The 57881-nt window shown below is 36.8% G+C and overlaps 3 protein-coding genes and 1 non-coding gene across 4 annotated transcripts; 1 reads left to right on the forward strand and 3 right to left on the reverse strand.

The window, feature by feature from the left end:
- Positions 1–19601: 19601 nt before the first annotated feature.
- On the reverse strand, positions 19602–20324 carry LOC121253458. Its single transcript, XM_041153471.1, has 2 exons — positions 20197–20324; positions 19602–20109 (listed from the first exon to the last, which is right to left on the reverse strand). Exons 1-2 carry the CDS (start codon positions 20322–20324, stop codon positions 19602–19604), a joined length of 636 nt encoding a protein of 211 aa, XP_041009405.1.
- Positions 20325–32345: 12021 nt separating this feature from the next.
- On the reverse strand, positions 32346–32452 carry LOC121253785. The gene has a single exon (XR_005938503.1). It is a non-coding gene; the product is annotated as a small nucleolar RNA R71 (small nucleolar RNA).
- Positions 32453–41942: 9490 nt separating this feature from the next.
- LOC121253196 (oxygen-evolving enhancer protein 2, chloroplastic) lies at positions 41943–44477 on the reverse strand. Its single transcript, XM_041153142.1, has 4 exons — positions 44019–44477; positions 42560–42792; positions 42420–42470; positions 41943–42321 (listed from the first exon to the last, which is right to left on the reverse strand). The coding sequence occupies exons 1-4, from the start codon at positions 44263–44265 to the stop codon at positions 42061–42063; spliced, it is 792 nt and encodes a 263-aa protein (XP_041009076.1). The 5' UTR covers positions 44266–44477; the 3' UTR covers positions 41943–42060.
- A 2755-nt stretch (positions 44478–47232) lies between these two features.
- Positions 47233–53348, forward strand: LOC121253195. The gene is made up of 3 exons (XM_041153141.1): positions 47233–47238; positions 51861–51868; positions 52247–53348. The coding sequence occupies exon 3, from the start codon at positions 52319–52321 to the stop codon at positions 53180–53182; it is 864 nt and encodes a 287-aa protein (XP_041009075.1). The 5' UTR covers positions 47233–47238; positions 51861–51868; positions 52247–52318; the 3' UTR covers positions 53183–53348.
- The last annotated feature ends 4533 nt before the right edge of the window (positions 53349–57881 follow it).

Consider the following 57881-nt stretch of genomic DNA (forward strand, 5'->3'; position numbering starts at 1 on the left):
TATGAGGTCATGATTCCTAGTGGTATGTTTAGTGGATTGCCACCTATTAGAGGTAGAGCATTATATTGATTGTGTGCCAGTGCAACAATTCCTACTCAAGTTTTCTTTGACGAACAAGAGTCCTTGAAGTACTTGAAGGGACAGTTGAAAAGAAAACATGCCAGATGCAAAATTGTTGAGACTTGAAGATCAAGGAAGTAATGCAAAGTTGGTACAATCCACTTAGGACGAGTCTAGCAAGAGTCGAATATTCAAGATGGGCTTGAGAGAAGGAAATCCAGTGATCATCCACGTGATACAAGCTATGGAAGAGTGCAACATAAATTATGGCCTATTATTATGATTATGTGATTGAAGGCCTTGGGCTTGTTTATTTCATTAAAGAGGCTTATTTTATTAGTTATAAGAATTAGTCTAGAATAATTGGGCTTCGGGATGCTTGATATATGTCTTATTTCTTATGAACTAGGGTTTTTGGAAAGACATTGTATTTTGGCCAATGGCTTATTTGGAAAGTTATTTTTTAGGAACTTAGAGCATTAGCATTGGATTGGTCATCTTATTCTTCAAATTTTGACTAATATATAGCTTTTTTACCTTTAGCTAATCATTCAAAACTTAAAGTCTACATTGGATTAGTCATCACACTCTCTATAATAATAAAATACTTTTATTTTTATATTTTTATATTTTTATATTTTTTTAATTAATTTTTATTTTTTAATTACTTGTTTATTTTATTTTCATAATCCTCAATAACCTCCAACAATCATATTCATTTTTATTTTCACAATCCAACAATCTATAATATAATAATCTCATATGTATATAGATGGTAAAATCTCATATGTAAATAAAAATTTCATATCTATAATATAATAATCTCAAAAAATACTTTTAGTTTTGCTATAGTTCTTTTCATATTTGAAAAGAAGAATGAATTTATTGTAGCTTGTATTTAGAATGAAAACAATTTAGTTAATTCAATGTGGAGCAAATATGGATGATATTTTCTAAATTTGAAGATAAAAAGGCATTTGGCTAATCCAATGCCAATGCTCTTAGGGTTTAAAGAAGTATTGTAGCCAAGTTACTGTAGCCACGACACTATTCATCCAGGGGTAGTTTTCTAAGAAAGAGTTTTATTTTAGCTAGGGTTTTAATTAGGTTTTGGTTTAAATACTCTTTGTAGCCTCATGTTAAGGTGTTTATGAAATTTCATAAATTTATTCATTGTGAGTTGAGTTTATCTCCTCTTGTTCTTGATTGAACTTTTGAACTTATCAAAGGTAAATCACAACCTGTGTGATGTTTCTCCTTGTAATCTTGGTTCTTAAGACAGGTTCTTCAACGGATCTAGATTTTAATATAATCTAAGATCTTGAAACGAGTTCTCAATAGGTCTAGGTTCTTCATCCATTGACTTGATTTTGGCTTTCTTGGGTGAAGTTTTCAAATTGATTGTGCGTTCAAGGGATTTCATTTCCACGGGTTCATATCATTTGGTATTCAGAGGAAGGTTTCCAATCAGGTCTGATTCCATCTTTTAATTCTTGCATCTCTAAATTTAATTCTAGGACTTCATTGTTCTAGGGTTGCAAAAAAACAAAAAACAAAAAGTAGGCTGCCGAATTTCTCAGGATTTTTGGTTTGGCTGAAATCTGCATCACCCAGGATTTCAAAATTCTAAGGTTTATTGCATCTCTAAGTTTGTCAATTGCTTGGAGTGTTGCTTCATTGTTTCTCTTCTTTTTATTGTCAATTCTTGTGTGCTTAAATTCAATTTGCTTCATTTTCACAACTGAATATTGTTGTTTGGGATTGAATTAGAGAAAAAGACGAGAAAAGAAAGGAAAGAAAAACAAAAGAAAAAAAAAGGAAAGGAAAAGAAAAGAAAAGAAAAGAAAGAAGGAAAAGGAAAATAAAAGAAATGAAAGGAAAAGAAAAAAAAAAGAAGAAGAAAAGAAAATGTAGCATATTCAAAGGTTGCAACATAGTTACAACAAATAGAAAGAAAGACATTGAGCTTTATCATCAAAAGGGCTGAATACATCTTTCTAGTTGGTATCTTGTTTTATAATTATTCTTTCCCTCATATAAATTCCTTGAGTCTTGTGTCATTATATTCCTTCCATATTTCTCTTGTTAAGAGTTTCTTGGACCTAATTACTAGTTGGGATAAAACAAGGTTGCGTTGTATTAATTAAGTTCAATTAGTTCTTAAAGAACTTGAGTGAGAAAACTCTTGAGGTAAAAGGTAAGAGAGTGTGAGACTATTAACGGGAAAAAGCCAATTAAAAGTGAAACACAAGTAGAGTGTCATTATTTGAGTGTAAACACGTAAGGGAGTGTGTGTGGTTTTCCACTAACATACTTTTTGTGCATCACATTATGATGTCTCATAGGAGCGACTCATCACCAAAGGGCATGGCAGATAACTCATCATTTGTGTTGCAAGCCATGCAACAACAGTTTGAGCCGTTGAACTTAGTGTTGGGGGAAGTGAGGGATAGGATTGATCATTAAGAAACAGTGATTAGAAATCTGCAAGGTAGGAGTGGTAGGAGGCGACGTGAGCCTAGTAGTGAGAATAGATATGAGAATGAAGAGTATGTTGAGTCTCTTGTTGCCAGGTGTGCTCTCAACCCACAAATTAAGATGGATGATACAGAGTAGTATAGCGAGAAGATCAAGGAAGCAATGCAAGGATTGGTGCAATCCACTTGGGACGAGTTTAGTAAGAGTCGAATATTCAAGATGGGCTTGAGAGAAGGAAATCCAGTGATCATCCACGTGATACAAGCTATGGAAGAGTGCAACATAAATTAGGGCCTATTATTATGATTATGTGATTGAAGGCTTTGGACTTGTTTATTTCATTAAAGGGACTTATTTTATTAATTATAGGAATTAGTCTAGAATAATTAGGCTTGAGGATGCTTGGCCCACATATATCTTATTTCTTATGAATTAGAGTTTTTGGGAAGGCCTTGCATTTTGGCCAATGGCTTATTTGGAAAGTTACTTTTTAGGAACTAGGGTTTAAAGAAGTACTATAGTTGAGTTACTGTAGCTGCAATACTATTCATCCAAGGGTAGTTTTGGAAGAAAGGGTTTTATTTTGGCTAGGGTTTTAATAAGATTTTGGCTTAAACACTCTTTGTAGCCTCATGTGAAGGAGTTTATAAAATTTGATGAATTTATTTATTATGAGTTGAGTTTATCTTCTCTTATTCTTGATTAAACTTTTGAATTTATCAAAGGTAAATCACAACCTTTGTGACGTTCTTTCTTGTAATATAGGTTCTTGAGACAGGTTCTTCAACGGGTCTAGATTTTAATATAATCTAAGTTCTTGAAACGAGTTCTCAACGGATCTAGGTTCTCTATCCATTGACTTGATTTTTCCTTTCTCGAATGAGTTTTCAAATTGATTGTGTGTTCAAGACATTCTATTCCCATGGGTTCATATCACGTGGGGAGAGTTGAAAGCTCTCATGAGGCGGAGATTTGTACCTAGCCACTACTATAGAGACTTGTACCAAAAACTCCAAAAATCTTACACATGGGTCTAGGAGTGTGGAGGATTACCATAAGGAGATGGTGGTGGGGATGATTCGGGCTAATGTAGAGGAGTACCGGGAGGCCACCATGACTAGATTTTTGAGTGGTTCGAATAGGGACATAGCCAATGTAATTGAATTGCAGCATTATGTAGAGATAGTGGACATGGTGCATATGACTATGAAGGTGGAGAGACAGTTAAAGAGAAAAGGGACAGCAAGTTACACTTCGGTTTCTAGGTCTACTTGGAAATCAAAGTGGGATAGGAATGATCCAGCTGAAGCATAGAGAAAGACCAAACCACCTAAGGGAAAAGATGAGAGAACTAACAACAAATCCAAGGTATAATCTCAACCTTCACGGAATAGAAATATTAAATGCATTAAGTGTTTGGGTTCAAGACACATCACTTCCCAATATCCAAACAGGCGGGTGATGATTATGCGTGACAATGAGGAGGTGATGGCTGAGAGTGAAGATGATAGTGATGAGGTGCCTGAGTTGGTTGATGCTAGTAATGATGATGAAGTGGTATATCCTGTAATAGGTGAGTCTCTTGTTGTCACATCAACAGAGAGAAAATATTTTCCATACTAGATGTCATGTCAACAATAAGGTATGTAGTATGAGCATTGATGGGGGGGAGTTGTACTAATGTGGCTAGCACTACTTTGGTTGAGAAATTGAATTTATCAACCTTTAAACACTCTAAACCATACAAATTGCAGTGGTTGAATGATTGTGGAGAGGTTACGATGGATAGACAAGTGTTAGCTATTTTTTCAATTGGGACTTATCAGGATGATGTACTTTGTGATGTTGTGTCTATGCATGCTGACCATATTTTATTTGGGAAGCCGTGCCAGAATGATAGGAGGGTGACACATAATGGGTTCAAGAACATGTACAACTTTGTAAAGGAGAGCAAAACAATCAAGCTTACTCCTTTAACTCCAAGTCAAGTCTATGAGTACCAACTGAAACTGAAAAGTGAGGTTGCTCAAAAAAGAAAGAGTGAAAATGAGAGTGATCAAAAAAGAAAGAGTGAAAATGTGAGTGATCAAAAAAGAAAGAGTGAGAGTGAAAATGAGCACAAAAAAAAAAGAGTGAAAAAGAAAGTAGAGAGGTGGCTGAGAGTAAAGTAAAAAGAGTGGTACCAAGAGAGAAAATAGAAAGAGAGTCTACATAGAGAAAAGAAAAGACAAAAGTGAGTTTATATGCAAGAGAGAGTGAGGTTAAGAGGGCTCTCTTTGCAAATTGCCCTATAATTTTTCTTGTCTATAAAGAGTCTTATCTTAATCTTGATGAAACTAACCAGTCTCTTCCTAGTTTGGCTGTTTCTTTGTTGCAGGAGTTTGAGGATGTATTCCCAGAGGAGATGCCTAATGAGTTGCCACCCAGTAGAGGCATTGAGCACCAAATTGATTTTGTGCCCAGAGCTGCTATTCCAAACCGACCAGCCTATAGGAGTAATCCAGAGAAGACAAAAGAGATTCAGAGGCAAGTTGAGGATTTGATGAGCAAGGTGTACGTGAGAGAGAGAATGAGCCCATGCGTAGTACCAGTGCTACTAGTGCCAAAGAAGGATAGGACGTGGAGGATGTGCATTGATTGCAGGGCGGTCAACAATATCACAGTAAAGTATCGCCATCACAATCCTAGATTAGATGATATGCTTGATTAATTGCATGGCTCATGTGTTTTCAATAAAATTGATCTTAAAAGTGGGTACCATCAAATTAAAATGAAAGAGGGTGATGAATGGAAAACTGCTTTTAAGACTAAGTATGCGCTTTATGAATGGTTGGTTATGTCGTTTGGACTTACAAATGTGCCCAGTACTTTCATGAGATTAATGAACCATGTCCTACGTGCATTCATAGGCAAGTTTATGGTTGTGTACTTTGATGATATCCTAGTATACAACAAGGACTTAAACGAATATATTGAGCATTTGAGCTATGTGTTTGATGTGTTGAGATGCAAAAAGTTGTATGCTAATTTCAAGAAATGTACCTTTTGGAAAAAGTTACTTTTATTGCTTATGTTGTCAATACAAAAGGTATTATGGTGGATGAAGAGAAATTTACCCTAGAAAGCCAAAATCAAGTCAATAGATGAAGAATCTAGACTCGATGAGAACTCGTTTCAAAAACCTAGATTATATTAAAATCTAAACCCGTTGAAAAACCTGACTCAAGAACCCAGATTACAAGATGGAACGCCACAAAGGTTGTGTTGTACTTTGATAAGTTCAAAAGTTCAATAAAGAACAGGAGGAGCAAAACTCAACTCACAATGAAAAAAATTCATCAAATTTCATAAATTAAATAAAATGAGGCTACAAAGAGAATTTAAAGCAAAAACTAATCAAATCCTAGTCAAAATAAATGCCCATCTTTCAAAAATGCCCCTGAGTGAATAGAGCCACGGCTACAGTACTGTGGCTACAATAACTCGCTACAGTACCTCTTCAAACCCTAGTTCCTAAAAAGTAACTTTCCAAATAAACTCTTGACCAAAATACAAGACCTTCCCAAAAATCCTAATTCAAAAGAAATAAGACATATGTGGGCCAAGCATCCTCAAATCCAATTATTCTAGAATAATTCTTATAACTAATAAAATAAGCCCTTTTAATGAAATAAACAAGTCCATGGCCTTCAATCACATAATCACAATATAATCACAATAATAGGTTCTAATTTATGTTGCACTGTTCCATAGCTTGTATCACATGGATGATCACTGGATCTCCTTCTCTCAAGCCCATATTGAATATTTGGCTCTTGCTAGACTCGTCCCAAGTAGATTGTACCAATTCTTGCATTATTTCATTGATCTTCTTAGCTCTTGATCTTGTAATTAGCCTATTTGGAACTTGCAAATGATCTTTAAGTCTAGGTCCACTTTGGTTCCCATCAAGAGGTACAGTAGCGAGTTACTGTAGCTGCAATACTATTCATCCAAGGGTATTTTTGGAAGAAATGGCTCTATTTTTACTAGAGTTTTAATTAGGTATTGGTTTAAATACTCTTTGTGATCTCATTTTAAGAAATTTTATGAAATTTGATGAATTTATTCATTATGAGTTGAGTTTATTCCTCTTGTTCTTGTTTGAAGTTTTGAACTTATCAAAGGTAAATCACAACTTTTGTAGTGTTCCTCCTTGTAATCTAGGTTCTTGAGATAGGTTCTTCAACGGGTCTAGATTTCAATATAATCTAGATTCTTGAAATAAGTTCTCGACGAGTTTAGGTTCTCCATCCATTGACTTGATTTTTGCTTTCTTAGGTGAATTTTCAAATTAATTATGGGTTCAAGGGTTTCATTCCCACGGGTTCATATCACCAAATCCAAGGTTTTGCCACATTGGGTTTACACCCTTACCTGCTCCTAGTGAGCCATGGGTAGACATATATCTATGGACTTTATTTTGGGGCTGCCAAGGACAAAAAGGGGTAGAGATTCTATTTTTGTAGTTGTGGATAGATTTAGTAAGATGACACATTTCATTCCATGCCATAAAATAGGTGATGCCACAAACATAGCTGACTTGTTTTTCAGGAAGATAGTGCGACTCCATGGTGTACCTAGGAGTATTGTTTCTGATAGGGACGTTAAATTTATTAGCTACTTTTGGAAGGTGTTGTGGGGGAAATTGGGTACTAAGCTCTTATTTTCAACTACTTGTCATCCGCAGACTGATGGTCAGATGAAGTAGTTAATAGGACTTTAACTCAGCTTTTACGCACTGTTGTTCATAAGAATTTAAAAACTTGGGAGGATTCTTTGCCATTTCAAGCCCATCTTGAGTGTTGGGCTCTTGCTAGCTTCATCTTAAGTGGATTACACCAAGCCTTACATTGCTTCTTTAATCTTCTTGGCTCTTGATCTTATGATTGACCCATCTTATGATTGGCTCTTGAACTTGCCTATGAATGCACATATGACATGGTTCATTAATCTCATGAAAGTACTGGGCGCATTTGTAAGTCCAAATGGAATAACCAACCATTCATAAAGTCCATACTTAATTTTAAAAGCAGTTTTCCATTAATCACCCTCTTTCATTCTAATTTGATGGTACCCACTTTTAAGATCAATTTTACTAAAAATACATGAGCCATGCAATTCATCAAGCACATCATCTAATCTAGGAATGGGATGACGATACTTTACCGTGATATTGTTGACTACCCTGCAATCAACGCACATCCTCCACATCCCATCCTTCTTTGGCACTAGTTTCGTGGGTACTGCACATGGGTTCATGCTCTCCCTCACGTATCCCTTGCTCATCAAATCCTCAACTTGCCTCTGAAGCTCTTTTGTCTCCTCTGGACTACTCCTATAGGCTGGTTGGTTTGGAATAGCAGCTCATGGCACAAAATCAATCTGGTGCTCAATGCCTCTAATGGGTGGCAACTCATTTGTCATCTCCTCTTGGAATACATCCTCAAACTCCTACACTAAAGAAACAACCAAACTAGGAAGAGACTAGTTAGTTTCATCAAGATTAAGATAAGACACTTTATAGACCAGAAAAATCATAAGGCGATCTTCGAAGAAAGCCCTCTTAACCTCACTCTCTCTTGCATAGAAACTCACTTATGTCTTTCCTTTTCTCTCAGCAGACTCTCTTTCTTTCTTTTTCTCATGGCTCCACTCTTTTTTCTTTACTCTCAGCCACCTCTCTAATTTCTTTTTCACTCTTTATTTTTTGCTCATTTTCACTCTGACTCTTTCTTTTTTGCTTAATCACTTTTTCACTCTTTCTTTTTTTATCACACTCATTTTCACTCTTTCTTTTTTGAGCAACCTCATTTTTCAATTTCAGTTGGTCCTCATAGACATGGCTTGGAGTTAAAGGAGTAAGCTTGATTATTTTGCCCTCCTTTCCAAAGCTATACATATTCTTGAACCCATCATGTGTCACCCTCCTATCATACTGTCACGGTCTCCCCAACAAAATATGGCCAGTATGCATAAGCACAACATCACAAAACACCTCATCCTGATACTTCCCAATTGAAAAAATAGCTAATACTTGTCTATCCACCCTAACCTCCCCACAATCATTCAACCACTGCAATTTGTAAGGTCTAGAGTGTTTTAAGGTTGGTAAATTCAATTTCTCAACCAAAGTAGTGCTAGCCACATTAGTAGAACTCCCCCATCAATGATCATACTACATACCTTATTGTTGACGTGGCATCTAGTATGGAAAATGTTTTCTCTCTGTTGCTCTGCATCTTCTACCTCAATGTGTATATTGAGAGCACACCTGGCAACAAGAGACTCACCTATTACGGGGTATACCACTCCATCATAATCACTAGCATCAACCAACTCGGGCACCTCATCACTATCATCTTCACTTTCAGTCATCACCTCCTCATTGTCACGCATAATCATCACCCGCCTGTTTGGACATTGGGAAGCGATGTGCCCTGAACCTGAACACTTGAAGCATTTAATATCTCTATTCTGTGAATGTTGAGATTCTACCTTGGGTTTCTCTTTGCTTCAGCTGGATCATTCATATTCCACTTTAATTTCCAAGTAGTGCGACAAACGGAAGTGTATCTTGCTGTCCCTTTTCCCTTTAACTGCCTCTCCACCTTCATAGCCATGTGCACCATGTCCTCTATCTCCACATAATACTGCAATTCAATTACATTGGCTATGCCCCTATTCAAACCACTCAAAACTCTTGCCATGGTGGCCTCCCGGTCCTCCTTTACATTAGCCCGAATGATCGCCACCTTCATCTCCTTATGGTAATCCTCCACACTCCTAGACCCCTATATAAGATTTTGGAGCTTTTGGCAAGGATCCTTATAGTAGTGGCTAGGTACAAATATCCACCTCATGAGAGCTTTCAACTCTCCCCACGTCTCTTGATTATCCATCCTGTCCCTCACTTCACCCAACACAAAGTTCAACCACTCAAACTGTTGTTGCCTGGCATGCAACATAAAGGACAAGTTATCTGTCCTCCCCTTGGTGATGAGCCACTCCGGTGAGACAATGTAAGGTGCATCACAAAAAGAATGTTAGTGATAAAAAAAAATGTCACACACTTGCTTACGTGTTTACAATGGTAGTCCACTCGTGTTTCACTCTTAAGTGATTTTTTATCCAATAATAGTCATACACTCTCTTGCCATTTACATCAAGAATTTTCTCACTCAAGTTCTTTAAGAACTAATTGAACTCAATCAAGACAATGCAATATTGTTTTATCCCAAATAGTAATTAGATCCATGAAACAAGAACAAGAGAAACACGAAAGGAATAAAAAATGACACAAGAAACAAGAAAATTATACGAATGAAAGAGTAATAACTATACGACAAGTACCAACTAGAATGATGAAAGCATCCCTTTGATGATAAGCCTCAAGAAAAAATTTTGAATTCTTTTTTCTGGATGATTGGTTTTTTTTTGGACAATCTTTTTTCTTTTTTTTTCACCAACTTATTTGATCACAATCAAAAGAATAAGGAATTGACAAAACCCTAACAATAACTCAAAAACCCTAGGATAAGTGTGATATACGGTAGCCCTAGAACAAGAGATTTCAGCCAACGCAAACCCTAGAATAATGAAATTCGCCAGCCTTAAGCATAGTGAAGAAATTCGGCAGCCTCCTCTTTTTTTGTTTTTTTTTTTTTTTTTTTTTTTTTTTTTTTTTTTTTTTTTATAATCCTAGAACAATGAAGCCCTTGAATTAAATATGCAATAAATAAAAGATAGAATCAGGCCTGATTGGAAACCTTACTCTGAATACCAAATGATATAAACCCATAAGAATGGAATCCCTTGAACCACAATCAATTTGAAAACTCATCCATGAAAGTCAAAATCAAGTCAATGGATGGAGAACTAGACTCAATGAGAATTCGTTTCAAGAATCTAGATTATATTAAAATCTAGACCCATTGAAAAACTCATCTCAAGAACCCAAATTATAAGGAGGAACATCATAAAGGTTCTAATTTACCTTTGATAAGTTCAAAAGTTCAATCAAGAACAAGAGGAGCAGACTCAACTCACAATAAAAATTCAATATTTTCTAAAGCTTAAAATGAGGCTACAAAGAGTATTTAAGCCAAAACCAAATTAAAACCCTAGGCAAAAACAAGGCCACTTTTACCAAAAATGCCCTTGGATGAATAGTTTCGTAGCTACATTAATGCTACAGTAACTTCTTAAAACCCTAGTTTCTAAAAAAGTAACTTTCCAAATAAGTCATTGGCCAAAATAAAAGGCCTTCTCAAAAATCATAGTTCAGAAGAAATGAGACATATGTGGGCCAAACATCCTCAAGCCTATTTATTCTAAACTAATAAAATAAATCATTTAACAATTTGAAAACCTTCAATAACAATAGGCTCAAACAGTAACTCTAAGTCATGTCTTCCACAGCCTGTATCAAGTGAATCAAAACTGGTTCTCATTCTTTCAAGCACATCTTTAGTATTGGGCTCTTGCTAGCTTCATCTCAAGTGGATTGCACCAAGCCTTGCATTATTTCCTTGATCTTTTTGGCTCTTGATCTTGTGATTGGCCCATCTAAAACTTGCAAAGGATCTTTAAGACTAGGCCCACTTTGGTTCCCATCAGAGTTTATTAATCGCGGGCTTCCCACAGTAACAGCATGGCCTTATAGTTTGTATGCCTCATGCCCGTGTCAATCAGAGCACCTCCTATTTTTACCACTTTGCCCTTGCTTAGTAGAGAACCAATTGAGTTCAAAGTGGCAAAGTTATGAGGCTGGAGTTTATCAATCATGGGCTTTCCACGGTAATGCCATGATTTTATATAGTATGTATGCCCCATCCCCAGGCCAATCGGAGCATATCTTATTTTTACTACTTTGCCCTTGCCTAGCAGAGAACCAATTGAGTGCAAAGTGAAAAATTTATGAGGTTGGATTTTTTCAATCACGGGCTTCCCACTGTAATTCCATGACCATATAGAATGTACGCCCCATCCCGGGCCAATCGCAGCATCTCTTATTTTTACCACTTTTCATTGCATTTTAGAGAACCAATTGAGTGCAAAGTAGCAAAGTTATGATATTGGAGTTTTTCAATTGCAGGCTACCCACGATAATTCAATAACCTTATAGTATGCATGCCTCGTGTCCGTGTCAATCAATGCACCTCTTAGTTTTACAACTTTGACCTTGGTTAGTGGAGAACCAATTTAGTGCAATGTAGCAAAGTTATGAGGCTGGAATTTTTCAATTGTGTGCTTCCGATATGGCCTTATAGTATGTATCCTCCATCCCCAGGCTAATCGGGGCACCTTTTATTTTTACTAGTTTGCCCTTACTTAGTTGAGAACCAATTTAGTGCAATGTGGCAAAGTTATAGGGTTGGAGTTTTTCAATTGCGGATTTCCCATGGTAATACCATGACCTTATACTATGTATGCCCCATCCCCAAGCCAATCGGAACACCTCTTATTTTGCCACTTTGCCCTTGCTTGGAGAGAACCAATTGAGTGCAAAGTGGCTGACTTATGAGGTTGGAGTTTTTCAATCGCGGGCTTCCCATGTTAATACGATGACCTTATAGTATTTATGCCACATCCCTATTGTACTATAAGGCCTTGTTAATACGATGACCTTATAGTATTTATGCCACATCCCTGGGCCAATCGGAGCTCCTCTTATTTTTACCACTTTGCTTTCACATAGTAGAGAACCAATTGAGTGTAAAGTAGCAAAGTTATGAGGTTGGAGTTTTTCAATCGCATGCTTCCTATGAGAATGACCTTATGGTATGTCTGCCCATCCCTGGGCCAATCGAAGCAACTCTTATTTTGCCGCTTTGCCCTTGCTTAGCAGAGAACTAATTGAATGCAAAGTGCCTAACTTACGAGGTTGGAGTTTTTCATTTGCGGGCTTCACATGGTAATATGATGACCTTATAGTATTTATGTCACATCCCTGGGCCAATCAGAGCTCATATTATTTTTACCACATTGCTTTCACTTATTAGAGAACCAATTGAGTGCAAAGTGACAAAGTTATGAGGTTGGAATCTTTCAGTCGCGGGCTTCCCATGGAAATAGCCTTATGGTATGTCTGTCCCATCCTCGGGCCAATCGAAGCACCTCTTATTTTGCCACTTTGCCCTTGCATAGTAAAGAACCAATTGAGTGCAAAGTGGCTAACTTATGAGGTTGGAGTTTTCAATCGTGAGCTTCCCATGGTAATACGATGACCTTATTGTATTTATGCCACATCCCTGGGCCAATCGGAGCACATTTTATTTTTGCCACTTTGCCCTTGCATAGTATAGAACAAATTGAGTGCAAAGTGGCTAACTTATGAGGTTGGAGTCTTTCAATCGCGAGCTTCCCATGGCAATACTATGACCTTATAGTATTTATGCCACATCCTTGGGCCAATTGGAGCACATCTTATTTTTACCACTTTGCCTTGTTTTGAACCAATTCAGTGCAAAGTGGCAAAGCTATGATGTTGGAGTTTTTCAATCGCGCGCTTCCTACAGTAACACCATGGCCTTATATGATGTATGATGGGAACTAAAGTGGACCTAGACTTAAAGATCCTTTGTAAGTTTCAGATAGGCCAATTATAAGATCAAGAGCTAAGAAGATCAAGGAATCAATGCAAGGATTGGTGCAATCCACTTGGGACGAGTCTAGTAAGTGCCGAATATTCAATATGGACTTGAGAGAAGGAGATCCAGTGATCATCCACGTGATACAAGCTATGGAACAGTGCAACATAAATTAGGGCCTATTATTACGATTATGTGATTGATGGCCATGGACTTGTTTATTTCATTAAATGGGCTTAGTTTATTAGTTATAGGAATTAGTCTAGAATAATTGGGTTGGAGGATGCTTGGCCCACATATGTCTTATTTCTTATGAACTAGAATTTTTGGGAAGGCCTTATATTTTGGCCAAGGGCTTATTTGGAAAGTTACTTTTTAGGAACTAGGGTTTAAAGAGGTCCTGTAGCGAGTTCCTATAGCCGCAATACTGTAGCCGTGGCACTATTCACTTAGGGGCATTTTTGGAAGATGGAGATTTATTTTGGCTAGGGTTTGATTAGGTTTTGCTTTAAATACTCTTTGTTGCCTCATGTTAAGTAGTTTATGAAATTTGATGAATTTTTTCATTATGAGTTGAGTTTATCTCTTCTTGTTCTTGATTGAACTTTTGAACTTATCAAAGGTAAATCATAACCTTTGTGGTGTTCCTCGTTGTAATCTATGTTCTTGAGACGGGTTCTTCAACGGATCTAGATTTTAATATCATCTAGGTTCTTGAAAAGATTTCTCTTTGGATCTAGATTCCCAATCCATTGACTTGATTTTGGCTTTCTTGGGTGAGTTCTCAAATTGATTGTAGGTTCAAGGGATTCCATTCCCGCAGGTTCATATCATTTGGTATTCAGAACAAGGTTTCCAATCAGGTCTGATTTTATCTTTTAATTTTTGTATCTTTAAATTTAATTTTAGGACTTCATTATTCTAGGGTTGCAAAAAAGAAAAACAAAAAGTAGACTGCCGAAATTCGTAGGGTTTTCGGGTTTGGCTGAAATTTGCATCACCTAGGGTTTCAAAATTCTAGGGTTTCCTGCATCTCTAAGTTTGTCAATTGCTTGGAGTGTCGTTCCATTGATTCTCTTCTATTTCATTATCAATTCTTATGTGGTTGAATTCAATTGCTTGATTTTCACAATTGAGTATTGCTATCTGTGATTTAATTAGAGAGAAGAAGAGAAAGGGAAAGAAAATAAAATAAAAGAAAATTCAAAAAAAAGAAGAAAAAGAAGATAAGAGAAGGTAGCATATTCAAAGGTTGCTACATAGTTACAACAAAGAGAAGGAAATACATTTATTGATTGAGCTTTATCATCAAAGGTGCTGAATACATCTTTCTAGTTGGTATCTTGTTTTATAATTACTCTTTCCCTCGTATAAATTCCTTGAGTCTCGTGTCATTTTATTCCTTCATTGTTTCTTGCATCTATATTACTGGTTGGAATAATACAAGGTTGTATTGTCTTGATTTTAGTTCAACTAGTTCTTAAAGAACTTGAGCGGGAAAACTATTGAAGTAAAAGGCAAGAGAGTGTGAGACTATTATCGGGAAAAAGCCAATTAAGAGTGAAACACGAGTGGAGTGCCATTATTCGAGTGTAAATACGTAAGGGAGTGTGTGAGGTTTTCCACTAACATTCTTTTTGTGCAGCACATTACGATGTCTCGTAGGAGTTCACCAAAAGGGATGGCAGATAACTCATCCTTTGTATTGCAAGCCATGCAACAACAGTTTGAGCGGTTGAACTTAGTGATGGGTGAAGTGAGGGATAGGACGGATCATCAAAATGCGATAATTAGAAATTTAAAGGGCAGGAAAGATAGGAGGCGACGTGAGTCTAATGTTGAAAATGGGTATGAGAAAGAAGAGTATGGTGCTTCTCTTGTTACTAGGCATGCACTCAATACACAAATTAATATGGATGATACAGAGCAGCAGAGGGAGAACATTTTTTATACTAGATGCCACATCAACAATAAGTTATGTAGTATGATCATTGATTTGTGAAGTTGTATTAATTTGGCTAGCACTACTTTAGTTGAGAAATTGAATTTACCTACCTTGAAACACCCTAGACCATACATGTTGTAGTGGTTGAGTGATTGTGGGGAGATTAGGATAAATAAGCAAGTGCTAGTTTCTTTTTCAATTGGGAAATACCAGGATATGATCCTTTGTGATTTAGTGCCTATGCATATTGGCCATATTTTGTTGGGGAAACCATGAGAGTTTGATAGGAAGGTGATCCATGAGATGCCCTCAGATTTCGCTTGGGATCGGAAGGACATCCGAAGCGTCGGGACATGCAACACAAGGTTACCTGCCCTCGTTCATGACATATAAGATGCAATGTTCCTAACATGCATCTAGCATTATGCAATATTCGCAGCAGATAATTTTTTTTTTAGCAATACTATGCACCAAACTTATGATATCCCAAATACTTAAAACATAAACCATGCATACTTAAAACATCCACAATTACCACACGGGTCTCAGAAGACTGTAATCTCAAAACAATGAAAACCTGGCTCCATAATTACATTGCCAAAATATACTATTGGGCTCGTTCGTTGAGTAACTCGCGTAACTCGACTAACGATGCTGGAATACTATCCAAAGACCCTATGGAGGCTGCAAGCTCTGTGTTGCGTCTGCGGCGTCTAGTCAACCTCCTCCAGTCTGCTAGTGTCTGCTCCCTGCTCTGATCTTGACACATCGCCTACCATTCGGGGGGAATGGTAGTTGGGACTACCACGGTGAGATTTGATTTCAAATCTCAGCAAATTAACAGGAACTTCCACACAGTTTAATGATGCATGCATGGTAGTAAAAGCATGAATGCATAATCAAAGTCATAAGTAAGCATAGCATAACTTGATATACAACATGGCATAAATGACATAACTTGAACTGAAACTGAAACTTAGCTTGACATGATATGGCATGTATGTGAACTTAAAACATAACATGGACTAGCAACATAGCATGAACGTGAACTTCAACATAGCATGAACGTGAATATACATAATTCGAACATGAGCTTGAACATAACATGAACCTGAGCATGACATAACATAAATGTGAACTTGGAATATAACATGAACGTGAACATGACATAACATGAACATGAACTTGAACATAACTTGACATAAACATGAACTTGAAATATATTCCTATCTCCTGTGGTTACCATGATTGGCATGAACTTGAAACTCGACATGAACGTAAACTTGAACATAACATGACGTGAAACATGACTTCAATATGAAATACATGAACTTGGAATCTTATTCAATGAACTTAATTAATAAAGTGACCATACGGGTGCTACACAAGTCCCCTTGAGCCTTGTGTCCCTACCGATTACCGCATCATAACATAGGTGTCTATACCAGCTGTGAGTGCGTTAATACGTACTCCACAATTGTTGTGGCCCCACGTATCCTACGTGTCACAATTGATGTGTCTCACATAGTGTATGCTCCACAGTTGTTGTATCCCCATACTTCATGCTCCACAATTGTTGTGGCCCCATGAATTGTTTGTGCCACACTTGCTGTGGACACACGTAAAATAAAGTTTGGCTCCATCGGCATTAGTGCCTAGCGCGCTCCGGTGACCAGCTAATTAGGCCCCATTCGCAACCTGTTGACTGTACTTCGTCAACCTAGGGAATTTCACACCTATTTAGACACTCCAGCGTGAACAAAGGAGTTTCACTAGGATATTACCCCATCCTAGCGCTTAGGGTCTTGATTGACATGAATAACTTAACAAGACTGTTTTCGAGATATACAAACTGTATTCGAGACGAAATGACATGAATATGAAAAAACAGAAGTCCTGACGTAGCGTAATGTGACGTGAACATAAGATGACATACATGACTTACTTTGAGACTTACTTGTAACAGAAAATATTTTACAACATGGCATACATGTAACAGATATTATTTCGTAAAATGGCAAAACATATAATAAACAATATTCCGTAACATGGCATAATATGTGACAGTGAATATTACGTGACATGAAATACATGTAACAGATGGCATACTTAACTTAACATGACAAACTTGCAATGCATAGCAATGTATAGAAATACGTGACAGAATATCTTGTGTAACAGATGAATAATTCGTGATAGAATAAATTATGTGTAATAGATAAATATGTAATGACTTGGCATGGAACATATGATAACATGCATACATATGATAACATCAACAGTTTCCTCATACTACATAGGAGTGAATTTACTTCTGACGACAAGATAAATGACTCCTCTGATCTGCTCTTGCGGCTCAAAGCATCAGCTACCACATTGGCCTTTCCGGGGTGGTACTTGATGTTGCACTAATAATCGCTAATTAATTCCAACCATCTTCTCTGCCTCATATTAAGGTTCTTCTGCTCGAACATATACTGGAGGCTTTTGTGATCTGTGAAAACTTCACACTTTTCGCCATACAAGTAGTGTCTCCAAATCTTAAGAGCAAAAACCACTGCAGCTAATTCCAAATCGTGCGTAGGATAATTCTGCTCATGATTCTTCAGTTGACGTGAAGCATAAGCAACTACTTTCCCTTCTTGCATTAGCACACATCCGAGTCCAGCTTTACGTTCTTCTTAGTCAAGGCCGTCAGTGGTCCAGACAAACTAGAGAATCCTTCAACAAACCTCCGATAATAACCAGCCAGTCCTAAGAAACTTCGAAACTCATGCACACTGGTCGGTCTCTGCCAGTTCGTTACGGCTTCAATCTTGCTTAGGTCCACTGCTACTCCTCCACTAGAGATCACGTGACCTAAAAACTTCACTTCATCAAGCCAGAACTCACATTTGCTGAGGTTGGCATACAGCTTTTGGTCCTTGAGTATAGTCAAAGCCATAATTAGATGTTTTCTGTGCTCCTCCTCGCTCTTCGAATAAATTAGGATGTCATCAATGAATACGACAACAAAACTATCCAGATAAGGTCTGAATATTCTGTTCATCATGTCCATGAATGCAGCTGGAGCATTGGTTAACCCAAAAGGCATTACCAAAAACTCGTAATGACCGTACCTTGTCCTAAAGGCAGTTTTCGGCACATCCTGTTCTTTAACCTTTAGCTGATGATAACCGGATCGCAGGTCGATCTTCGAAAACACTGATGCTCCTTGCAATTGATCCAACAAATCGTCGATTCTGGGTAACGGATACTTATTCTTGATCGTCACCTTGTTCAGCTCTCTGTAGTCTATGCACATCCTCATATATCCATCTTTCTTCTTCACGAATAGCACAGGTGCTCCCCACGGTGAGGAACTGGGTTGGATAAAACCCTTCTCTAAAAGTTCTTCCAACTGCACCTTGAGCTCCTTCAATTCGGCAGGGGCCATACGATACGGGGCCTTGTGAGTCGGAGTTGTTGCCTGTTCCAACTCTATCTTGAACTCAGTTTCTCTATCCGGTGGTAAACCAGGTAGCTCGTTGGCAAAAACTTCAGGGAAGTCTTCAACTACGGGTATCCCACGGATTTCTTCACTCCCGACTGTCTTCTCCACCATCATTAACAGAAAAGCTGAGGCTCCATCCTCAATACACTTCCTGGCTTGTAAAGCCGAAATCACTGATGGGGTGGCCTTAACTGATGCTCCCGCGTACCTAATTATGTCTTCACTTGGGGATTCAAACACCACTTCTCGCTTCCGACAGTCTATCTTAGCATAGTGCTTGAATAGCCAGTCCATACCCAAGATTAGGTCAAACTCCATTTGACCGAATACTAGTAGGTCAGCCTTCATCGTCCTCCCTTCTAGCTCTACAGGACAATCCTTAACTAAACGGGTACAAGCTACCGTATTCCCGTCAGGAATTAACACTACAACCCGTCGAGGTAAAAGCTCAGTTTGCAAACTACAAATCCGTGCAAAAGCTACAGACACAAAGGATTGCGATGCGCCCGAATCAAATAGTGCACAAGCTGTGAACCTTAACAGATTGACGCTACCTAATAAAATCTAACGCGATTCAATTAATAATTACATTCCAACACTCAAGTAAAAAAATAAAAAATAAAAGCATAAAGACTTTAAGGAAAATACCAGTGATGACGCCAGCTTCTTCAACCTCTGATGCGTCAGCATCGATATCACCTGGGGTTATAGCATACACGCGTGCTGGGATGTGGGGCCTTGGCTTGTGATCACCAGCTCCACTACCTTGTGCAGTGTTGGGACAATCTCTGATCAAATGTCCTGGTTTCCCGCAACGATAACAAACTCCATAACCACTGCGACATTCTCCAGGATGACGCTTTCCACACTTAGGGCATAACGGATAAGCAGTCGGTATATGTCCTCCTGTCACTATTCCCTTGCCTTTCGCTGGGCTGGAGAAAGACCTCTTCTTCTCGGCACTACCGCTTGCAGCAAATGGCATGGTCCTCTTTCATTCGGAATTGATCTGGATTGCTAGACCTCTCTGCTCAGCCTCTGCTATCGCGGCCACATTTACCAACTCTTGGTAATTCTCTATTCTTAGGCAAGCTACTTGACTACGGATCCTTGGTTGAAGTCCTGCTTGAAACTTCTGTGCCTGCATCCTTTGAGTAGCAATCAAGTGTGGTGCAAACCTTCCTAATGCCATGAACTTAGTAGCATATTGTTCTACGGTCAGATTGCCTTGAGTTAAACTCGCGAACTCCTGCGCCTTCAGCTGTTTGGCAGAATCCGGGAAGAATCTGTTGTCGAACTCTTCCTTAAATCTCTCCCATGACAGTGTAGCGAGACTTCCTAGTTCCCTAACTAGGAGCTGCCTCCGTGTATCCCACCATATTCCAGCTTCTCCTTGGAATAGGTATCCAGCATATAGAACCTTCTGGTCCTCAGTACAACCACAGATCTCATATGTCCTTTCGAGATCCATAATCCATTTCTCGGCTTTCAATGGCTCTTCACTACCAGAAAAGTTTGGATACCGGTGGATCAAGAACTTCTCATACGGACAACCCCTGACTTCGGGTCTGGGTACGTGCGCTTGCTACTGTTGTTGTTGTCTAAGCACGTCGGCCAGCAGACGTACAGCTTCAGCTAATCCTCCATCCATTGGGGGATTCAGATTCTCTTGATTGATGCCTCCTTCTGGGTTCCGAGGTATTCTACCTTGAGTCATGCGTCACTTCCTAAAACACACGAGTACACGTATTACAACCACGTACTATCTCTCATACTTAAAAAATTCAAGCCTAATGAAGACTAAAATTTCAAGCCTAATATTTGGTGCATTTCCTAAGGACATGTGGATTTAAACCCGGAGACGTATTGCTCTGATACCACCCTGTGACTCCCACAGATTCCACTTGGGATCGGACGGACATCTGAAGCGTCGGGACATGCAACACAAGGTTACCTGCCCTCGTTCATGACATATAAGATGCAATGTTCCTAACATGCGTCTAGCAATATGCAATATTCGCAGCGGATAAATTTTTTTTCTTTTGGCAATACCATGCACCAAACTTATAATATCTCAAATACTTAAAACATACTTCATACATAAAGGCATACTAACAACCGAGATCACAATACTAGTCCAAAATAATTGTGAACAAAAGAGTGCTGGAGATTTAACTCCACAAAATACAAGTAGTAATCTAGGGTAACTACATCTAAGTCACACCGTCGCTTAGTCGACCGTTTCCAGCTGGTCCATCCCTAGTTCTCCTTCAGATCCTGTAATAAGATCTACCATTCGGGGGGAATGGTAGTTGGGACTACCATAGTGAGATTTGATTACAAATCTCAGCAAGTTAACAAAAAACCTTCACACAGGTTAATGATGCATGCATGGCAATAAAGGCATAAATGCACAATCAAAGTCAATAGTAAACATAACATATCTTGACATAGCATGGTATGAAACTATAAGCGTAGCATGACTTGACATAACATGGCATGAGCTGACATAACTTGAACTAAAACTGAAACTTAGCTTGATGTGACATAAACTTGAAACTTGACATGAACGTAAACTTGAACATAACATAACGTGAAACATGACTTGAACGTGAAATACATGAACTTGGAATCTTATTCAGTAGACTTAATCATTAAAGTGACCATACGGGTGCTACACAGGTCCCCTTGAGCCGTGTGTCCCTGCCGATTACCGCATCACAACACAGGTGTCTATACCAGCTGTGAGTGCGTTAATATGTACTCCACAGTTGTTGTGGCCCCACGTATCCTACATGTCACAATTGCTGTGTCTCACGTAGTGTATGCTCCACAGTTGTTGTAGTCCCATACTTCATGCTCCACAGTTGTTGTGGCCCTATTAATTATTTGTGCCACACTTGCTGTGGACACACGTAAAATAAAGTTTGGCTCCATCGGCGTTAGTGCCTGGTGCGCTCCGGTGACCAACTAATTAGGCCCCATTCGCAACCTGTTGACTGTACTTCGTCAACCCAGGGAATTTCACACCTATTTAGACACTCCAGCGTGAACAAGGAGTTTCACTAGGAAATTACCCCATCCTAGCACTTAGGGTCGTGATTGACATGAATAACTTAACAAGACTGTTCTCGAGATACACAAACTGTATTCAAGACGGAATGACATGAATATGAAAAGACAGAAGTCCTGACGTAGCGTAACGTGACGTGAACAGAAGATGACATACATGACTTACTTTGAGTCTTACTTGTAACAGAAAATATTTTATAACATGGCATACATGTAACAGATATTATTTCGTAACATGGCATAACATATAACAGACAATATTCCGTAACATGGCATAACATATGACAGTGAATATTACGTGAAATGAAATACATGTAACAGATGGCATACTTAACTTAACACGACATACTTGCAATGCATAGCAATGTATAGAAATACGTAACAGAATATCTTATATAACAGATGAATAATTCGTGATAGAATAAATACTGTGTAACAGATAAATATGTAATGACTTGGCATGGAACATATGATAACATGCATACATACACTTTAGTTCCCTTACTTATCACTCATACACATTAAACTGATAGTAAGTTAAAAACTAACTTACCTCGATAGTCGCGTTCTACGAGAATAAGTGTGAAACACGAGGAACTGTAAGAGGGTATTCTAAAAGTTAGAAATTAATTACTAACAATTAGAAATGTGAAAAGAGGCAACTTAGAGTAAAATTACCATTTTGTCCTAAACTCAAATATCAACTCAGAAAAATTTAAAACCATTCACAACTATGGAAAACTCACTATTGCCGAAACCTACTTAGGCCATTTCTCTTGATTTTGGTTCAATTCTTTCAAAATTCAAAACTCATGATTAAACCAAAATTTTGTAACAAAGATCTTCCTATCCTAAGTTTAAAAACACACTTAAAATATCCATTAGGAAAAATCTATTCATCAATACCAAACTTTTTGTAAAAAGACCCAAACTTTTTAACAAAAAGTAAGCCCTTTAAATCACAAGTTTTGACCTTAATAAAAACATCTCCAAGAATTCCAAAAAATCAAATCTTACCTCTAACATATTCATAGCATCATTCTAAGATCAACCATGCTTTAAATCATCAAACAAAAGTCACCAAAAATCACAAAACAACACTTGGAGTTTTTGGTTTTAAACATAGTCTAAAACAGAAACTTTTCTCTCAACTACATTTGATCAATCTCTTGATCCACGGCTTAAAGACATGTGATCTTCAAACTAAAACATCACATGGTCTAACAATGTGTCCTAAAGAAGATCTACCCATCAAACTTAAAATCACATGGCTAAAATTCAACAAAACATGGATCGAACCCAAAAACATCAAATCTTAGGCCAAACCCAAATCCTCTTACATAGAAAAATCATATCTTTAAAAATAATACTAAATATCTTCGAAATAACTTCCTAAAATGTATATAAGAGGCTTAGGATCATCATATAAAAATATCAAAGCCTTTGGAATAAGATTATACCACGAAATATTTAAACTTTCACAAAACAAAAACTGTTTTCCCACCTCCAGTTTGAAGTTTCTAAATCTAAGGAAATCTATCATCAAAAGCTTTAGTCATGCAATAAAACCTCAATGAACATTCATAAAAACATGTTAACAATACTCCATAAAATTTTCGAACCAAGATATGTCCATTAGCTTGGTCAAAAATTCCAAAACATATCATACTCTCCAGTTTCACGCCCAGAATGACCTTTCCATGGTTAAAAATACTTTTTACTAATCAAATGAGCATGGATTGAGACGAATAAGATATCTACGGAAACTACACTCAAAGAAGAAAAACTAAGATGAAGGAAACATCGTGTGAAAATACTTACAAAGGGTCTAAAATGGCCACGCAAAAATATACAGAAATCTGCCCGAGAGAGCGCTTTTGGGTTTCTCTCTAAGAACGGGAGAAAGAAGTGATGAAATGGAGAGAAGTGTGTCTTGCACGACTTTAGACTCCTGGAAGGGGAAGTTATGGACTTGAAAGACCCTTGATTGGAGTTGGCTATGTGACATAAAGTAGAGAATAGTGAGAGGCATGGACTGCCTGAAGCAGCTGTGAGAGATGGAGATTGATGGAGTGGATTTCTCCTTCACATCAAGGCACTATTGGGTGCAGCCAATGGCAGTGGATGGTCTGCCATGTGGGGGAGAAAACTTCTCTAAGAAGCTTTGCCAAGGTGGCCAATTTCGTGGGCCTTGGTGGGCCCCAACCAAGTGGGCTTCAATTTGGGGTTTAAAGGGGGTTTGGTTAGGGTTTGAGATGCTATCAAGCCTAAAACTAATTTTTCTTGGCCCAATCAAATTTCCAAGGTTTAAAAGGTTGGATAATGATGTCATGACAAGGATTAGATTAATTAATAGTATGTGGAAGTGATTTAATCAAGTGATTAAATACAATGCTAGAAATTGGATTAAAAAGGGTTTAGAGGCCAACTTAGGGTGTGGGGAAAACCGTTTAGGGTTTTGGTTTCAATCAAAATTTTGGGGTTTCAATTGGATTCCAGCCATTTAGGGTTTTGCTAGGGTTGAAACCCTCTTTGGTCTGGCACAATTTGATTGAACAGATGAAACAAGGTTTTGCTTAGGTGACATAATCTCACACCTTGATTTCCTTCACAAATCCATCTAATAGCTCCTCATGGTGCCAAGTGTCTAATACTATTCACTATGTGTGGCTAAGATCTTGCCGAGCGTCCAAATAAAACTTCCCTAACCTAATTTGGACATTCCACACTGTGATTTTAAAAACATTGCACTAGGTGCGCTTATCCAGGTTATTATTCACTCCAAAAAATTGCATAATAAAATTAGTACTGAAAAATTCTAAATATTCATATTAACCTATAGTGAAAATCGTTTACCGAAATTCAACCCCGAAGTGCCCCTAAAAATAATTTCACAATTTTCAACAGACGTTTCGTCCGGAATTATGAAAATAGGCTATTGCGCCATAAAATCCTAAATAATCCACTGAGTCTAATGGCTTAGACCATAATGCATTCTAACACTTCTAACTACCTCAAATAATTAAACTCGTAAATTTAGCACCATAGTGAGTGATAACACTAATTATGATGACAGACTAAAACCTGAGCGATTGGTCGATTCGTAAAAACGTATGGGTTTTCATGAGATTCCTAAGGTCAAAAGAAATTCTACCAGTGAATTTCTTGTGGGCTGTTACATTATCCATGCAACAAAACCACAATAACATTCATAAACACATGCTAACAACACTCCATAAAATTTTCGGACCAAGATATGTCCATTAGCTTGGTCAAAAATTCCAAAACATATCATACTCTCCAGTTTCATGCCCAAAATGACCTTTCTATGGTTAAAAATACTTTTTACTGACCAAATGAGTATGGATTGAGACTAATTAGATATCCACCTAAACTAGACTCAAAGACGAACAAATTTTAAGAAGGATTTATCGTGAGAAAATACTTATAAGGAGTCGAGAATGGCCACGCAAAAATATACAGAAATCTACCCGAGAGAGCACTTTTGGGTTTCTCTCTAAGAACGGGGGAAAGAAGTGATAAAATTGAGAGAAGTGTGTCTTGGACGACTTTAGACTCCTGGAGGGGGAAGTTATGGGCTTGAAAGACCCTTGATTGGAGTTGGCTATGTGACATAAAGTAGAGAATAGTGAGAGGCATGGACTGCCTACAGCAGTTGTGAGAGATGGAGGTTGATGGAGTGGATTTCTCCTTCACATCAAGGCACTATTGGGTGCAGCCAATGGCAGTGGATGGTCTGCCATGTGGGGGAGGAAACTTCTCCAAGAAGCTTTGCCAAGGTGGCCAATTTCGTGGGCCTTGGTGGACCCCAACCAAGTGGGCTTCAATTTGGGGTTTAAATGGGGTTTGGTTAGGGTTTGAGATGCTATCAAGCCCAAAACCAATTTTTCTTGGCCCAATCAAATTTTCAAGGTTTAAAAGGTTGGATAATGATGTCATGACACGGATTAGATTAATTAATAGCATGTGGAAGTGATTTAATCAAGTGATTAAACACAATGCTAGAAATCAGATTAAAAAGGGTTTAGAGGCCAACTTAGGGTTTGGGGAAACCGTTTAGGGTTTTGGTTTCAATCAAGCTTTTGGGGTTTCAATTGGATTCCAACCATTTAGGGTTTTGCTAGGGTTGAAACCCTCTTTGGTCTGGCACAATTTGGTTGAACAGATGAAACAAGGTTTTGCTTAGGTGGAATAATCTCACACCTTGATTTCCTTCACAAATCCATCTAATGGCTCCTCATGGTGCCAAGTGTCTAATACTATTCACTATGTGTGGCTAAGATCTTGCCAAGTGTCCAAATAAAACTTCTCTAACCTAATTTGGGCATTCCACACTGTGATTTTGAAAACACTGCACTGGATGCTCTTATTGTGGTTACTATTCACTTTGAAAAAAGTGCATAATAAACTTAGTACTGAAAAATCATAAATATTCATATTAACTTGTAGTGAAAATCGTTTACCGAAATTCAACCCCAAAGTGTCCCTAAAAATAATTTCACAATTTTGAACAGTCGTTTCGTCCAAAATTATGAAAATGGGTTATTGCGCGATAAAATTCTAATTAATCCAGTGAGTCTAATGGCGTAGACCATAACGCATTCTGACACTTCTAACTACCTCAAATAATTAAACTCATATATCTAGCATCATAATGAGTGGTAACACTGACTATGTTGACAAACTAAAACCTGCGCGATTGGTCAATTCGTAAAAACTTATGGAGTTTTCACGAGGTTCCTAAAGTCAATAGAAATTCCACCGGTGAATTTCTAGTGGGCTGTTACAATCCATGATGGGTTAAGGAACATTCACAGTTTTGAAAAGGATGCAAAAACAATCAAACTTGCTCCTTTAACTCCAACACAAGTCCATGGGGACTAATTGAAACTGAAAAGTGAGGTTGCTTAAAAAAGAAAGAGTGAAAATGAGAGTGATCAAACAAGAAAGAGTGAAAGTGAGAGTGATAAAAAAAGAAAAAGTGAAAAAGAGATTGAGCTAAAAAGCAAGAGTGAAAGTGAGATTGAGCTAAAAAGTAAAAGTGAATGTGAGATTGAGAAAAAAAAAAGAAATAATGAAGTCGAAAAAGAGAGGGAGAGAGAAAAAAGATGACGGTGAGGCTGAGACCTCAAGAAAAATAGAGAATGAGTTGGAAAACAATTGTGAAGCCGAGAATACAAAAAAAATGAAGAAAAAAAGAGTAATAGAAAAAAAGAGTATGTAATAGAAAAAGTGAGTGAAACAGAAAAAGTGAGTGGAAAGAAAAAAGAGAGTGGAGAAAGTGAGAGAAAAATAAAGAGAAAAGTGAGTTTTTATGCTAAGGCGAGTCTTCATACTAACAAACTTGACCTATCTTTGCCGAGTACTGTTGTCTCTTTGTTGCAGGGATATGAGGTTGTGTTTCTTAGCGATGTGTTTAGTGGATTGTCACCTATTAGGGAGATAGAGCACTACATTATTTTTGTGCCAGGTGTGACAATTTCTAACCGACCATTCTTTGAAGAACACGAGTCCTTGAAACACTTGAAGGGACAAGGTAAGTTGTTGACTAGAATGCATGCTAAGTGGGAGGACTGTATTGAGATTTTTCCTCTTGTATTCAAATACACACAAGGTATGAAAAATTTTGTAGTTGATGTTTCAGCAAGAAGGTATGTCCTTATCTTCATTTTAGGTGCAAAATTGTTGAGACATGAATATGATAAGGAATCGCATGCTAATGATGATGACTTTGCTAGTGTGTATGGAACATGTGAGAAAGCATCGTTTGATAAGTTCTATAAACTAAATTGGTACTTGTTTAGAGAGAATAGATTTTGTATGCCTACTAGTTTTATGCGTAAGTTGCTTGTGTGTGATAGACATGGTGGTTTGATAGGTAACCTTAGTGTAAGGAAGACTTTTGTTGTGTTGCATGAATATTTGTGGGAATATCATTTGCTATTCAATGACATGTTGCATGAACGTTTGTGGAAGTATCATTTGTCATTCATTGATGTGTTGCATGAACGTTTGTGGGAGTATCATTTGCTATTCATTGACGCGTTGCATGAACATTTGTGGAACTACCATTTGTCATTGATTAAGGCATTGCATGAACGTTTGTGTGAGTATTGCTTACCATTCATTGAGTTTGCATATAACTGGAGTAGTCATTTTTGTGTAAGGAAAGCTTTTGGTGTGTTTCATGAACATTTATGCGAGTATCATTTGCCATACATTGACTTGTAATATTTGCGGGAGTATCATTCGCCTTTTATTCAGTTTGCATATAATTGGAGTGGTCACTTTGGTGTGAGAAAGACTTTAGTTGTGTTTCATGAACATTTATGGGAGTATTGTTTGCCATTCGTTGAGTTTACATATAATTGGAGTGTTCACGCTACTACTAAATTTTCACATTTTGAAATTATTTATAGACTTAATCCATTTACTCATTTAGATTTAATGCCTTTACCTGTTAATAACAGGAGTAGCTTGGATGAATTTTTTCAAATTCTTGAACAAATTAATGATAATGCATATCAAATGGATCTTCTAGTTAAGTATCATGTTTCTGTTATTTTCAATGTTACTAACATGTTGCCCTTTGATCCAAGTGGAGATTCGAGGTCGAATCTTTTTTAGGAAAGGGGAATGATGGGAACCAAAGTGGGCCTAGACTTAAAGATCATTTGCAAGTTTCAAATAGAACAATTATAAGATCAAGAGCTAAGAAGATCAAGAAAGCAATGCAAGAATTGGTGCAATCCACTTAGAACGAGTCTAGCAAGAGCCGAATATTCAATATGGGTTTGAGAGAAGGAGATCCAGTAATCATCCACAAACTATGAAACAGTGCAACATAAATTAGGGCCTATTATTATGATTATGTGATTGAAGACCATGGACTTGTTTATTTCATTAAAGGGGCTTAATTTATTAGTTATAGAAATTAGTCTAGAATAATTAGGTTGGAGGATGCTTGGTCCACATATGTCTTATTTCTTATTAACTAGGGTTTTTGGGAAGGCCTTGTATTTTGGCCAAGGGCTTATTTGGAAAGTTATTTTTTAGGAACTAGGGTTTAAAGAGATCCTGTAGCAAGTTACTGTAGCCGTGGCACTATTCACTCAGGGGCATTTTTGGAAGATGGAGATTTATTTTGGCTAGGATTTGATTAGGTTTTGCTTTAAATACTCTTTGTTGCCTCGTGTTAAGTAGTTTATGAAATTTGATGAATTTTTTCTTTGTGAGTTGAGTTTATCTCCTATTGTTCTTGATTAAACTTTTGAACTTATTAAAGGTAAATCACAACCTTTATGGCGTTCCTCCTTGTAATTTGGGTTCTTGAGACGGGTTCTTTAACGGGCCTAGATTTTAATATGATCTAGGTTCTTGAAACGAGTTCTCTTTGGGTCTAGATTCTCCATCCATTGACTTGATTTTAGCTTTCTTGGGTGTGTTCTCAAATTGATTGTGAGTTCAAGGGATTCCATTCCCGCGGGTTCATATCAATGTATGCCTCATGCCCGTATCAATCAGAGCACCTCCTATTTTTACCACTTTGCCATTTGTTAATACAGAACCAATTGAGTACAAAGTGGTGAAGTTATGAGGTTTGAATTTTTCAATCGCAAGCTTCCCATGGCAATTCCATGACCGTATAGTATGTATGCCCCATCCCCAAGCCAATCAAAGCACCTCTTATTTTTACTACTTTGTCCTTGCTTAGAAGAGAACTAATTTTGTGCATACTGACAAAGTTATGAGCTTGGAGTTTTTTAATTGCAGTCTTCCCATGGTAATACCAAGACCATATAGTATGTATGCCCCATCCCCAGGCCAATCGAAACACCTCGTATTTCTTCTACTTTGCCCTTGGTTAGAAGAGAACCAATTTTATCCAAAGTGGCAAAGTTATAAGCTCGGAGTTTTTCAATTGCGGTCTTCCCATGGTAATACCAACACTTTATATTTTGTGTGCCCCATCCTCGGGCCAATCGAAGCATCTCTTATTTTTACTACTTTGCGCTTGCTTAGAAAAGAACCAATTTTGTGCAAAGTGGCAAAGCTATGAGGTTGGACTTTTTCAATCATGGGCTTCCCACGGTAATGCCATGACTTTATATAATATGTATGCCCCATCTTCGGGCCAATCAAAGCACCTCTTATTTTTACCACTTTTACTTGCATTGTAGAGAACCAATTGAGCGCAAAGTGGCAAAGTTATGATGTTGGAGTTTTTCAATTGCGAGCTACCATGGTAATACCATGACCTTATAGTATGTATGCCTCATGTTCGTGTCAATTGGTGTGCCTCTTATTTTTATCGCTTTGCCCTTGGTTAGTAGAGAACCAATTGTGTGCAAAGTGGCAAAGTTATGTGGTTGGAGTTTCTTGATCGCGGGCTTCCCGTGGTAATTCGATGACCGTATAGTATGTACGCCCCATCCGGGGGCCAATCAGAGCACCTCTTATTTTTACTAGTTTGCCCTTGCTTAGTAGAGAACCAATTTAGAGCAAAGCGGCAAAGTTATGTGGTTGGAGTTTTTTAATAGCAGGCTTCCCGTGGTAATTCAATGACCTTTTAGTATGTACGCTAAGCGTATGAAAGTGCACTCTAAATATCCTATTATTGGACTAAAATACTAAAATATGAATAGAAATAATAGGAATTAATGTGTATTCTTAAATTGAGTTTATATTTATTTTGGAATACTCCTGAGCAGATTTTTATATTTAATTTCAAAGTCTATAAAAGAGCAAGTCCAAGCCCAGTCAAATTCAAAAGACTTTCAAGTGGGCAAGACGTTGGAACAACCTAAAAACTCTTAACGAGTGTAGGAGTCTTCAAATAAGGATAATGATGGAGTTTGAAAGTAATTCGGATCAAGAGAAAAAGTCAGTCCAAAATTCACTAGAAGACAGCCTATACATACTTTAGTATTTTGATCATAACTTTCCGCTCAGAGATCGGATTGATGCATTGGGAAGCTATCTTAAAGGGCTAAAAAGTTATCTCAAATAAGGATTTCCAAATTCGAACTCCTAAAGCATGTACGTGGCTGCTAAGATAAGTCTTAAATTTAGGCGATTTTGTAAGCATGAATATGAAAGACATTTGGATTTCTTTCCTACCCTATATAAGTATTTCATTAGCCTGAAATTGGGAGTTGAAAAGGGGAGACAACTCAGTTCTGAAGAGGGGGAGATTAAATTAATTTCCATGGCCGTCTTTTGCTTTATTTTTCTCTTGAGATTTTTGTTGTCCATTATATTTATAGATAACTAAATTCTCAAGTAGGGTTAGGGATGAACTTGCACATTAGGTAGTATTTTTAATTTATGTTTGATTTATTTATTTGATTTTCAATTACTAAAACTCTTTTGTTTTATCATTCTCAATTCATTGTTGATGTTTTCTTCTCCAAATAATCATAGAATTTATTATGTTTATAGATTCAATCATACTTCTTCTATTGAATGGATTAACTCTTTGATTATGTTTGGATTAATTATTTATCTATATTGATTTAATTCTTTGCTGCAATATTGCTTCCTGAGTATAGTGTCGACATTGGATTTTCTTAATAATGATAATAATTTACGTATTTAAAAAGTGGTGAGTGCTATTTTAAAAGTGGTAAGTGCTTTTTCAAAAAGTTACATTTGGTTTAATCTTTGTTTATAAAGCTATACCTTCCGATTGGAAATTTTGGGAATTGCGTTCCCAATTTAGTTATTTAATGAATTAAGAATAATTAAAATATCAGATTTGTGTAAGGAATTCTCGACGCTTTCCTGTTTGTCAAATTTGAGTATTTTTTCTGTTAGTCACTTTGCTTCACTTTAATTTACATTTAAAATTAATTTTTATTCTTCAATAATTATTTAATATTTTTCTTTAGTTTCTTTGTTACTTCTACTATTCTTTTAATTTGTCTCTCTATGGAATCGACACTCAAAGTTGTGCTACACCTAACACGTTATTCTTTGTACATAATCAAATTTTGATGTCGTTGCCAGGGAGACGGCAAAAGAATTGCTAGATAATTTTTCTTTTCAGCAGTTTGTAAAGGCAGTAACTTCGTTCCTTCTTTTAGATTGTTGCATTATTTTTTTTTCTTCTTTCTTTTTATAGTATTTTTATTATTTTAGTATTTTATTACCTTACATGCACAAATATAGAGACACCTTAGGTAGATTTGCTTGTAGGCCTGTGTAAGAGTCAAAATCAAATTTTTTAAATCCTTTATTTGACAATCCATCTAGTCCTGATGAAATGAGTGAACACGAAGATCAACCCATTAGAACTCTTCATGATTACCTCCACCCTACACGAATAGCCACACTATCATGCGTCATGTTTCCAGCTAATACTCACCAACTAGATTTTAAAATAGGGATGATACAGTTACCCCCAACTTTTCATGGTTTGGAAAATAAAAATCCATATGTGCACATTAGGGAGTTTGAGGAAGTAGTTGTGACTTTTCATAGTTAAAATGCAACTGATGACGTTGTGAGACTTAAGTTCTTTCCTTTCTCTTTGAAGAATAGAGCTAAGAGTTAGTTATACTCACTAAAACCACGATCTATTGGGTCATGGAATGAGATGACTCAGGTCTTCTTTAATAAATATTTTTCCTAACATAAGACCAACGCTTTTAAAAGGCAAATCTCCAGCTTTGCACAAAAGGGCAGTGAGACTTTGTATCAGTCTTGGGAGAGATTTAAGGAGTTGTTGAGTATGTGTTCTCACCATGGATATGAGAATTGGCTCTTAGTGAGCTATTTTTATGAGGGACTTACACCTAGAGAGTGCCAATTTGTGGAGATGATGTGTAATGGTGAGTTCTTACAGAAAGATCCTGATGAGGCCATAGAATACCTCAACGAGCTTGCTAAAAAAACTCACACTTAGATTGGACCTAGTGCTACTGAGAGCACAAATAAGTCATGACCAGCAGGAAACCCAAATGGTGGTTGAATTTATCATATCAGGGAAGACGATAGCCTAAAGGCTAGGGTTGAGATGCTCACTAGGGAACTAGATGTGTTAAAGACTAAAGACTTAAAGCCAACACACGTGGCTAATCATGCGGAGTCTTTTGGATCATGTTTTGTGTGTGGCGAGGTATATCACCTCGCCCAAGAGTGTCTCACATTTGCTGAGATGAGAGAGATGTATAAGGATCAATGTAATGCCTTAGGTATGTACAATAAGCCTTTTACACCTTTCTTTGATACCTATAATTTGGAGTGGTGCAATCACCCCAATTTTAGCTGGAAGTCTGAAAATCAGCAGCCTGCACAACCCCCTAGATCATATCTTGCACCATATCATGCACATTCATCTTCTAGGAGTCCTTTAGAAGACACTTTGCATACTTTTATTGAGGCACAGAGTAAAACCAATCAAAAGTTTGAATTTTTGATTATGCAAGTTATTGAAGAAAAGAAGGAGATAAAAAGCCTTGTATTCAAGCTGATGAGCTCTTTGAATGTGAATTGAGTGTGGCAAGTTCCCTTCTCAAACTCAATCCACACCCCAAGGTCGACATATGGCTCAAGGAAATTTGAAGGAGATCAATGCCATTGTGACACGAAGTGGTAAGTCCTTACACATCCCAACAACTGATAAGTCAAAGGATGTTGAAGAGGAACAAAGCAATAATAGTGTTGAGTTGCCCAAGGAAGCTGAGGTAATCAAGAGCCCAGTTAAGATACCATTTCCTCAAGCTTTAAAATCTGGTATGCGGACTTTGGATTCTAGCATTGAAATCTTGGAGAACCTTATGTAGGTAAAGATCAATCTTCCTCTTTTGCATGTTATTAAACAAATTCGTACTTATGCAAAAATTCTCAAAGATTTGTGTACAGTTAAGAGGAAGCACTATGTTAAGAAGACAGAGCAAGTTAGTGCTCTAATTGAGCAGCGAATTCCTCCTAAGTACAAGGATTCTGGTTGTCCAACCATTGCATGTAATATTGAGAATCATGAGTTTGGGCAAGTGTTGCTAGATTTAGGAGCTACCCATCTTTGGTGCTTAGTGAGCTACCCACTTCACTCATCAGGTGTATTCTACCCTTTTTAGTTACTCCTCATTCAAATTTGATTCTTAAACATTGAGGACAATGTTTCATTTAAGTTGGGGGTGGTGGTGCAAATTCAGTATTTAAAATGCTTGTTGGAACTCTGTGGCATATTTTCTTGTGTCAATTTTTTTAAAAATTTACGTCACACGTACATCCTTTTCACATGTGTACTCATTCTCATTCATAGCCATCTTCGTGAATTCACCAAACCCACCATAATCATTTTTTGCTGAAGCATTCACAGAACCTCTAATGCACTCATCCAAGCTTTGTAGTAGGATGGTGGTTTGACGCATGTAGCTAGAGAACTCTTTTGCTTAAGTATTCATGTGAGTTTTGGAGAGGATTGAGAGCCTACAAATACAGTAAATTGTGATAAGCGTTCATTGATCTGTTGAATTGGGCACTTTTTGTGAGAATATTATTATATGGTTTGTGGTAAGATGGTGGATATACTTGGGATATGATGAAGGTCAATTTAGAATTAACGTTTGAGCCTTTCAAGCCAACCCTTTGAATTATAGATCCCTAGTAGCCGATTTTGAGCCAAGAAACACATATAGCCTTTTTTTCTTCATATACCTACATCATCCATACCTCTCCACATTGATTTTTCCTACCCTTGTTACTTCCAAGTATGTACTAGATGTGGAATTTTTTTTTTTTTTTTTTTTGGGAAGGAATTAAAAAACAGAGAAAAAATAGAAGAACATGAGTTACAAGGTATTCAAGTGAGTGAGTTTCAAAGGCAAAAATACCAAAGCTGGATAAAAATAGCAAAATACCAGGGTGACATAATTGTTCGCCACATTATAAAAAAAATGAAAGAAAAAGAAAAAGAGGCATTATTCAATGATCTGAAAAGTTTGAGAGTACATTAAGTGAGAAGTGTGGTCTACTAAGATATTACATAAGATTCCATTTGCATGTACTTGGAAGTTTTTGAATCATTTTTCATTTTTTTCATATAGCCCCAAACCTAAGCCACGTTACAACCTTTTGTGTTGACCGTTCTGATCCTAAGTAAGCTTTTGAAAAGAGTGGTAGAAGTCTCATTTGTTAGTGTTCCTATCATAAGATCAATGTTTGTTTGTTGCTTGTACATAAATTTCTAATTCCCCATGAGAGTGTATGTACACCCATTGTCAACTCCAAAGAGAGAATCCTCACATGAAACACTTTTATACCCGTGAGTTATGTGAGTTCTTGGTGTTGCATGTGTCAGGGCTTCTGGTTAGATGAATATAGTTTGGAACACATACACATTCTGTGGATTGCTACAGGTGGATTGCTTGTGATAGGGTTATTGAATTCTTAAGATTGCTTTGATATGTGAATCTGGAAAGTGTGACTTGGTAGCCTTTGTGTGTAATTTTCTTTGGTCTCTTTCATTGTTTTTGACATAAAAGTTGCTAGGGACTAGCAATAAGCAAGTTGGGGGGTGGAAAAGAAAAACTATCTAACAATTCTTTTACCGTCTCCCCACCCCATCCCCGGCCAATCAGAGCACCTCTTATTTTTACTACTTTGCCCTGGCTTAGTAGATAACCAATTTAGTGAAATGTGGCAAAGTTATGAGGCTGAGTTTTTCAATTGCAGGCTTCCCACGGTAATACCTGACCTTATAGCATGTATGCTCCATCTCCGGGCCAATCGAAGCACTTCTTATATTTACTACTTTGCCCTTACTTAGTAGAAAACCAATTGAGTGCAAAGTCGCATGAAGATGAAATTTTTCAATTGCAAGCTTCCCATGGTAATTCCATGACCTTATAGTATGTACGCCTCATCCCCGAGCCAATCGGAGCTCCTCTTATTTTTACTAGTTTGCCCTTGCTTTGTAGAAAACCAATTTTGTGCATAGTGGCAAATTTATGAGGTTGGATTTTTTCAATCGCAGGCTTCCCATGGTAATACGATGAGCTTATAGTATGTCGGCCCCTTCCCCGGGCCAATCTGAGCATCTCTTATTTTTACTTCTTTTGCCTTTGCCTAGTAGAGAACCAATTGAGTGCAAAGTGGCAAATTTATGATATTGGATTTTTTCAATCGTGGGCTTCCCATGGTAATCCCGTGACCTTATAGTATGTATGTCCCATCCCCAAGCCAATCGGAGCACCTCTTATTTTTATCATTTTTCCTTGCATTATAGAGAACCAATTGAGTGCAAAGTGGCAAAGTTATGATATTGGAGTTTTTTAATTGTGCGCTACCCACGATAATACTATGACCTTATAGTATGTATGCCTCATGTCCGTGTCAATCGGTGTACCTCTTACTTTTACCACTTTGCCCTTTGTTAGTAGAGAACCAATTGAGTGTAAAGTGGCAAAGTTATGAGATTGGAGTTTTTCAATTGCGGGCTAGCCACGGTAATACCATGACCTTATAGTATGTATGCCTCTTGCCTATGTCAATCAGAGCACCTATTATTTTTACCACTTTGCCCTTGCTTGGTACAAAACCAAATGAGTGCAAAGTGAGAAAGTTATGATGTTGGAGTTATTCAATCACAGGCTTCCCACGGTAATACCATGACCTTATAGTATGTATGCCTCATGTCTATGTCAATCGGTGCACCTCTTATTTTTAACACTTTGTCCATGTTAGTAAAGAACCAATTGAGTGAAAACTGGCAAAGTTATGAGGATGGAGTTTTTCGATTGCCGGCTTCCCATGGTAATTCGATAACCTTACAGTATGTAAGCCCTATCCCCGAGCCAATCAGAGCACCTTTTATTTTTACTAGTTTGCTCTTGCTTAGTAGAGAACCAATTTAAAGCAAAGTGGCAAAGTTATGAAGTTGGAATTTTTTAATCACGGGCTTCCATGGTAATTCAATGACTTTATAGTATGTACGCCCCATCCCCGGGCCAATCAGAGCACCTCTTATTTTTACTAGTTTGCTCTTGCTTAGTAGAGAACCAATTTAGTGCAATGTGGCAAAGTTATGAAGTTGGAGTTTTTCAATCGCAGGCTTCCTATGGTAATACCATGACCTTATAATATTTATGCTCCATCCCCAAACCAATCAGAGCACCTCTTATTTTTACTATTTTGCCCTTGCTTAGTAAAGAACCAATTGAGTGCAAAGTGGCAAAGTTATGAGGTTTGAGGTTTTTGATCACGAGCTTCCCATGGTAATTCGATGACCGTATAGTATGTAAGCCCCCTCCCTGAGCCAATCGGAGCACCTCTTATTTTTACTACTTTGCCCTCGCTTTGTAGAAAACCAATTGAGTGCAAAGTAACAAATTTATGAGGTTGGAGGTTTTCAATCACAGGCTTCCCATGGTAATACGATGACCTTATAGTATTTATGCCCTATCCCAATGCCAATCGGTGCACCCCTTATTTTTACTACTTTGTCATTGCTTAGTAGAGAACCAATTGAGTGCATAGTGGCAAATTTATGAGGTTGGATTTTTTCAATTGCAGGCTTCCCATTGTAATACCATGACCTTATATGATGGAAACCAAGGTGGGCCCCGTCTTAAAGATCCTTTGCAAGTTTCAGATGGGCTAGTTACAAGATCAATGAAGCAACACAAAGATTGATGTAATCCACTTAGGACGAGTCTAACAAAAGCTGAATATTCAAGATGGGCTTGAGAGAAGGAGATCCAATGATCATCTACGTGATACAAGCTATGGAAGAGTGCAACATAAATTAGGGCCAATTATTATGATTATGTGATTGAAGGCCTTGAACTTGTTTATTTTATTAAATGGCTTATTTTATTAGTCATAGGAATTAGTCTAGAATAATTGCGCTTGAGGATGCTTGGCCCACATATGTCTTATTTCTTATGAACTAGGGCTTTTTTTAAGGCCTTGTATTTTGGCCAATGGCTAATTTGAAAAGTTACATTTTAGGAACTACTAGGGTTTCAAGAGGTTATTGTAGCATTACTATAGCCGTGACACTGTTCATCCAGGGACATTTTGGGTAAAAGGGGCTTCATTTTGGCTAGGGTTTTAATTAGGTTATAATTTAAATACTCTTTGTTGCCTCATATTAAGTTTACAAAATTTGATATTTTTTTTCATTGTGAGTTGAGTTTTACTCATCTTGTTCTTGATTGAACTTTTGAACTTATCAAAGGTAAATCACAACCGTTGTGGGTTTCCTCCTTGTAATCTGGGTTCTTGAGACAGGTTCTTCAATGGGTCTAGATTTTAATATAATCTAAGTTCTTGAAACAAGTTCTCATCGGATCTAGATTCTCCATCCATTGACTTGATTTTGGTTTTCTTGGGTGAGTTTTCAAAGTGATTGTGCATTCAAGAGATTCCATTCATGCGGATTCATATCATTATATTATGTTTCAAAATCAATATTGCACAAGATTGACACAAAATCAGCATTTCAACTCACACAACTAAGTTTTGCCCAAAATCCCAAACACTTGAAATTCTGATATCTCAATATTGTTTGATGTATTCACGAGCTGCTCCAAAAGGTCCATCTCATTCAATTACAAAAAAGGCTCCATTGGGGGGGGGGGGGGGTGTATTCACGAAATCACGTAATTTTCTCACTTCAAACAATCTTCTCAACATTGCAAAAGTTTCTCATACATCACAAATTTAATTAGATGAAAATAAACATCATAGAACCATAAGAATACTCAAAATCGAGTGTAAGAATAACTCAAACTGAGAGACCATGTAACGACCCGAAAGTAATCCAATAGGTGAATTTCCTTAAACCTTAGAAAACATTGTGAAATCCTGAAAAGATTTCACAAGTTGAGCGACCAATTAGGTTCTAGTCTGATAGCATAGTTTGATCTCGATCCACTATGATAAATAAGTTGTCTTTCTATTTAATTAAGACACTTTGGAGTAAAAGTTTATGAAAAGAATTGTACCATTAGACTCGCTTGAAAATTTAGGATTTTACAATGAAATAATACGTTTCCAATTTTCTAGATGAATAGTAGACAAGAGTGTCTTTATATTTAATTTAGACATTTAGGAGTAGAACTTTGTGAAACGAATTGTACAACTAGACTCATATGATTATTTAGGATTTTATGTTGCAATAAAAAATTCTGAGATTTTTCAAGTGAGCAGTAACACTCAGGAAAGTGCCACGTGGCAACCAGTTCAAATAATTGTCAAATCACCATGTAGGATGTCTAAATCTACTTAGAATCACTAGGATTGTTTTTTGGTTGGACATATGACATAATCCTAGGCACTCATATGAATAGGGTTAGGACACTTGTCATATGGAGATTGGTGTGTGATGAAGTGGAGTGTGTTTCAAGCTATGTGACCATGCCTCTTACACCAAATACTATTACATCCAACCAAACACTCTTTAGTCAACTAAAAGAGGGTTTCAATCTTAATAAATGCCCAAACTATTGGAACCCATCCAAAACCCTGTCTAAACCCCAAACTAAGTGCATTTTGATTAAGCGCTTTATAGTCCACAAGAACCCCCCCCCCCCCCCTAGGCCAAGTTTCTTGGACAAGTTTCTTCCCTCTTACAAGGCCATACTTAAGGTGTCATGCCATCTCATGATTGACAACAAATAGTGCCTTGATGGCAAGCCGAAACCACCCCCATCAGCCCCCCCACCCCCATCAGCCCCAACTACTCGGCTAGACTATAGCAAATTTGCTACTGCACTTTGCAGCCCTCTTTTGTCCACCTTTTCAGCACTCTTAGAGCATTCACAATAGTTCATTTGTCCTATCCTTCAAAATACATCACTAAAACCCATTTTTTTCTATTTTACATACTGATTTTTGCAATAGGTCATACATCAGGTTATCTATTTTTTCTCTATATCATTTAAATATTCTTTTTTTAATATTTTTTACTCATTTCAAATATTTATTCTAACTACTAATGAATTTGTAATATTTTCATATCTTTTGATATTTGTAATATCTCTTCATATACAATGTTATATAATTATGTCATATTTCAGATTAATCCAAATTTCTTCTAACTACCACATAGAATAAGCAACTGATGTTACTTTATTTTTGGCACAGCCATACGGTGCACCAACAAATGTTACCAGACATACTTACCTTTCGTTCAAAGTCCAAACAACTATTTGGTGGCTGAAAGTATGATGAAAAAGAGGTTTTTAATTCTGAAAATTTTCTTTAATTTTTCAAAGTTACCCAATAGAGCAAAATGCAAAATAAAGATCAAAATACAAAATCCATTAGAAGGGTCTTTTGATCAACTTTATTTATATTTTACAGAAAAATGTATTTTACATGAGTCATTGTGAATGCTCTTATGTCCACCTTTTCAGTTACCACCTCCCATCACTTGGTCATTCCCCCACCCACCATGTCACCCTCCATCTATACCCCATGCCCCTTGCTCTTCACTTCACATACTTTGCATTTTTCACTTGATTCCCAAGAGAGAAACAGAGAGAGAGAGCTTTAGAGGAAATTTCTGGGCAGTTCGGTTCTAGACTTTTTACGCTTTGCTTTACATATGCTACATATCTGTAAGCTAGCCTCTACCTTACTCTTGGTATATTTGTGTACGTACAATAGTAAGACTGATATTGTTTATATTCATGTCACTTATACTTATTGAAATTGTTATAATATACCATGTCACGTCATCAATTATCTGCTATATGTATATTTGTTACATAAATGTCATGCCATCTATTACTGTTACACGTTTATTTTGTTACATGTCATGAATGCTTGTTATTTGTTACACTTTTGTCTATTACACGAATCCATGGTATCTGTTACACGACATCATCATGGTATACATGTCATGTCATTTATTACATGAATGTGTCATAGTTAAGTCTAAGTCAGGCATGAGTCTTCATATCATTTGTTACATATTCATCTATTACATGTCATGTCATCTGTTACATGAATATGTCATAGTTAAGTCTAAGTCATGCATGAGTCTTTTATTATATCATGACCCTAAGTGTTAGGATGGGGAATGATCATAGTGGAACTCCTTTGTCCACACTGGAGCGTTTAAGCTGGTTTGTAGAATTTTTCGAGTTGATAAAGTATCATCAACAGGTTTCAAATGAGACCTAAGTAACTGGTTACTGGAGTAAAGTAAGGCACCTAACGTTAGTGGTGCCAACTACACTTTTAACAGTTTTTATCAGTTTAGTTACCATGACGTACTCACAGCTGGTGCAGATGCATGTGATGTGATGTGGTATTGGTAGAAGCATATGATCCTTGGGGAGTCATGGGGCATCTACAGTTTCACGTTAATCAAACATGTATATGTTATCAAGGTTTCATGTTAGATGTAGGCTAGGTGTACTACATGATCTTTTAGCTATTATAAACAGAAGTATGTGACATTTTGTTACATGTTCCGATGTTTCAAGTTACATCAAATTCCAAGCGGAGCCTGCGGGCGTCATATTCTACCTTTTAGGGTTTCAGTGGGTAATTGCTTTGAGAGGGGGAGAAAATCACCAAGATAGCCATCGAGAGAACCACCGATAGAGAACCACGCTAAAAAAGGACTTCCTGTACGGTCATGCACCACGATAGAGAAATGGGAGAGAGAGGTAAAGGCGCCGGAATTAACTAGTTTCATAGGGATAGAGAACCCCTTGGACAGGAATTGAGCGACTTCAACAGTCTTGTATCGAGTGACTTCGATGACCTTGCACAACGACAAAGATCGATAGAGTGACAGAGAAATGAATGAGGAGCCAAGGAGTTAGAGCAGTGAGCTAGGAGGAGGAAAGAATTGAGGTTAAACGGGACATTATTTGTTGTATTTGGGTATACGGTAAACATCATGGGAGGATGACGTGTTCGTCTCCCATTGGGGGTGTAAACTTCACCTTCACACCACATCTAGTTTGAAGGTTTTCCCTACAACATTTTACTATTCGAGTTACTTTATTGTTTTCATATTCTAGTCTTTTCTACTCTGTATTTTTTTTTTAATTTTCCCTTTAATTCGCGTCATCATTCTTCCTTACTTTCATTTGATTTCTCTCTGTATTCATAAATATAGTGATAATATTTTTGTAAATTGAAAAATACTTGTAGCATTTCTTATGATATTTATATTGCAAAATATGTGAGTCAAATATTTAATTATAATAATATTAATAGGCCTTTGAAAGATAAATTTCGAGATTCCTCCCAGCATGTCTGCTCCGACCAATTAGCTCAAACAATTAAGCAGCACTGATTATTTGGGTAAAAAAAGTGATAGACAACTTAAAATAAACATCATAATCTTAACGTGATTCGCATATACAGTCCAGTATCTCTTTTAGTTCTTAGGCAACACTGAAAGAACTAGCAGCGCTTTCCACAAACTTTCTTGCTCCCTTAAACCACCTCTTGTCTCCAGCTTGTGCCTTGCAAATGTAAAGCTTACCATCTTTAACAGCAGCAGTAATGAGTTGGTGCTTCCCACCTTCATCCCCATCAGCAGTCCTTGTCAACACAGACAAGAAGTAATATTGTTGTCCTCCGATCACCGGAGTTGCACTCTCCAATATGTTTGCTGTTGCCACTGCATCATTGTCAAAACCACCCTGACAATTTCCAACAATTCACATTAGAAGCAAAAAAAAGTAATTAGATTAGTAGAAGGCTAGCTCCAAATTAATATAATAAGCTGTCATGATTGTACCTCCGAGGAAGTTTTTCCAGAATAGGCTTGTTTCCCTAGCAAGTAATCCACCTACAACGAGCCCAGATCAAAACTTATTTGTCAATGCTCTCAATTTAAAATAGAATTGAAAAATGACCATTTCAAAGGAAGTACCGTACCTTGGAGAGAAACTCTTCGGGTGTACCAAAGTCTGTGATGGTTTTCTTGTCTGTTGGAGTGACCATAACACCGATGTTGCTGTTGGAATCGAAGTTATCCTCGTATCTAAGCACCTGTCCTGGGTATTCTACCTCTTTGCTGGGGTTCCACTTTGCGGGGATGGACAGCTTGAACCCATCTCCATTGTATGGCAAGAAATCTGTGTTGGACTTTGGCTTTCCGAATACATTGGCTGCAGTTAACCACAACTTTAATTGTTGAAGACAATTATCTCTACATCTACCGAGTTTTTCATGCTTCTAAAATGGATGACTTCCTTTTTAACAACCTTGATTTCACTACTTGGACTCTATGACTCTGTCCCTAGAATGAACCGGCATGTTAATTATTCGATGCCAGTGATGTGAATACTACCTTAAAATAGGAAAAGAGCAATTTTACTCTGCCGCTCAGTCTTACTGTCTAAGTAATACCTCTTCGTCTTACCGCTAGTTATTTTTATATTTTTTTTATTCATATTTTTTTAATATATTTAAATATTTATAAAAAATAAAAAAAAATACATCAATAAACTTAAAATCCTTCCTTAATCACAAATAAAATAAAATAAAAATTCATCAAGTGGTACATTTCAGCGGTACTAATTGGGATGGCAAAATAACTTTTCTCATAGGAAAAACATCCAATTTCAAGCGTTCACGAGAAAAATATCACATATTCACCATTCGGGATTGACCGAATTAAACAAACTTAAAAAAAAAAAAAAAAAAAAAAGTAAGCTCACTATTAAAATTATTTAAATCTCAAATTTGTCAATTTTTTTAAGAGAAAAGGCGGTCTTGTAAATCTTAAAACAGTACTAATCATTTTCCTATTCCACAGACCATGTACATTTTTAGAAGAACTCCATAACTACGAGACATCTAACTCACACAGATAAAATAATAAAGGAAAATACTGATGAAATCAATACATCTACCGACACAGCATTTATGTCTTGTCTTTTCTAACATTAAAAGAAAAAGAGCGGTGCCCACCGTTGGAGCTCCCGCTTGGTTCCGGCTAATGATTTTAGGATGATTTTTTTTATATTTTTTTATATGTATTTTTTTAATATATTTAAATATATTTTAAAAAATAAAAAAATTTATAATATTATTAAAAATACTAACTTGATTAAGTAAAAAAAGATAATACAAAAAATAAAAAACTCACAGCGGAAACTAACAAATGGCAAGGGTGTATTTTTCAGATGCATCAGTACCGTAGCACTATCCAATAATAAAATGCCAGCCCCCGACTGGTAATCACCATCTTTTTATTTACCATCATTTCATCGTCTCCTTCCAGTATTAAACGATCGAAAAACTTTTATTATATTCTTAAGTAAAATCCTTTCGGCAAAGCATGAGCCAATTTGACAAAGGCAGAGCAAAGACTAAAAAGAAAGCAAAGTACCAGCTTCACCGTAGGCTGCATCGGCAGGGGAAACCTTGGATCCTATGGAAGCAGCACCAATTAGGACTGTGAGAGCCAAGCGGCGAGAGACAGCGTTGGTATCGTCTCCATGGACCTCCTGCTTCTGTGCCCGGCAGACTAGCTGGGTGGGCTTGAAGCTTGGCACGTGGCGCTGTGATGAGGATGATGATGATCTAGTGGGAGTGGTGAGAGCATGGTGGTGCAGGAAACAAGCAGTGGAGGCCATTTTTCTCCTCAGTCACTCACTCTTCACACAAACTACTCTTGATAATTAACTCGATGGTATGTACGTAGGGTACTTTGTGTGGAATGGAATCAATGGATTGTGGCTTTAGATGTTATTTTGGTGATGTGTGAACCAGAATGTCTGGTTTTGGATGCTGGGATTGGGAAAAGTGGATGGCGAGAAGATTTGATTTTTGATGTGGGATAAGGTTTTAGAGTCTCTGATTGGTTCATGCCACGTGGATATATATCCATTTTACTCTCATTTCAACTTCCACGTCAAACTCATTTTGGATGTGCATCTACACCTTGCAATTGCAACGTTTGCACGTCTGTGGCGCCAGAAGTTATCTGACGTCTGAACAGTACGTACGTATCTGTGGAGTACTGGTAGTACTATTGGCGTCGTGGTCCGATCTTAAATGAGTTATAAATATGTGTGATCTTTTTAATAATATTTGTAAGAATGGTACTGTAATAAATATTGTATAAATCATTTTTGGTGTCATTATTCTTCTCATTTGAAGCCCTCGTGCTTCAATAAAAAGAAATGATATTTTCTAATAAGAATTAAAGTAGACCTAGATTTAAAGATTATTTATAAGTTTTAGATAAGTTAATTACAAGATTAAGAGTCAAGAAGATCAAAGAGACAATACAAAGATTAATGCAATCTACTTGGGACGAGTTTATCAAGAGCCCAATATTTAAGATGGGCTTGAAGGATGAAAATTTAATTTTGATTCATTTGATAAGCTATGGAAGAGGGTAACAACATGACTTGAAGGCTTTGCGTACTTGAAGGCTTTCAACTTATTTAATTCATTTAAAGAACTTATTTTATTAGTTTAGAATAATTGAGTTTATTATAAGTAGGACTTAGAGGGCCTATGCAAGAGCATGTTGGAAAATTTATTATTTTGTTGAACTAGAGTTTTAAGAAGTACTGTAGCGACTAGGGTTTCAAAAGTACTGTAGCCGAGTTACTGTAGCGTCATACTGTAGCTGCGGTACTATTCACTCAGGGTTATTTTTGGAAGTTAGGGTTTTAATTAGGTTTTGGTTTAAATACTATTTGTTGCCTCATTTTAATAAGTTTATGAAATTTGATGAATTTATTCATTGTGAGTTGAATTTTACTCCTCTTGTTCTTAATTGAACTTTTGAACTTATCAAAAGTAAATCACAACCTTTGTGGCGTTCCTCCTTTATAATCTGGGTTCTTGAGACTAGTTCTTCAACGGGTCTAGATTTTAATATAATATAGGTTCTTGAAACTGGTTCTCATTGGGTCTAGATTCTCCATCCATTGACTTGATTTTGGCTTTCTTTGAGAGTTTTCAAATTGATTGTGAATTCAAGGGATTTCATTCCCGCTGGTTCTTATCATTTGGTATTCAGAACAAGGTTTTCGATCAGGTCTGATTCTATTTTTTAATTTCTTGCATCCTAAAATTTAATTCTAGGGCTACATTATTCTAAGGTTGCCAAAAAAAAAATTGTAGAAACAAAAAGTAGGCTGCCAAAATTTTTAGGGTTTTGGATTTGGCTGAAATTTGCATCACCTAGGGTTTCAAAATTCTAGAGTTTAATGCATCTCTAAGTTTGTCAATTGCTTGGAGTGTCGTTCCATTAATTCTCTTCTATCTCGTTGTCAATTCTTGTATGCTTGAATTAAATTGCTTGATTTTCACAATTGAGTATTGCTGTTTGTGATTGAATTAGAGAAGAAAAATGAAAGAAAGGAAGGGAAAGGAAAAGAAAAGAAAAGAAAAGAAAAGAAAAGAAAGGAAAAAAAAAGAAAAAAGAAGAAGAAGAAGAAAAGAAAATGTAGCATATTCAAAAGTTGATACATAGTTACAACAAAAAGAAAGAAAAATATTTGTTGATTGAATTTTATCACCAAAGGCGCTGATACATATTTCTAGTTGGTATTTTGTTTTATAATTACTCTTTCCCTCATATAAATTTCTTGAGTCTTGTATCATTTTATTCCTTCCTTGTTTCTTGTTTCTTGGATCTATATTACTAGTTAGAATAATACAAGACTGTATTGTCTTAATTTAGTTCAACTAGTTCTTAAAGAACTTGAGGAGGAAAACTATTGAGGTAAAATGCAAGAGAGTGTAAGACTATTATCGGGAAAAAGCCAATTAAGAGTAAAACACGAGTGGAGTGCCATTATTTGAGTGTAAACACGTAAGGGAGTATGTGAGGTTTTCCACTAACATTCTTTTGTGCAGCACTTTACAATCTCTCACCGGAGTGGCTCTTCACCAAAGGAGATGGTAGATAACTCATCATTTGTGTTGCAATCCATGCAACAACAGTTTGAGTAGTTGAACTTGGTGTTGGGTGAAGTGAGGGATAGCATGGATCATCAAGAAGTGGTAATTAGAAATCTACAATGCATGAGAGATAGAAGGAGGAGTGAGCCTTGTTTTGAATATAAGTGTAAGAATGAAAAGTATGGTGAGTCTCTTGTTGTTAAGCATGCTCTCAATACACATATTAAGATGGATGATACAAAACAGCAGAGCGAGAACATTTTTCATACTAGATGCCACATCAACAACAAAGTATGTGGTATGATCATTGATTTGAGGAGTTGTATTAATTTGTCTAGCACTACTTTAGTTGAGAAATTAAATTTACCTACCTTGAAACACCCTAGACCATACAAGTTGCAGTGGTTGAGTGATTTTGGGGAGGTTAGGGTAAATAAGCAAGTGCTAGTTTCTTTTTCAATTGGAAAATACCAAGATATGATCCTTTGTGATGTAATGCCTATGTATGCTGACCATATTTTGTTGGAAAAACCGCAGCAGTTTGATAGAAAGGTGATCCATGATGGGCTAAGAAACATGTATAGTTTTGAAAATGAAGGAAAAATAATCAAACTTGCTCCTTTAACTCCAACACAAGCCCATGGGGACCAATTGAAATGGAAAAGTGAGGTTGCTCAAAAAAAAGAGTAAAAATGAGAGTGATCAAAAAAGAAAGAATGAAAGTGAGAGTGATAAAAAAAAAAAAAAAAAAAAAAAAAAAAAAAGTAAAAAATAGATTGAACTAAAAAACAAGAGTGAAAGTGAGATTGAGCTAAAAAGCAAGAGTAAATGTGAGATTGAGAAAAAAAAAAATACTGAGGCTGAAAAGGAGAGAGAGAGAAAAAAATGAGAGAGAAAAAAGATGACAGTGAGGTTGAGACCTCAAGAAAAAGAAAGAATGGGTTGGAAAACAATTATGAGGTCGAGAATACAAAAAAAGATGAAGAGAAAAAGAGTAATAGAAAAAAAGTGAGTGAAACAGAAAAAAGTGAGTGAAACAGAAGAAATGAGTGGAAAGAAAAAAAAAAGTAAAGAAAGTGAGAGAAAAACAAAGAGAAAAGTGAGTTTTTATACTAAGGCAAGTCTTAGTACTAACGAACTTGACATATATATATACCTAGTATTGTTATCTCTTTGTTACAGGGATATGAGGTCGTATTCTAGCGGTGTGTTCAGTGGATTACCACCTATTAGGGAGATATAGCACTATATTGATTTTGTGCTAGGTGCGACAATTCCTAACCAAACTTTCTTTCAAGAACATGAGTTATTGACACACATGAAGGGACAAGGTAAGTTGCTGACTAGAATGCATGCTAAGTGGGAGAACTATATTGATACTTTTCCTCATGTACTCAAATACACACAAGGTATAGAAAATTTTGTGGTTAATGCTTTAGCAAGAAGGTATGTCCTTGTCTTCATTTTAGATGCAAAATTGTTGAGACTTGAATTGATAAGGAATTACATTCTAATGATGATGACTTTGCTAGTTCTATGGAACAATGAGAAAGCATCATTTGATAAGTTCTATAAACTAGATTGGTACTTGTTTAGAGAGGATAGACTTTTTGTGCCTACTAGTTTTATACATAAGTTGCTTGTGTGTAATAGACATAGTGGTTTGTTGGGTAACCTTGGTGTAAGGAAGACTTTTGTTGTGTTGCTTGAACGTTTATTGGAATATCATTTGCCATTCAATGTCGTGTTGCATGAACGTTTGTGGAAGTATCATTTGTCATTCATTGATGTGTTGCATGAACGTTTGTGGGAGTCTCATTTGTCATTCATTGATGTGTTGCATGAACATTTGTGGAAGTATCATTTGTCATTAATTAACATTATGCATGAACGTTTGTAGGAATATTGCTTGCCATTCATTGAGTTTGCATATAACTGGAGTGATCATTTTGGTGTAACAAAAGCTTTAGGTTTGTTTCACAAATATTTGTGGAAGTATCATTTGCCATTCATTGAATTGTTACATGGATGTTTGCCGGAGTATCATTTGCCCTATTAGAGTGTGCATATGATAAAACCTTGCATACTACTATTTCTTATTCTCTATTTAATATTGTTTATGGTTTTAATCCACTTACTCTTTTAGATTTGAAACTTTTGCTTTTTTATGACAGGAATAGCTTGGATGAACCTTTTCAAATACTAGAGAAAATTAAAGAAAATGCATATAAAGTGGATCTTCCATGTAAGTATCATGTTTATGTTATTTTCAATGTTACTAACCTTTTTCCCTTTGATCAGGTGGAGATTCGAGGTCAAATCCTTTTGAGGAGATGGGGAATGATGGAAACCAAAGTGGGCCTAGACTTAAAGATCTTTTGGAAGTTTCAGATAAGCCAATTACAAGATCAAAAGCCAAGAAGATCAAGGAGGCAATGCAACGATTGATGCAATCCACTTGGGACGAGTTTAGCAAGAGCCCAACATTCAAAATGGGCTTGAAGGATGAAGATCCAGGTTTGATTCATTTGATAAGCTATAGAAGAGAGTAACAATAAGACTTAAAGGCTTTGGGCTCATGAAGGGTTTCAACTTGTTTAATTCATTTAAATGACATATTTTATTAGTTTAGAATTATTGGGTTTAATTATGAGAAGGACTTAAGGGGGGTCTATTCAAGGGCATGTTAGAAAATTTATTATTTTGTTGAACTAGGGTTTTAAGAAGTACTGTAGCGAACTAGGGTTTCAAAAGTACTGTAGCGACATACTGTAGCCGTGGCACTATTCACTTAGGGGTATTTTTGGAAGTTGGGGCTTTATTTTGGCTAGGGTTTTAATTAGGTTTTGGTTTAAATACTATTTGTTGCCTCATTTTAAGAAGTTTATGAAATTTGATAATTTATTCATTGTGAGTTGAGTTTTACTCCTTTTGTTCTTATTTGAACTTTTGAACTTATCAAAGGTAAATCACAACCTTTGTGGCATTCCTACTTTGCAATTTGGGTTCTTGACACGGATTCTTCAACGAGTCTAGATTTTAATATAATCCAGATTCTTGAAACGAGTTCTCATCGAGTCTAGATTCTCCATCCATTTACTTGATTTTGACTTTTTTTAGATGTTTTCAAATTGATTGTGGGTTCAAAGGATTCCATTCCCACGGATTCATATCATCATCTTTATATTATATATTAATATGTTATTTATCATTTTTATCGTTCTATTTAAATATATATATATACATATCAATATGTGTATGTTTAAATACAAGAGTAAAAATAATAAATTACATATTATAATATGTGATATAGGGAATGATGAGTAGAATTGTCTTTAGTAAAATTTTGAAGGAGCCTTTTTTCCATTGATGCGGTCTAATTGTAACTACTACAACCCCAATTGTTATTGTACTTGCACCTTGCTCTTAATTGTGGATTGATATTTCCCATGCGTTGCAAACTCGTCGAATTCCTCCAAAGTATTCTCAAATTTAATTAAGGTATATTTAATCGAGTTTTTATATTTGCAAGTTACAGTGTAATCATATCATTTATTAAAATTATCGACATATGATATGTTACTATTAGATTCTAAAAATATTTTATTATAAAATAAATCTGACGTACGTACATAATCAAGAACCTTGTAACCAAGCAAATTTGATTGAAACAACCTTGTAACCAAGCAAACAAACCATTTCAACTTGATCACTCTTTTATTTTCCTTATTGAGCATGTTACACTTTATTTCTATTCTTTATCTAGCCCAAAACCAGAATTTCATTGACTGTCACTTCAAAGCATTCACCACTAGATTGGCTTTTCTCTAGCTGGTATTGAAAGCTGTATGATTAGCTCTACTTACCTTGCACACTACAACAAATATTTTATGAATCCAATTACATTGGGCCAGGTTGATGGGCCTCCAACCCAGTGCAATCTTTTATTTTAATTGATTGTTAAAATTGTTAGTGGCCCATGGCCTTTTCGCCGGTAGTTGTTGAATTAGGGGTGTCTTCTAGTATATGTAGAGGGAAGAGGGTAGTGAGGGAGGATTTGAAAAATATTATGAACTTGCGTAGTTTTCTTTTGGGAGAAATTGGGAATCTCAAATACCTCAAGGCGTAGTTATTATCATTATTTTTCTTGATCTTGATTGTCTTTTATTGTCTATATTACTATTTTTACCACTGGATTCCTAACAATTAGTATTTAGAAACAACGATCTTATAGAGTTGAGTAATGAAGAAATTTATAAATATTTTTAAAATTATCACCGTGTTCTCTTTGATGATTTTTATAGAGATCCTATGCAAATGGTGTTTACAATGAAGTCTTTCAAAGATAAAAACTTAAAAATTTTAGTCGATTCTTCATTCACTATTACCATGAAGCTCAATATTGAATATGCTTATGGGAGACACATCTATCCAATGGAGCAACAGGAAGTGCGACACAGAGGAGTTGTTTTAGAAGATGAGGTTATGTTGTTAAGCACGGCGATATTTGACTATGGATATGTTGTTCTTGATATGAAGAGTGAAGAAGTCGGCTCAAAAAAATTAGAAGAAGGGGAAGCAACTACTGATCCAACAGAAGAAATACAAAAATCGGCAGTGAACGAAGAGAATCAAAATGGTGTAAATCTGGTCGTAACTACTAGCGGTCCTGGTTCCGAAGTTGATGTATCTGATCGTCACGATTTTTCAGAACACGTTGGTATGCAACACACCAATTTGATCAGTGAGGTGATTGGCACCGAAGTGGATGATTTGAAGGAGGAGGTTGCAATCAGTACAGAAAGTCAAAGGTTAGCATCTGAGGGAGAGAAATAAGAGATTTGGGATGCATCTCGTTGTAAGAGGGTGAAGCTCTTCCTTGGGTCTGGAGTTGAAGATGATTCTAACTCAGTTGAGCTTCATGCGCAGCTTGTTTTGGCCCAGTTCGCTGCCATCTTCCCTGACGAAGATGTTGGGGTGAGAGTGAGTGGCAAGGCCTCTCCAATTGAAGCTGCTCCTGTCAAGGAAGTTGAGGATGCCCCTGCTGAAGATGATGTTGCTGTGTATACGACTATTTTGGTGCTAGAAGAGGGAGAGAATCATGCTGTCAATGCACTCAGCAGAACTAAGATTGGAGTTCCCATGGTGGAAAAGCATGACACGGCATTTGGGTTGAGGAAGATTGATGATGAAGGCAGCGTGGTTGCGTTTGCTAAAAAGTTTAAGGGCAAGAGTTTTTTGCTCACTATCTGTTTGATGTATTGCCACTTAAAGTGGTTTTTGAGCCTTTTGATAGAGGAAGGGAAAGAACCCTTGTGGAATAAATTCTGATGGCCAGGATGTTATGGAGGAACTGGGACTGTGTTCCAATGGAGGCAACATCTTGAAGATGGATCAGCATAAGTATGTGAAGGTGGCCTACCATGGATTCAGGGAGCTGTTGAAGGAAGAAAAAGTTGGGGCCTACGGGAATATGTTGTCACGGGATTCTTTTGATGAGCCTAATTATGCTCTCATTGATATTTTTTTGCTACTAGTTGAAGCCTACTCGTTTGCTCGGAATGAAGATATTGAAGACAAACCAAAGGATAATTCAGATCCATGCACTGATGCGGTTGTGCAAGGTACTGTTGTAAAAATAACTGTGAAGAAAAAATAATTAAGAGGTTGGCTAAAAACAACTGCTGCAGTTTCGCTCCCCAGTTGCTTGATATTTTGCCCCATAAAATTATTTTTAGGCCTTTTGATAGAGGAAGGAAAAAAATAATGGAGGGAATCCCTTCCACCATGAAAACAGGTGAATGGTCTGAGAGAGTTCCAAGTGTTTATTACTGTGGTTATCCCTCTCAGAAATCATATGGGTCAGCTTCTTATTTGATTGTTAATCCTGAAGGAAATATACTTATAGACAACTCGAGAAATACAGAGAGACTTGCAAGTAATATTGATGAAGCTGGAGTTCTTGGTGCCACACTACAAGCTGTGAATCTAAGTGATGAAATCAAATTAAATCAGAATAGCTGCAGAAAGGTTTTCAAATGGGCAGTGAGACTGGCAATTCTAGTGAACGATGCCAAGGTTGTGCACTTCCTACATGTTGGGGTTATTCATGGTTCGTTCGATAATGGATTGAAGACAAATAATATTCTGATCAATGAGCATTGGGTGGCAAGGTTGAGTGACGATGGGATGTCCATTATCTTGGAAGGAAGTGACAAATTTGGGACAAAAGGAATTCAAAACTGGGGTGCAGCACGTAAGATGTTTGATGAAATACTTAAGAGAGGAAACCGAATCAAGGTCATTAAAGCTATTCCTATACTTGGTTTATTTTTTGGTGGGATGGTCCTCAATCAGTTTGGCTTGTTTAGAAATCTTACTGATGTGAAAGTTCTGCCTAAGTGGGATATTTCTTTGTTGTTTGAGAATGGCTTGAAGCTTTCATTTGCACGCCTGAAGGCACTTGCAAAACTTGTCTTTGGGCCGGATTTGGTCAACTGCAGAAGCATTGATGAGGGAGTAGTGGTGGGTGCGACTCTCTCTATCTTCCCCAACTTTTGTTTTGCAGTTTCTTGCATCGAAGGGAAATTTCCTGCTCAGACGAGTTTTCAATGCTGTCGCAGAAGCTAGAAGCTCAGAGGCTTTTGTTGCTCTCTACCTAATTACTGTTGCTGGAATTTTTATCTCACCCAAGAGTTGGGCTTCAGTGTATACGCTGGGACTTTCTTAGGGACCTCCATTAGTTTGCAGCTTCATTTTCGAGAGTGGCCAGAGTTGGTATCACTCTTGGCAAGTTTGACAGCTGATAAAGTGTCAAAACCTGCATAATTAAGTTGTTTAGCCAAAAATGAATTAAACACTTAATTATGTAGTAAATTATAAACTGGGTCAATTGTTAAATCATTATATTTTGCTCTTAAAAAGATTTATGCGGCTGTTAAGTCCTATCAGAATTAATATCTCAATTTTACCCTTTCTATTGTGAACACTTAATCCCATTTTATGTAGGGCACTATTGGAAAAGAAACACAAGGGTATTCTTATAAATACCCAACTAGTATGGCAACACCTAAAAAATGTTCTGGAAGTGGGCTAAGGATTATGAGCCGAAACAAAACAAAACAAAACAAAAAACAAAAAAACAAAAAAAGAAACAAAAAAGAAAGAAAGATGAAGTTATGGAGTGGGACATGGGACATGGGAGTGGAAGGCATAGCAGCTAGCCTCAAGCTGTGCAGCAGCAGAGTCACGCACGCGGAAGTGGAAAGGGCAGGGGTTGGATCGTGGCCTCACAGAGCAGCACGCAGGACTATAGGAACCAGGATCGTGGCCTTACAAATTGAGCTGGAGCAACTCACGTACGACGCGGGTGCAAGGGAGATCATGCGGACGGCAGGGGTACAAGGGAGAAGCGCACACTGCAGGGGCTGGAGCAGCTCATGCATGGTATAAAAGGGAGGATTTTCTGTGCGGGGCCTCTCTCTCTCATTTTTTTTGGGCATTTTTCCAGACTATTGTTTAGGGATTTTTTTTCGGAGTTGTAGTTGTTCTGGAATTTTTTTTTCTTTTTCGGTAGTTTTGTTATTACACAGAGCACCCTTTTATGAGTTGGAGTTTACTTGCTTTAATTTCTATTTTCCTAAGAGAATGATGTTAGGCTAAGTTTTTAGCTTGAGCTACAAGATATGGATTCTCTTGCACTAAACTACTGAATAGAGTGATTCTTATATGATAAAAATCATTTTATAATTTTGCAAGTCGATTTTGTTGAGACAAGTCAAAACTAGAAATTCTTGTTCTTGTTCTACTGAAGGCACAGTATAAACTTGGTAATATTTTCAAGGTTTTTCATAGTTGGTATTCATAGTAAATTTATTTGCATTCTATAGATACTTTGGACTGGAAATCTGGTTTTAAATCTTCATTTTCCGATTGTTAATGCTTACACTAGGTTGACAATTGAGTTATAGAGTTAAACCTCTTAATCAAAGTTTGGAAAATGAGGAAACATTCTTGTTGCCCAGGTGTTTGACATTTTGTGTAACTGGTTTTGATATTTCTACAATCTCTACATTTCCTATACCCATTTTATTCATACTAATATTTCTCATTTCTTTTAATTTGACAAGCAATCAGAAAACCAATTTCTCTCCATTCTTAAACTTTGTTTCATCCAAAAATCAAAACCATCATTTTCATTAATAAACTCCACATAGGCATATATTCTTGTTTCTCTCCTTATCGGTGTAAAAACCCCTTTCTTAAACATGTTCATTGCACAAAACGCCTCTCATTAAATATTTGCTCAGCATGAATGTTGTTGTCCCTATGGAAATGACCTTTGAACTCCTCCATATATTACTTTGATAGCTTCTGCACTTGGAAGACAGAATTAGAAAGCCATCAAGTTTTTGACACCGTTGTCGGGGACAACAGGTACTTATCAGGGCATTCTCATACTATTGAGAAGACATTTGTAGTGCTGTGAACCTCGTCACAGCTTGGGTGACATTCTTCTTTGTTTTATTCTACTTTTTTTCTTTTCCCTGTTTGTCTTACATATTTTTTTATTTTCTACTCTTGTTTGTATGACTGGTTGGACTAGGGACCAATCTTCTCGGTTGGTTAGGACAGAATCACTTGCATCTTTTACCTCAGCATCACTTCCTCTTGAGTCATCTTCTGACACTAATAGCACCATGGCTGAAAATGAGAATCATGATAGGGAAGTTGTAAATCAGAATAAGATACTTAGAGATTACTTACAACCTGTCAGAACTAGCACACCCTCATGCATAATCCAACCTTTGAATGCAAATGCCTTTAATTTCAAACCTGGAATGATTCCATTAATTCCACATTTTCATGGCATGGAATCTGAGAACTCTTACCTTCATATCAAAGAGTTGGAAGAGGTTTGTTCTACATTCAAGGACTGGACATGCACTGAGGAGGTTATTAGACTAAAGTTGTTTCTATTTTCCTTGAAAGATAAGGCTAAAACGTGGCTGAATTCATTAAGACCTAGAACCATAGGCACATGGAAGGAAATGCAAACTGAATTTTTGAAGAAATTCTTTCCAATACATAGGACAAATGCACTTAAAAAACAAATCATGAACTTTACCCAAAAAGATCCCAAATTTTTTTTTATCAAAGTTGAGAAAGGTTCAAGGATCTTTTAAATGCTTGTTCTCATCATGGTTATGAAAATTGGCGTGTGATAAGTTTTTTTTTATGAAAGTTTGACACCTAAAATGCGCCAATTTGTACAAACCATGTGTAATGGAGAACTTTTTGACAAGGAGCCTGAGGAAGCATTCGAATATTTTGATTACCTTGTTGAAAATGCTCAATCTTGGGACACAACTGATAAGCATGATAGGTCTAGGCAAGTTGAGTCTGGTCATGGAAAATATACTTTAAAGGAAGATGATGATTTGCATGCTAAATTAACCTTGCTGTCCAGAAAATGGGAGCCACGGAATTGAAAGACGGTGCAGCAGCTGTCAAACACCTTGCGGCAGTTTATGCAAGGTCAAGCAACAATCAACAATTAAAACTCTCAAGCGATAAATGACATTCGGAGCACACTTACAAAGATGACTACGGCTTGGAGCTCCAAAGAAAAAGGAAAATTTCCTGCAAAACCTCAACTCAATCCCCAAAGTTAGCCACTTCAAGGAGCAATTGAGATTTCAAATGTAAGGCAAGTGAAGGCAGTCACTACTTTGAGAAATGGCAGGGTGGTGAACATTCCAGCTCAAGGTTCAGACAAGGCTGGTAAGGTCTCTAAACCTGTACAAAATGAGGCTGAAAAGAGTGAGGTTGAACAAACTGAAACTGAAAAGATTTCATGTCTTTTACCTGCTCCTTTTTCCCAAAGATTGGCTCCCCTACACAAAGACAAACACCAATCTGAAATTTTAGAAATATTCAAGCAAGTTAGGATTAACATCCCTTTGTTGGATGCTATTCAACAAATTCTCACATATGCTAAGTTTCTAAAAGATTTGTGTACTGTTAAAAGAAAATTAAATGTGCAAAAGAAAGCCTTTCTTATTGAGCAGGTCAGTGCCATAATTTAGAGCAATACCCCACCAAAATATAAAGACCCCAGTTCACCAACAATTGCTTGTGTTATAGGAAGCTCAAAAATTGGTCAAGGATTGTTAGATTTAGGTTCAAGTGTGAATTTACTGCCTTATAATGTATATGAGCAGCTTGGTTTGGGGGAATTAAAACCAACTCCTATCATTTTACAATTAGCGGATAGATCAATTAAAATGCCAAGAGGGGTTATTGAGGATGTCTTAATTCAAGTGGATAAATTTTTTTACCTCGTAGATTTTGTTGTGTTGGATGTTCACTTGACACCAAATTTTTCTTTTCAAGCACCTGTGATTCTTGGGAGACATTTTCTTACTACTTCAAATGCATTAATAAATTGTAGGAGTGATGTTTTAAAGCTGAGTTTTGGGAACATGACCCTTGAACCAAACATTTTTAATATTTGTGGGCAAACTCAAGACTTGGAAGATGTACAAGAAGTAAATTTGCTGGAAAGCATCCTTGCGGAAGAGACTTATTTGGCATACTAGCCCACTGACCTGCTGTTTGAGTTAGAAAATATTTGTGATCTCATCATTAATGACACCCCATTAATGTTTCTCCTATTTTTAATGCAAAAAAAAATATTTGAGGCTAAATGGTGGCCTAATATTGAGCAACTCCCACCATTGACAGCAAGTTTGAAGCCTTCAGTAAATGAAATCCCAATACTAGAGTTGAAGCCATTTCCGAATGACCTGAAGTATGCATTTCTGGGTCCTGACAGCACATTCCCAGTGGTGATTTCAGCCCATCTCACTCATAATCAAGAAGGGAAACTAATGGAAGTCTTAAGGCAGCACAAAGGTGCTATTGGATGGACAATCGTGGATATAAAATGTATAAATCCTCTTGTGTGCACTCATAAGATTTATTTAGAAGAAAATGCTAAAGTCTCTAGGGAGATGCAAATGAGATAAATCCTACCATGAAAGAGGTAGTAAAAGCAGAGGTTTTGAAACTACCTGACGTGGGAATTATCTATCCTATTGTGGACAGCAAGTGGGTAAGTCTCATTCATGTAATTCCAAAAAAATCTGGGCTTACTATTGTGAAAAAGGAGAAAAATGAACTAATTCCTACTAGGATTTCTACTAGTTGGCGAATGTGTATAGATTTTAAGAAGTTGAATGCCGCCACTAAAAAAGATAATTTCCCTTTGCCTTTTCTTGATCAAGTGTTAGAAAAAGTTGTTGGCCATGATTTCTATTGCTTTCTT

This window comes from Juglans microcarpa x Juglans regia, chromosome 2S (genome assembly GCF_004785595.1).
Source record: "Juglans microcarpa x Juglans regia isolate MS1-56 chromosome 2S, Jm3101_v1.0, whole genome shotgun sequence".
Classification (NCBI taxonomy): domain Eukaryota; kingdom Viridiplantae; phylum Streptophyta; class Magnoliopsida; order Fagales; family Juglandaceae; genus Juglans; species Juglans microcarpa x Juglans regia.

What these genes read in the sequence shown, in the direction of transcription:
- LOC121253458 (XM_041153471.1), bottom strand. Translation starts at nt 20,324, where the DNA reads ATGACTCAAGGTAGAATACCTCGGAACCCAGAAGGAGGCATCAATCAA. An exon ending in GTGCTTAGACAACAACAACA is followed by an intron (nt 20,110 to 20,196) that starts GTAGCAAGCGCA and finishes CTTTTCTGGTAG; the next exon opens with TGAAGAGCCATTGAAAGCCG.
- LOC121253196 (XM_041153142.1), bottom strand. Translation starts at nt 44,265, where the DNA reads ATGGCCTCCACTGCTTGTTTCCTGCACCACCATGCTCTCACCACTCCC. An exon ending in TGCAGCCTACGGTGAAGCTG is followed by an intron (nt 42,793 to 44,018) that starts GTACTTTGCTTT and finishes GGTTAACTGCAG; the next exon opens with CCAATGTATTCGGAAAGCCA. An exon ending in CCGAAGAGTTTCTCTCCAAG is followed by an intron (nt 42,471 to 42,559) that starts GTACGGTACTTC and finishes GGCTCGTTGTAG; the next exon opens with GTGGATTACTTGCTAGGGAA.
- LOC121253195 (XM_041153141.1), top strand. Translation starts at nt 52,319, where the DNA reads ATGGAGGGAATCCCTTCCACCATGAAAACAGGTGAATGGTCTGAGAGA.